This window comes from Miniopterus natalensis, chromosome 1, assembly GCF_054644295.1.
Source record: "Miniopterus natalensis isolate mMinNat1 chromosome 1, mMinNat1.hap1, whole genome shotgun sequence".
NCBI lineage: Eukaryota > Metazoa > Chordata > Mammalia > Chiroptera > Miniopteridae > Miniopterus > Miniopterus natalensis.
The window spans coordinates 81,496,911-81,568,999 of record NC_142081.1 but is presented as its reverse complement, the minus strand read 5'-3'; the positions used below and the strand labels follow the sequence as shown (position 1 = coordinate 81,568,999).

Below are 72,089 nucleotides of genomic sequence, written 5' to 3'. Positions count from 1 at the left end.
TATCTTCTTATCTTTTCATATATTTACAGTGGGCCTTTTCAATTATGTTTACTTACTGAGTGCCATATACACTTTTGACAGGGCTTGTTGTAAATGACTCTGATGATTAGTTTCCATTTGGAGTCTAAAGTCCAGCGTGGTTTCAGGGAGCTAATGTTTTTTTCATTGCAGTCTCTCTGGCAAGAACATTCATGGTGCCTGCTGTGCTTACTTAGCCCACACAGGTGACAGCTACATCTGCTTTTCCATCTGCACCTTTTGGCTTAAGGTGGATATCATTAGCTGTCTGTAATACTTAAGAATCTGACTGCACCTAATGAAGGAAAATAACTGGATTGAAAAAATATCCACTGTCCTGTAAGACCCTCTACAAAATAACAGTTCTGTGGAATGCTGTGGGGGTTTCTTATGATTAAATAGGTTATGAAGCTGTGATTGTCAAACAGATGTATTTAAACATGCCGAGACCTTCCTTTTATTTATTAAGAAGAGTGTAATCATAAAATGTGTTTAATAATGATGTGACTGTGCTATATATGTTCCTGTTCCTGTCCTGTAATAGCTAAAACCCACTTACAAACAAAATCTAAATTTACCTGTACAGAGTAAGACAAAGAAATCCTTAACATAGTATACTAGACACGTCAATCATCATGCTTGTTAGCCTGGGCATGTCTCCCTGCATGCAGCCCTCTGCTGAGGTAAGCAGCCAGCCCCAATCTCTTCCTTAAGCAAAAGGACAGGATCAAGTTTCCTAAAGGCCCCTAATCCGCAGGCTGGCTGCTGTCCTGTGAAATGACTTGGTATGACAAAGTTTCTCCAGTAAATATAAAGTAATGAACTAGGCTAATTATATTCTCCTCTAAAAGTTGAATAGGAAAATTCAGAAAGCAGTAGCTATTCTGTAATTAGAGGAAAAATGATAGAGAAGAGACAAGAATAGAAAGAAACACACTGAGGGTGGAACATGAGGGGGAAGGTCCCCAAATCCCAGTTGGGAGATGGTTCCTTGATTGCCTTGAAAATGGTGACATGATGCAGCAGCTTTCTGTAGGGTGTTGTGTGGTTATGTCCTTCCCTGTCTGCTGGGTCCGCTGTGCAGGGTGGGGATTCTCTGTGGGCTGTCCCCATGGGAAGGGTGTTTTAGTAATGAGGCTCCCTTCCTGCTTGGAGTCTGGGCTAAGAATGGGCATTCCCTTGCACAAGTCCATCACAGCTTTTGCAATATCAATAAGTGAGCCGTTCTTGGCAGTTGAAGCTAACAAATAACTCTGAGATATTATCATTCAATACTTTATATGCAATAGTATGTAAGTTACATATGTGCTGATAGACTAGAGATGAAAAGATTTTTAGAGCAGTGCCTTGTGCTAAAAATATCAGTTGCTGATGATTCTAGAAACTTAGCAAAACAACTAACCTACTGGCCAGGCATTTGCGGAGAAGGAGTCATGGATATTTAAGTATTTATCGTCTTTTAAAAGAAAATTATAATTTCAACCCAAATAATCAATAAAAGCTTTTCTATGTGTTAGATGACTCATACATTTGAGTATATTTGTCTTTAATTTTTGAATCCTGTGATTTAACAAAATTAAATAATAATTTTTTTTATATTATTAAGCCTTCAGTGAACAAAATAGAGAATGACTAAAGGAAGAAAATAAAGAATGATATAATAAAAATAATAAAAAAAGCATTTCAGAGAAACATGTTAGAAAATGCTAAGTATTAAAAAAAAAAGGAAAGAAAATGTTAAGTATAAATTTCAATCAAGAGGTGAATACAGCTTGAAGTCACTAACACCTTTTCACCACAGGGGGACAGTAGCTACCATATAACCGGAAACTCAAGCGCTGTTTTACTATCTCCTCCATTTAAGAACTTTTCTAAGTCTCTGAGATTTTTTTCTGTCAACACACTTGCCTTAGTGTTTGATTTTTGAAAGGTAATACTTACTCCTGCCTGAAATAGTTGGACTGCAAAAGTAAAAAATGGTTTGTCGGTAGGGTATAAAATTGCAAACATGACTTTAGCTTCAAATCATGCATGAAAAGCTTTCAAAATCTGAGTTCCAGGGAGAAAATTATAAGTACATGAAATTTTTTATTTGCTGTAAATAAATTCTTTTAAAAGCATCAATTGTGGACTCTATGCACAATAAGAGAGGCTGGGATAGGATTTTGAGGTCACACATAATCTTAACAGCTCCAGATGTGACCATATGTATAGGATATCCCCCCAAAAATGTGTACATACACTTTGAATAATTATAAAGGCAGTGTTTATTAAAATACATTTTATTTTCAAAATTGAGGTATCAACTGTTAAAGTGTGTACACATATTTTTGGACACCCTGTCTATATGTTTTTTACCTATAATTTCTTGCAGAATATTTAATATTTTTGACACATTTCCATTTTGCAACAACCTAAACATAATTTAAATTATGACAATACCCCTAATTTACCAAAAGCACTAAATAACCACGATCAGAACATTTTTTGTCAGAAAGTCAAGCAGGAAACTAAACAAGAGTTAGAGAATTTTTAACATCTTAGAATACCATGAGTGGAGATCTTCTGTGGGGATAAACAGCTTTGGTAAATATTAGAAATAGTGGGCGGTTCAGCTATTTTTAAGCATTCAGGTTTGAGCCTTGCTATTTCCAGTAGGGGTAAACCAACAGTTTAGATTCAGAGGTGTTTTCTTTTCTTTCTTCTTTTAAATTTATCTTTATTGTTGAAAGTATTACAATGTCCCTTTTTCTCCCACTGAACCCCTTCTACCCAGCACACACACCCTGCCCCAGGCCTTCACCAAACTATTGTCTGTCTATGGGTTATGCACATATGCATATAAATTCTTTGATTAATCTCTCCCCACCCACTCCCCCACCCCCACCTTCCCTCTGAGATTCTTCAGTCTGTTCCATGCTTCTATGTCACTGAATCTATTTGGTTCATCAGTTTATTATGTTCTTTAGATTCCACATATAAGTGAGATCATGTGATATTTGTCTTTCTCAGCCTGGCTTATTTCGCTTAGCATAATATTCTCCAGGTCTTTCTTTTTCTTTTTAGCATACTCTCATGTATTTTCACCTAGCAAGGAAAAAGACATAGTCCACATATTTAAGAAAAAAAATCCACCTATGTTGACTTTAAGCACAAATGCAAAGAGTAGATGGTGGCAGAGGGAGGTGTTTGGGAGCACAGACTCGGGCTCAGCATGGGTTCGAGTCCCAGCTTTGCCATTCCCTAGCTGACTTTGCACACATTTTCTAACCTCTCTGGGCCTGCTTCCTCAGCTGTAAGAAGGGGAAAATCATAGTACCCATGTCTCAGGGTTGGGAGAAGATTAAATGATTGAGTGCCTATACTGTTAGAACACTGCCTGGCACTTACTGATGCCCTCTATGGGCTGTCATCATTGTCATGGGAGGACTTGTTCCTCTCCGAATCTTCATTGTCTATTAGGCACCCCGCATTATCATCTGCCTTTTACGATGAAGAAACTAAGGCTTAAAGACCTTAAAAAAGCTTGCACAGCTGGTTAGTATTAAAGTCCACAGATTATACTGTACAGATCATACACAAATGCACAATAAAGTACAAACAAAAATGCTTAATAGTAATTGATAACATCAATTGAGCACTTACCCTGTGCCAGGCACTGTTATATGTGCTAAGGATAACTTCTAAAATAGGCACTATTATTATTCTCATTTTGCCAATGAGGAAACCAAGGCACAGAGTGGTTAAATAACTTACTCCAGATCACGTACCTACTTACTGGTAGACTTGAGATTTGTCAACCAAGGGTTGTTGCCATTGAATTGGTGCCAGTTCGGGGTGTGGTGAAGAAGGAAACTATTTAGTACAAAACAGCTGAACTGTGATGCAGCATGCCTGTGAAAACAACATGTCTGCGAGGCAGCCCTGAGGCCAGGCGCATCCCTGGCTCCCCAGCTCTGCCCTGTGCTGGCCTGCTCCACTCTGCTCCAGCGAGACAGCTTCAGTGTTTTAGCTCCAACAGCTGAGGGAAGGCAGACCTCAGCAGAAAGGGAAAGTATGCTCTCAAAGCCAGAGGGGTTAACTTATATAGACAGAGTCCTCATTCCTGGTCCCCGATTGGCCTGTTCTCACGCAAAGGAGGACTCCAAATCCTCTCAGTTTGAATGGTTCAAAAGGCACTGTCCCAATTGGTCAGAATGGGCCCACTCTGGTTGGTGAAGGCTGATGGGGACATAGCTGCACAGTTCCAGTTGGAAGGGGAAAGCCTGAGTCCTACTGGTTGAAATAGGATTCTGGGAATTCCTTTATAAGGGCTGGCTGAGCCGGCAGAAACACGGAGCAGGCCGGCAGTTCAGTGCGGGCTTCTCCCTGAAGGGCAGAGTGCGTGAGAGGCCCCAGTGTAGAGAAGGCTGCTAGGCTCTGTATTTTTTCTTTTAATTTGAGCGCAGTTAACCACTCGGAGTTCTTTTTAGTAGATATCTTCTTTCTCAGAGTCCACAGATGTAAGTCCAAGTAGATTGCTCCAGAATCCATGCTCCTTTTCTGCTCTTTTCCCTGAAAGTGATCAAAATTTCTGTGGAGCTCATAAGAAGCTCTGAGGTCAGGGAAGGGTTTTGGATCTAGAAGAGTGACTTCTGGCTGGATCCAGGTAATTGGAGACTCCTCACCTGTCCATGGAATGCACTGTTCTACCCACTGTTCCCACCATCTGGACTGAATACATGACCTAACCAAATTAAGACCTTTATATAAACCTTTGAGATTCTGGCAGGTGGGTCGGAAATCTACTTGTGTTGTGGCCACCGAGGGCAAGCCTAGTAAGTAAGTTATCATGCTTATTAAACTTGCCACCTACCACTCTGGAGAGGTTTGTCTCTTTCTGCACTCTCTGCTTGTCCTCCGTGTATACAGGGCCAGTTCAGAACAAACAAAGTGTCATTTGGTTACTCCTGCTTTCTGGCTAGAAGGCTATTCCACTTGAACTTTGGCCATCAACATTTCCCTCACTGTTGTTCCTGACTTGTGGGCTGTTTTTCTTGGTGGTCCTCCAGGAGACCCCAGCCATGACCCCTGCTGACCAGGCTCCCATACTAGCTCACACTGGTCCTGCTGATCTTCCAAACTAGTCCATACTCACTGCTGGCTGTGGGGCTGTCCATCACTACCTTGCTCAGTTTGCTGATTTTCAAGTACCGTCTTCACCCTTTATTAAGGGCTTTTGATACCTTTTGTGGTTCTTTCTAGCTCCCTGGTCACACCCAGGTACACCTAAATAGGGATGAGGTGCTGTTCGCTTAGGCCATCTTTACACTGCTATCTACTTTATACCAATGCCTGTAAATATAGAACTCCAGGCAAGAAGAAAGACTCAAGTTCCTTTTGTTTGGGGACTTTTACACTTACCTGAGATCTGTGCCACTTATCTCCTTCCCCAATCATTTTGATGTTGGGTTGAGACACAAGGACTCACACTCATCTCCAAAATCTATCTTTTACTACCACCAACCTCCTACTTTCCTCTCTTTCTCTCCTAAGGGCCCTGATGTCTTGATTTTTAATGGAAATATAGTCTATTTTCCTCACTGTCATTGTCCCAAGCCCTGGTACTATATTAGGCATGTGTTACAAAGAGAATGTTGGTACTTGCAAGAACATCTAACAAGTAATTCACTGCAAGATTCAAGGGGGTCATTTCAATTGGCTGATTTCTGCTTCTCCCAGTGAATATGCTGGAAAAATACAGTCCGTGAAACTGGTGAGATAAACATGGATCAGATCCTGAAGGGCCATGTAAGCTGGATTAAGTTTAGATTTTATCTTAAAGAGCGTGAGGATCTGGCAGATTTAAGTGGGGCAGTGTATGATCAGAGTGGAAAAGTCTGAAGGGTGGTAAGGCTGGATGCAGTTAATGAGGGCAGAGAGAAGTACCCGTGGGCATCTACATAAGAGGGAGGATGCTTGCAGGCGGGTAGTGGAAGTCATAGGACCTGGAGATTGGTTGTGGGAGGGAGAGGAGACAGGCAGCCTCTTTAACTAGAAACTTCATACTTCCTCTTTAATTTTTAACAACTTTATTGAGGTATTTTTGCCATAAAAATTGTATATGTTTAAGGTGTGCAACTTGATGTTTTGACATATGTATACATTGTGAAAAGATCACCACAATCAAGCTAAATAATTTATTATCACCTGTACATAGTTACCATTTTGTGCCTGTGTGTGTATGCTTTGAGAAGATTTTCAAGTATACAGTACAGTATTGTTGCAAATGTGTTTAAATATATTATATACTATATGTATAATACAATACATATTTTATATAAATTATACCTATACAATGGGATAATCAGCCTTAAAAAAGAAGAAAATCCTGCCACTTTTGGTAATGAAATAAGCCAGCCACAGAAAGACAAATACTGCATGCCTATTCTTAAAGATGCCTTCCCAGTGAAGCCTTCCCTGACTTTCCCTAACTTGCTTTCATAGCTATCTGTACACAGTTCTGATATTTCTTTTACTGTGTCTGTATGTCGTACTAGAATATGCTCTCTCTACTGAGGGCACTTAGCTTTTCCCAAAGTTTTTTTGTATTCCCAGGGCTTATTTATATAAAAGGCTGTCAAATCTTTGTAGAGCAAATGAGCAGATAAATAGATGTTTCAGAGTGGTGGATGTTACTCTATAAAAGGTTATGGCCAAGCTTTGGCACAGATATCCCCTGAGTGGACATAAATGGAAAGCACCTGGATCTTGCAGTGCAGACAAGGGTATTGCCCCAGAGTTGGCACAACAAGAATCTCAAGACGTGGAATCGAAACATTAGGCTTAGGTAACTTGGTTTCTCAAGTTGCAAAAGTTGTTTTTGGATTTTTAATGTGTCTGGAGGTATTAAAAATGTAGGGAGCCCTGGCCACGCAACTCAACTGGTTAGAGCATCATCCCAATAAGCCAGGGTTGAGGGTTTGATCCTTGGTCAGGGCACATACAAGAATCAACCAATGAATGCATGAATAGATGGAAAAACAAACTGATCTCTCTCTCTCTCTCTCTCTCTCAAATCAATCCATCAATAAAAAAAAAATTAGGGAGCCCTCCATTCTGTGCTTCTCTTGTTATCAGTGGAAATGGAGTTCTTGGGGTCCTGTGGGGAAAAGAATTTCCTGAGGCCCCTCAGGAAGACGAGGTTTTGTGGAAAGCTTTATTGATTATGTAAAATTAAGGGGGTTTTCCTCCAAGGTCCCATCTCCGTCTGTCCTGCCATGGAAGAAGTCAAATCTTGCCTTCAGCAGGGCTAGAATTAGGCCACTGCCCAGAATTTCTGCTCCATATTAATATACAGTCCAGTCCAGCATCTGGCTAGCTTAGCTTGTGTTCCTAGCTATAATCCATTGCTTGTGGGGTCCACATAGACATGGGCCATGCGGCTGCTTAAGGTCACATGGCTAGGAAGGCGAGTGTACTGAACGAGTGTGGGTCAGGGAGCAAGAGAGAATAAAGGGCCAGGGCAAACAAGCAAAAGGGAACTTGTTTTTACCCTCCCAAAATTTCATGTGCTTGCAGTTGCTCCACCCTTCTGGCCAATGATTTTTCCCAGACAAGCACTTCCCTAAGTCACCCCAACTTCACCGTGCATGGGCCCATCTCCCCATTTATTTGATCCCTTGCCCTAGTGTCATATTGGTTGATTACATTTAAAGACAAATATGAATTGACCAAGATAAGAAGCCTAGGAAGTAAAAACGAGGGAGTAATAACAAAGAGGGATTGGCCCATAGCTCCAAAAATGACCAAAACAAGATAGATTTAAATATTGTAGGAATAGTCTAAAAAAAAAAACAACCGTTAACTAAAGCAATGTCAAAACATTCTTCATAGAAATAATTTTTTTAAATCTTTACAATAATCTAATTTTTAAAACCCAGGTTACATTAGCAAAACCTGGGTGGGTGAGGGACAATAAACCAGGAGGAGGTGGAAGGTGGGGTAAATCGCTCCGCATGGTAATCAAACATACAGTTTTACCCTTTAATGATTAGAGCAGTGTAAGTTAAAGATTGCTTTGGAAAAGCTTTGAAACCTCAGTACCACTAGCAGAATTTAAATATGTGTAACTACCTCCAAAGGAAGATAAGAGCAAAGAAAATGAGATCCATATTTCAAAACAATGGAAATACATAGAAATAGGGAAACAAAAGATGAAACAAGATAACAAGTAAAAACAAATGTATTAACATCAAAGCTTGCAGATTGAGTCCAAACCTGCTGTGTTTAAAAGCCTCATCCAAAGTGAAGTGACATAAATGGGATAAAAGTAAAAGGAAATAAAAATGTACGAAAGACAAAGGTAAACAAGAAGCACCAATGAAAATACTGATATCAAATTAAGAGGAATTTAAAACCAAAAGCATCACATAGGACAAATAGGATCATTTTATATTATGAAGTGATATATGGTCCTTAGTACCAGCATAACAGTAAAAGCTTTTTATGCTGACCAGAATTGTACTGAAATACATACAGGAAATCTATCCTTAGAAACTCAAGGATACATTTGCAGAAACTCAGTAGGGGATTTTGCCACAGTCTCCATCCACCTTGACAAATCATGTAACCAAAAAATTAACAAGGACAATATTTCCAGAAATACATAATAAGGTCAATTAAATGGATGTTTATCAAATTATGCATCCCACAAGCCAAACACTACTGTTATTGGTGGAAGTGGAGTTCTTGGGGTACCACAGGGAAAAGAATTTCCTGAGGCCCCCCATGGGGGGATGGGGTTTTGTGGAAAGCTTTATTGATGATGTAAATTAAGGGGATTTCCCTTCAAAGTCCCATCTCCGTTTGTCTCACCAAGACAAGAAGTCCAATCTTGTCTTCAGCAGGGCCTGGATTATGGCCAACTTCTTCCACAAGTTATTATATTTGTGACATTCATCTGTGTTGTGGTTCGTAGTTGTTCATTTTCAATTATGTATATTATTCCATCGTTTGTATATACCACTATATTATCTTGTCTATGGTTGGACAAGTTGGCTACTACAAACAATACTGCTATAAACATTTTTAACATTTTTTTTTTTAATCCTCACCCAAGGATACTTTTTCCATTGCTTTTCAGAGAGACCAGAACGGAGAGAGTGAGAGAGACACATTGACGTGAGAGAGACACATCGATTGGTTGCCTCCGGCTCTCACCCCGACCAGGGCGGGGGATCAGGCTGGCAACCGAGGAGCGTGCCTTTAGCTGGAGTCGAACCTGGGACCCTTCAGTCCACAGGCTGATGCTCTAACCACTGAGCCAAACTGGCAGGGGCCTTAACATTAAAAAAAAAATTGTATATATTTAAGGTATACAACATGATGATTTGATACACATAGTGGAATGATTACTTCAATCAAGCTAATTAACATATCTCCTTGCAGTTGTCAGATTTAGGTTATTTTATTTTTCATTACAGCACCTGAAATCTACTCTCTTAGCAAATTTTTAATATTCAACACAATATTATTAACTTGAAATTTTTATCCTGGTACCCCTGTGACATTTCTTAGGGCAGATATTCTGCCTACAGGAGAGTTTGTTGGGTAATAGAGCATCCGTATAACCAACCTAGCAGGTATTGTCAGACCATCCCCCTAAACAGGGCTGCGTGCAATAGTGTTTTTAATTTCCTTAAAATCACTCATTACTGTGCCGCCTCTTTTCAGCCTGCTCCCTCTTTGTTCTGCTTCTTTGTGAGAGCCTGTGTCTTTTCACACTGTATTTAGAAGGCTAATCAGAGTTTGGAAATTTTCTTCTGGAATATAAAAAGAGCTTATTTTCAATATAAAAAGAGCTCTTTTTCCCAGGTCTCTCAAATATCGTTCTCGTTTTCTTTCTCTTGTAATTTTTTACATAGACTCATGTTAGTTTTTCGTCTTTCTTTTTCTCGAACAAAAATGAATCCAGACTCTGTATTTGTCATCAGACGGGGTGAGTAGGTTTTTCCTATTCCCCCCTCACTGTGTCTTCCACAAATGTACTGATGTATTAATATGGCCCACAGATGTATTGAAGCGGTCTCCTTATCGGCGATGTGAAGGGCAGCTTAATGCCTCCAATCCAATCTCCCAGTTCTAAGTAGGCATTTATTCAACTGGCGTGACATCTATCTCTAATGTTTGATTCTGTGACATGCAAACCACCATCATTTGCAAAAACTATAATCCCCAGCATTCAGCGTTCCTGTGGCCGACTCCGCCAGCTGCCACTGTCACTCTTTGCATCTCCTCTTACCTCTGTGCGCATACTTATCTCCCCACTCCTTGCTGCCGCTTGCAGTGTCTGCCTGGATGCAGAGATTTGGAGGAGTGGGGGAGGAAAGGGAACCTTGTGTGGTGTTATGTTTGACACACAGAGAAGCCCCCAAGGGAGCACATAGTGTAACTGCCTTAGTCTCCATTTGCTACATTCCTTTGGACTCTGAGTCAGGGGACTGAGGTGGGGCAATAAAAACAACCTCCCTCCGTCCCTCCTCCCTCCCTCCCTCCCTCCCTCCCTCCCTCCCTCCCTCCCTCCCTCCCTCGTAGTTTATTGATTTTACAGAGAGAGGAAGGGAGAGGGAGAGAGAGAGAAGCATCAATGAGAAACATTGATTGGCTCCCTTCTGCACGCCCCACTGGGGGTTGAGCCCAAAACCTGGGCATGTGCCCTTGACCAGGAATTGAACCGGCAACCTCCGGGTACATGGGATGATGCCCAACCAACTGAGCCATGCTGGCCAGGGCTAAAAACATCATCTTAAAATTTCAAATGAAGCTTTGAACCCTGGGTGGGGGGCAGGTAGAGGTTCGAATGGAACCTGAGGGCACCCTCTGTTGATCTGGATGCTAGTTACACAGATGAGTTTGGTCTGTGAAAATTCAATAAGCTCTACACTTATGATACATGAACTTTTCTGTATCTATGTTATACTTCAATACATTTTTTTAGTTGTTTTTTTAAAAAAATTTGTCTTTATTGATTTCCAAGGGAGAAAGGGAGAGGGAGAGAGAAAGATAGATACATCAATGATGAGAGTCATTAATTGGCTGCCTCCTGCACACCCCCTACTGGGGATGGAGCCCACAACCTGGGCATGTGCCCTCACCGGGAATCAAACTGCCATCTCCTGGATCATAGGACGTTCAACCGCTGAGCCACACCGGCCGGGCAATAAAAATGTTTTTTAAAAATGTTAAAACAACTATTTTTAGTTGTGTGGTTCTTCCCCAAGTGGCTTCTTTTTCATGATGCAAACCAGAGTATGTGGTGTGATGCACAACAAATAGGTTTTTCTCAGTACATTTCAAATGCTCTGTGTTTTGATTCCACTCACATCCTGGTATGAGGTTATCTATCCATTAGTTATATGTGTGGTGGGTTTTGTCTTATATTTTCATGGGTGCTTTAGTGCAAACATAGGAACAACTTTATGGAGGATGTTAACCAGATTCCACTCTTGGAAGTCATAACACATTATATATAATTAGCAAAGTAGAGAATCATGAAGGCAAGGCATACTAAACTGTATTAGCTGGAAATGCTTTAGTAAAGATGAATTCATATCTGTTCAAACAACCTAAATCTACCTTGTCATTTTATGGGGTAATAGTGCCCATTTTAGGATGACTACTGAGATTTTAAAAACTCACTTTTTAAGTTATTAAACTAGTTTTATATGTCAGGATTAAAGAAGATGGTTGATGACATCTAGTGAATTAAAGATGTGAAGAGAGACAATCCATATAATTAAAAATGTATCATCTTTTAAATACCATTGGTATGACATGCTCGGAGGAGTAAAAAACTAACAAATTTTCCTGAATTAGTTATATTTTTAAATGAACCATTTTTCCTGAATTAGTTATATTTTTTAATGTACCAAACCTGATTGTGCCTCAGAATCAATTGGGAAGCTTGTAAATAATGCGTATTATTCAGTGTCACACGCAGACTTACTGAGCCAGCGTATCCACGGATGTGCCAGCACATTGGTATGCATCAATACATTGAACGGAGTCACACTGCTTCTCCTCTTGCTTTCCTGGGCTTCTGGGATAATACCCTTACAGGTGGCGGTTTGACCCAGAGGCATCACTGAGTCTGGTCTCAGGTCTGGTCTCCTGATCCCAAGGGCCTCTTGCACCTAGACCATCCTGACGGGAGAAGAAACTGTCTTTCCAGAAGGAGTTGCTAGAATTTTATGACTATTCCAGGAGCTGGGATGGACTTTAGGGTAGAGGGGGAGTATCAGCCTAGTGGTATCATGCATAGGGAGCTGAAATGTGTGTGTGTGGGGTCATGAGAGAAATTCAAGATCCCACGGAAAGCCAATGGTGAAGCTGGGCTGATGCTTATATCCCCTGGCTACCAGCCGCGCTGAGGGCAGTGATGAAGTGGAAACGACACGGGCAGTGTAAGCATAAAGATTTGTACTTGGATCCAAGTTCTTACATTTTACAACTATTTGGCCTTGATCAAGTTAATTTACTTATTGGAATTTCAGTTCTCATTAATGAAAAATGCAGGTAGGGTGGTTGTTAAGAAAATGAAATGTGAAAATGTCTTGCCATAGGGCCTGGGATATAGAGGGTTCTCAATAAATGTTATTTTCTCTTTTCTCATGCATTCTCCTTTTTTTTCAGTCCAATCTTCATGAGTTTTTAAGGTTACATTTGCTGATATGGTAGTTTTGTAGCAAAAACAATAAAAAAAATCAAGAATGGCATTCATTCATTTATTCAATCAACAAATACTTTTCAAATATCTATTTCAGTTATTTATTATTGCATTATAAACCTCCATATGTAGTGGCTTAAAACAATAAAATTTAATTTCCTTATAGTTCTGCAGCATGGGCTCAGCTGGAGAGTTCTCATCTTACTGATGGTCACTCATGTGGTTCATTCAATTGTGCATCAGCCGGGGCTGGATTCAATAGGGACACCGGGATGATAGGGCTTCTCCGTCTTTGCAGAGTAGCCCAACTTCTTATATAGTAGCTCAGAACTCCCGAAGCTCAAAAACAAGTTCTGAGTCTGTCCAAGGCTCAGGCTGGGAACTGACACAGTGCCACTTCCTCTGCATTCTATGATTACAGCTAGTTTCACAATGTGCCTTAATTAAGTGGAGAGGGCAGCACCCTGTGTGTGAATAGTGGGAGTTGTGGTTCTCTGTTGTAATAGACTGTCACCTTGGTAGATATTGACAAAGGGGCAAGGACACAAGGAAATTAAACTGATGACAAAAGATTACATTCTATTTGGAGATAAGGTGAATATACAGGTACTGTTAAGCAACACTGAATTAAGGCCATCAGGCCTTATACAATTGCCAAGAGAAGAGTTCTATATGGGGATGGAGTGCTGAGGCAAGGTCATGGATGCTTAGTGTGATGTAGGTTGTTAGGAGATGGGTAGGAGTTTCTCTAGGGGAAAGGATTCGTGCTTTGTGTTCCAGCAGTCACTGAGCTCCGTAATAGTTCATACTCCACACCTAAAATGTCTGATGTCCTTTCTCAATAGCTGTTTTGTTTTGGAATCTTTCTAGGCCACCACTATTCATCAGATGCTTTCTGGTTTCTTGGGCAGAGGTTAGCTGAGGAGGTAAAGAAATGTGAGCTCCTGTGTGGCAAGATCAAAGCAGTAACAGGGATAAGATCTTCTGTTATTTCAGGACTGGTCTACCTTTAGGGGGACATGTATTTGTATCTCCTGTAGGAGTGATACCTGCATTTACATTGCTGGGGTTTTCCAAAGACACAGCAAATAAAGTTATCTTCTGTTTTTAAAATTGTTTGCTTCACAAGGGAGGATTTTTAGTGTAAAGTTCTGTTCTTGCAAAGAGATGGATAGTCTCAGTGTTCTATATCTGTCTTTATGTGTGGATTTCAAAATTTCAGGCATACCGTAGATACTTGATGCTCATAAAGGGCCTGACTTTACATACAAAATATTTATTTTTGTACAAGTATCATAGAAAGAAAAAAATAATTTAGGGCGAATGGACCTGGGTTCAAGTTCTGATTCTTCAAGTCCCTTAACTTCTCTGGAATTTGTTTTCCTTGTGGTAAAATGGGTTCCATAACAGTATAACTTTCCCAGACAACACAGCAAGTTGTGAGGAGAATTAAATGACATGATGACACAAAAATGACACAATAAGGATTCAATGACATGGAAGCATAGATGAGACTGACGAATGTTAGAGGGTTGGAGGAAGGTGGGTGGGTGGAGGGGAGAGAGTAACCAAAGAATTTATATGCATATAAGCACAACCCAAGGACATGGACAGTGTGTGGAGAAGGATTGGGGAGGGGGGTGGATGGGGTGGAATGGGTCGTTGGGGGAGCAGAAGGGACATCTGTAATATTTTAAACAAAAATAAAATTAAATAAATTTTTTAGAGTACCATATAAATGTTATTTGGCTACTTCAGTTCCTATGTGGAATAAGTAAAATATTTATTGTTACTGTTATCTAATGTCTGGAATATAATAGGCACTCAAACACTGACTGAAATAATATATGATTTTTTAAAAAACGTCCCCTGGATTAACTAGATATTTGATCAATTTTTGGCAAAATAAACAGTAAGAAAACTGTTAGGTAAATTAACCTTATGTTTACTGGTAACCTGAAATTCCTTAAGCTAGAAATGTGGCTTTTCAATCTCTAGTTGTTTTCCTAGTACAGAGCCTCTATGACTTCAATTCTAGAAAACCCCACTGAACATGTTTAAATGGTTTTTCTAAGCCCTCAGACTGAGAACAGATTGAAAGATTTCTGTGCACTTAAGCACCATCACAGAAACCGCAACTGGTCATCGCCTCTCAAAACACTCACCTGCAAGTGAAAGTGTTAAACTTGCTGAATTTGCTTTTTGCTTTTATCTTATTCCACTAAAGTGGCAAGAAGTCCTTCTAAAAAACAACTGAAAAACAAAGGACAAGTGTTGGCAAACTATGGCCCATGAGCAGATTCTGCCTCCCTCATCGGGTTTTTATGGCCTGCAAGCAAAGAATGTATTTCTCAGTTTTAAACTGTTCAAAGAAAACAGAAAGAAGGCAATATTTTATGACATGTGAAAATTATGTGAAATTCAAATTTTTGTGCCTGTAAATAGTTTTACTGGAACCCAGTCAAGCACATTGGTTTGTGCACCGTCCACAGCTGCTTTCGTGCTGCAGTGGAGGCCCTACGGCCCACACAGCCTAAAAATGTACTACCTGGCTCATTACAGAGGAAGTTTACTCTTTTTGGCTCAAGGCTCTTCAAAAAGGAAGCAGAACATCTGGAATTTTCCCCACAGTATGAAGAGAGACAAACATTTGGGATGTTCAGAGACGGAATCAGGAGCAGGTGAGGCCTACTACCCTTGAAAACACTGTCTATGGCCCCCAATGATGAGGCTTTCTCCATTGTTTGTGGAGGTCCAGCTCTGTAGAGAATATGAGGTTTACAATGGGCTTCTCATTTCTTTGGCATGAGAAATTTTCTTATTCAGTGACTATATATAGAATGTTTACTAATGATGTATTTCATACCAAGCCATGTGCTGAAGAATTGTGAAAGTCTCTGATCTTCAGGAATGTACTGTCTAGTCAGGCAAAGTAAGATGTATACACATAAATATGAGGCAGTAATGATGCTAAGTTAGGACACTTTTTTTTTGTCTGTGTAGCATTGCTCCTTTTAGTATAAGAATCCCTCTTTTCTTTTTGGAATCCCCTCTTCCCCCTTCTCAGTGCATGGGTTTTAGGTGGAGCTGATCTTGACCTTTGTTTCAGAAATTAACTCAGGGCTGGGCAAGAGGGATTTCTGCTAGAACCTTGGGAAAGAGGGTCTTTTCCTGGGGTCTCCAACTACTAGAATTACAAAAGCCACTTTGTGGGGAGAGCTTGCCTAAGAAAGAAACTACACAGAAGGAAAACAAAGCCGAAGAGATAGAGGAGGTTGAGATTCTGATGGTTCTGATGGAACCTTTTTCCCTTCCTGTTTCGGGAAACAATGCAGTCTATTTATTAGATTTCTTGCCAATGAAAGGTAAGACAATGTGGCCTTGAGTGCCAGGGTGAGTGACATAAACAGAAAGTTGCAGAAAACAACTTGACCAGAGAAGATCAAATTCAGAGTGAGCTGATGCAACTGGAGAATTTGGTGAGAAAAGGGTAGACTTAGCTTGGCTTGGGAGGGTGAGGTGCAGGACTGGGAGCAGGGGGAGAGAGGAGGGCCAAGGGAAAATGTGTGAGAAGAAAAATCTCTTTCATCACTGAAATGCAAACAGTAAGCTGTAAGAAAGAGAAGAGTAGATTAAAGGAATCTCAAAGTCAAGTCAAATCTTGCAAAAGTGAAAGTTAACTAGACTTTTTCTTATCTCAGATCTTCATGCCTTTGGTTTTTTTTTTCTTAGGAAAGGAAAACTAAATTTCTCTTCGAGTACAATTTGGAAAGAAAAATGAAATGCAAAGGAAGATAGATAGCTGTTATTAGCTAATTCTTCCAAACAGTACTGTGTATGATAACAAAAAGGGGAAAAACACTTTGCATTCATCTGGGTTAACCAGGGATCTCTTCTGGTTTCAGTCAGGCACAACAGTTTCACAGGCACAACAATGTCACATCTGGCCCTTATCATTCGAAAGGGAAATTTGACTTTTAAGTTTTAAAGGAAATAAGAAATAAAAGGATTACATGATTAAAAATCTGTGTCTCTTAAAAGTAATTTAATTTAGGTCAGGAGCGAACAGTCCTCTTTTTCCTCTAATTGCTTTACCTTGGCTCCTGGTACCCTGTTCTTGTTTCTCTAGTGAACAACTCATTAGTGTTGGGCAGATGTTCTTGGGTGCACCGTGTTAATGGGGAAACAATAGAGGCAGCATTCTGATCCAAGAGAAGTTAATACTGGATCCAAAATAGAACAACTAAAGAAAACATGTGTCTCCTACACACCTGTTAGCAGCAATCCCTCAACTGTGGTTTGTTTTTTATTTGACCTTCTTGGCAAACTTGCCATTAAGAAGCACAGGGTGAAAATATTTAGTCCCATTCAGCTGCTAGGGTGCTGAGACTGCTCCCTTCTACTCAGGTCATCTACTCAGGTCATCTTACCTTTAATCTTTGAAAGGAGACCAAGTAGAAATTTAAAAAAGAAAAGAAATCATGCAGATGGATATTTGAATATAATTAATATTAAATCAAGAAAAAAACAACTAAACCAATCACTTAAGTACAATTCTGGGAGAATATCATAAAAAGATATGTCACTGAGAAGTACAAACGACTAAAAATGTTGTTTTGGACTAGGCAACATATTCACATTTCATGGGCGTTTGGTGATTGTGATACCACTGACCAGGGGGCATGTGGTTTTGAACTCACACACTGAGCAGCAGACAGCAGCGGTGAATCACTGCTGCATTTTATTTTCCTATTCTTTACCTCTTTCCTTCCACCTCCCCCTCCCTCTCTCTTGCTTGCTCTTGCTCTTTCTCTGAAGACCTTATGTGAGATAGTCCAAAAAGAAATATGAGCTAGTGTTGAAGGATGAGGCTCCCCAGTCAGAAAGCACTCCACTAGTGGTTGGGAAGAGCAGAGAGTAAGTATGATAACGTTTCTGCTAATGACACAACTAGACCAAAATGGGAAGGATGTCTAGCAGCTGATGTGCACAAAGGTGAAAGGAAAGAGCAATGCTGCAGAGCATATACAATTGGAACATGGAACATAAGAAGCATGAACCAAGGTAACTGGAAATTGTAAACCAAGAAAGGATGCTCAAAGTCACTAATTATCAGAGGGATGCAAATTAAAACCACAAGGAGATATCACCTCACACCTGTAAGAATGGCTACTATCAATAAATCAACAAGCAACAAGTGCTGGTGAGGGTGTGGAGAAAAGGGAACCCTTGTGCACTATTGATGGGAATGCAGACTGGTGCAGCCACTGTGGAAAGCAGTATGGAATGCTCAAAAAATTAAAAATGGAACTGCCTTTTTACACAGCAATTTCACCTCTGGGAATATATCCAAAGAAACCCAAAACACTAATTTGAAAGAATATATATACCCCGTGTTCATTGTAGTGTTATTTACAATAGTCAAGATCTGGAAATAGACCAAGTGCCCATCAGTAGATGAGTGGATAAAAAAAGCAGTGGTGCATTCACACAATGGAATGCTACTCAGCCATTAAAAAGAAGGAAAACTTACCCTTGAGACAGCATGGATGTGCCTGGAAAACATTATGCTAAGTGAAATAAGCCAGTCAGAGACAAATACCATATGATTTCGCTTATATGTGGAATCTAATGAACAAAATAAGCTAACGAACAAAATAGAAGTAGAAGCATAGATACATAGAACAGACTGAGAGCTGTCAGAGGGGAGGCTTGTTAAGGGGCTTGGTGGAAAAAAGGTGAAAAGATTAAGAAATATATATCTATCTCTCTATCTCTATCATCTCTGTCTCTATACCTATATCTATATACCTATATATAACAGTATGGCAATAGCCAGAGGGAAAGGGGGTGGGTGGAGGTGGAGATAGGCAAAGGGTGATAAATGAGGATGGAAAGAGACTATACTTGGGGTGATGAACACACGATGCAGTGTACAGATGATGTTTTGTTGAGTTGTACACTTGAAACCTGCATGGTCTTATTAACCAACGTCACCCCATTAATTTATGAAAAAGAAATGGAACATGTAAACATTGCAGTGCTCGGTGTTAGAGAACTAAAATGACTGGAATGGTACATCTATAGTGTTCTACTCTGGAAATGACAAGCTCAGAAGACATGGAATGGCTTTAATACTGAGGCAAGATGCAGCACAGACAAGAGCTATAATGCAAGGTTGGACCAAATAATATCAAGCAGACTTCTAGGTAAACCTCTTAATATAACCATTATTCAAGTCGATGCTCCATCTACAGAGGGTGAAGAAGACGAAATGGGATTTTTTTACACAAGTATCTATAAAGACATTGATTACACCCTAAAACAAGACATTAAGGGGTGATAATTATTGGTGATTGGAATGCAAAGGTAGAAAATAAGGCAGAATCAAATGTCAGAAAATTTTGACTAGGGATCAGAAATGAAGCAGGAGATTGGCTTGTGAATTTTTACAAAGTCAACAACTTGTCCATTGCAAACACATGCTTCAAACAACCAAACAGTTGACTGTATATATGAACATCAGCAGATGGCCAATACAGAAGTCAAGTAAACTATTTAATTGGAAGCAGAAGATGGAACAGCTGCATTCTCTCTTACAAAACAAGACCAGGAGTAAATTGTGGTACTGACCACAAACTATTAATATCAAACATTAGAGTAAAGCTGAAAAAGAGCACTAAAATAATTATATTGCCGAATATAATGTAAATAACATTCCTGATGGATTTGAGTCCACATAGAAAACAGAATTGCACTGATAAACTCAATTAACTGAGAACTAGAGGAACTGTGGACTGAAGCTGGAAATACTACTAGGGAAGAATGTGGAAGGGCAATGCCAGGAGTAAAAAGGAACAAAAACTGTGATGAATGACAGAGAAACACTAAGAATTGTTAGAGGTGGGTGAGATGCAAAAGTAAAAGGTGACAAAAGCAGGGTTAAAATTCCAAATGTTGTTTTTCAACAACTACTGCATGGAGATAAAAAGAACTATTACAATAGTCAGTGTAAGGAGATAGGAAAAAACTACAAAAAAGGAAAAATGAGATCACTACCAGAAGATTCAAGAAATAAAAGGGAAATTCAAAGCCAGACTAGGAATGCTGACCAACCAACAGGGAAGCACATTATCTGATAAGGAGAAAATAAAGGGAGGGTGGAAATAGTCTAATGAAAATCTATACAGGAGAGATAAGATGACAGCACCTTTGAGGAAGATTCCTATGAGGAAGAACCTGTAATTCTAGAAAGTGAAGTGAAAGCCACCCTGAGAGTACTGGGAAGAAATACATCACCAGGGGTAGATGGGGTATATATAGAATTATTTCAAGCCAACAAGACTCAATCTGTCAAAACCCTAACAAGAATATGTCAACAAATACAGAAACAAAACAATGGCCTCCAGACTAGAAACATTCAATATATATTCCAATTTTCAAGAAAGGAGATGCCAAGGAGTGTAGTAATAGGACCATGGCTCTCATTTCCCATGGAGCAAGAAATGCCAGATGTTTAAGCTGGATTCAGAAAAGGAAGAGGCACTTGAGAGCTGATTGCAAACATGGATTGGATACTGGAGTGCTCCAGTCTGAGACTCCAGAATTTCAGAAGGTTAATCTATGTTTTAAAGACAACAGTAAGGCCTTTGACTGGGTGGATCATGAAAAGTTGTGGGTTGCTCTCAGAGAAATGGGCTTGCCTCAGCACTGGATTGTCCTGATCCGTAACCTGTGTTCTGCATAAGAAGCCACTGTCAGCACAGAATGTGGAGAGACACAATGGTTTCCTATAGGCAAAGGTGTTCCATGAGGGTGAGTTTAAGTCCACATTTGTTTAATTTGTGCAAAGAACATATCATACAAAAAACTGGGCTAGGCTTAGAGGAAGGAGGAGTGAAAATTGGTGGAATAAATATCAACAACCTAAGATGATAGTATCGTACTGGCAGACAGTAGCAATAACTTGAAATAACTTCTGGTGAAAGTGAAAGAAGAAAGTGAAAAAGCAGGGCTGTACTTGAACATCAGGAAGACAAAAATCATATTTGTAGAACATAGACTATGAAGATATCAGAATTGTTAAAGATTTTGCTTACCCTAGCTCAGTTTTCAATTCAAATAGACATTGAAGCCAAGAAATCAAGAAAAGGCTGAGACTCAGAAGGGCAGCAATGAAAGAATTAAAGAAGATCCTTAGGAGCAAAGATGTGTCATTAAAGACCACCGTTAAGATCATCCACACTCCCACATTCCCAATTACAATGCATGGATGTGAAAGTTGGACAGTGAAGAGGATGAAGAAAAAATTGATTCACTTGGAATATGGTGTTGGAGGAGAGCTGCACGGAGACCCTGGACTTCCAGAAAGACAAACTAGTGGGTCCTAGAGTAATTTAAGCCTGAAACATCACTGGAGGCAAAAGCCACAAAACTGAAGCTGTCCTGCTCTGGACACATCGTGAGAAGGCAGTGTTCTTTGGAAAAGACAACAGGGCTGGGAAAAATAGAAGGCAGCAGGAAAAGAGGAAGGCCAAATATGAGATGGATGGACTCCATCAAAGAAGCCACAGGCATGAGTCTACAAGAGCTGAGCAGGGCTGCTGAGGACAGGACATGGTGGCAAAATCACTCATTCATTGGGTTGCCAGGAGTCAAAGCCAACTTAACGACATGTAACACACCCTATATATACACGCACTCACAAGTTTCAAACATCAAAAAATATGAAGGGGTTTATCTCTGTCTCCCATCAGCTCAGTTGCTATTCCCCATAGGTAACACTGTTACAAGTATTTTATTTACCCTTTCAGACAAGTTTTTTAAGCATATATAAGCCAATCAGATATATCTTCTTTATTTTCCTTTCTTTTGTGAACTTGGTTGCATATTCTATACATTTCCTGTATCTTCATTTTGCTGTTTCACATAATACATATTGGAGATGCAAAGACCAATGATTTTAAAAGAACAGTAGATGTAGACTCTGCAGATTTGTGTACAAATCTTATCACTATATCTATGACATAACCTTGCCAGCATTTATTTTTTTTTTAAAAATAATGTCTTTAATGATTTCAGAGAGAAGGGAGAGGAAGAGAGAGAGATAGAAACATCAATGATGAGAGAGTCATTGATCAGTCACCTCCTGCACACCCCATACCAGGGATCGGGCCCACAACCCCGGCATGTGCCCTGACTGGGAATTGAACCGCGAGCTCCTGGATCCTAGGTTGATGTTCAACCACTGAGCAACACCAGCTAGGCACATTGCCAGCTTTTAAAAAGAGACAGTAAAAAAAAAAGAAAAAGTAAATGGTGGGTAACTATTTGGATGATAATCTTCAGCCACAGCTACTCAGTTTTCTCTATGACAGTCTTTTTACTTTTTACACATGTAAGTCATATTTTTTGTAGAAAACTTAGAAAATATAAGTAAGCAAAAGATATAATTTTTGCCTCTCAAAAATATTCATTTACTTCTTGGTGTTTAATGAAAATCTCTCCTTTTTTCCTTCTTGTCTCTTTCTCTCTGTAAACATACACACATATTCACAGATAGCTACAAACAGACATATTTTAAAAAGGAGATCACATTATACATAGGTCTTTAACCTGCTTTTCTCACCTAACAACTTTCCACGTCAATGGAAATAGGTCTACACGATAACTTTAAATTTTTCCATTGTATGATGGTCCATAAATTATTTAACCATTCTCCTGTGGTTAAACACTTTAGCAACCTCAAGTATTTACTCTCACAACTTCACATTCTTCTTAATGTCTTATAGACAGAAGATTTTTCACATACTTTGCAGAAAGACATTTATCTCTTAAATTTTCCCCTCCCCTCCCCTCCCCTCCCCTCCCCTCCCCTCCCCTCCCCTCCCCTCCCCTCCCCTCCCCTCCCCTCCCCTCCCCTCCCCTCCCCTCCCCTCCCCTCCCCTCCCCTCCCCTCCTTTTTCCTGCCCTGCACCATTCTCTTTCTTTTTTGGCAACACTTCCATTAGTCACGTGCTTCATTCTGTCCTGGTGAGATAATGGGCCTGAATCAGGGTGGGCAGCTGGCAGGAGGGCTCAGAGGAGGCCTTAGCAGCCGGTGATGAAGAAGAGGTTTCAGCCTCTGCAAATGTTCCGTGGCCATTAGGCAGGGGACAGCCCTGCCCTTACACGCACCTCCCAAGCTGATGTATGCCATCCTTCTCTGATGACTCCTCTTTTCTCTTTTAGAGTCTTGATATAGTATTTAATGAGAGTTCACTAGTATAAAAATGTAGCCATGTGGATTAAATGTTTAGCCTCCCAAGGTGATCATTTAGAAAGACAAGACTTATTTGGATAAAAAGTTCTGATATTTTTGTGTGAAACAAGAAGCCTCACTATCATATGGTAATAGTTAGGCATTTCTCCAGCGTAGACTCCCTAAGCTGCAAGAGGTAGGAGATGGAGTAGGATGCTGGAAATTAAACAAAATAAAGCCCACTTACCTGAGCCTGTTGGAGAAGAAAAATACATTTGAACAGGGTGAGAGCAGCTATAATTATATTATGTCTTAATTTGCATCTCATCTCCCAGGCAGGTCATGCAGGATAGCAAAAACAATTAGCATTTCATAATGTAGTAATCCTGTATTCTAGAAAAACAACCCATATGTGAAAGCCAAATTAATTGACAGAATGATGGAGTCTGACTCACAGTTGCCATCTTTGGTTCAGTCAGTGAGTGTTTTGTACATTCTAAAGTGGGGAAGCAGACGAAACTTGGGAGATAAGAGTTTTCCTCCTTGGTGGAAGATACACACTGTCGTAGTTTTCCTTCTGCTCTTTCAGTATGGTGTTGTGCATGTGTGTGTTAGCATCTGAGCTTTGGGGCTCACATCACCAGTCTTCCTCAATTAATTCACAGTTTCTGAGTACAGTGTCACAGAGGCATGGGACTTTTTTCAAGGACAATGAGTGGCCATGGCCGGTTTAATTCTGTTGTGATAACTGACTCTTCTTCAGCTCCCAAGTCACCTGGCTTTAAGGTTCAAAAATTGGGAAGTTATTTTCAAGCTGCAGGTTGTCAAAGTATATAAAAGAAGTTTTTTCACTTCCAATTAAACTAATAGATGTCTTATTAAGTAGTTCAAAATTTTTTTTATAAAAATGAAAAAATTACTAGGTTGCATGAGTAGGACTCACTGATGTTCATGATCTTGTCTTTCTAACTATTTTAATGTGACAAACATTTCCTAAACTGCATCTGAACACAAGAATTTTCTGGGGTCTGATTTTAAAGGTTTTTGGGTCTTGGGCTAGATATCTTGTCTCTCTGGACCCACTATTGACCTTACTTCATCCTGGTCCTTTCTCAGGAGGGTTACTTCTAGAGACACTTCAGTGGGCTCCTCTGCATTCTGGCTTCTGGTTGGTGTCAACCCCAGCAGGAGGTTAGAGGAAGGGAAGTTGGGATATTTACCTCCCCAGCTCTGTCCCTGTGGGCCACAGGGAATGGTGAAGGGAAATTGCTATTGCTAGTCTGGGGACTGCATGGTCCCTGTGCTTTGCCTGCCCACATCTCCATAAATAGCCCTGGTTATGGGTTGGATTGTGTCTCCCAAAGTTGTTGAAACCTTAACCCTAGAATCTGTGACTGTGACTTTTGAAAATTTGTGAAGTCTTTGGAAATAAGGTCTTTACAGATGATCAAGTGAAGATGAAGTCACTAAGGTGGGTCTTCTTCCAATATCACTGGTGTCCTTATAAAAAAGGCAAAATTTGCACATGCACACACACACACACACACACACACACAATGCCTTGTAAAGATGAAGGTGGAGATGGGAGTGATTCATCTATAAGCCAAGGAATGTCAAAACTTGCCAGTGAACCCCAAAAGCTTGGAGAGAGGCATGGAAGAGATTCTCTCTCTTAGTCCTCAGAAGGACCCTACCCTTCCAGCCTCCAGAACTGTGAGACAATACATTTCTGTTGTTTATGCTACCCAGCCCCAGGAAACTAATAGTTTCTTCATTAAACTCTCCTCAAATTACCCAGTTTGAATATAATGTCTCTTTCCTGTGGGACTCTTAAGTGATCCTCCTTCTTATGGGATTCTGAAGTTTGGAGCTAAAGCCTAGGAATCTGACTGCTAACAAGCACCTCAGGTGACTCTTAAGATGGAAAAGTCTGAGAAGTCTGTTGAACTAGCTAGGAGTATAGGCTTTGAGTCAAACTGACCTGCATTCTGGAACTTTCTCTCAGCTTCCAGCCAGGTAAGCTGGGGCATGCTACTTACCCTCTTTGAGCTTCAGTTTCCTCATTTGTAAAATACCTAGTACTTCAGCCTAATTTTGTGCCCGGTCCCCTTTGCTTATTCTGAACTGGCCACTTGGCCTCTTATCTTTGGTCTTCAAAGCTGGTGAGCCCTTTTCTGCTCCGGCGCTCTTGCACATGCCACACTGTCTGCAAATCTTCCTTTCCGGGTTTCATTTAAACTCATTCTTCAGTCTAGCTCAAACACCACTTTCAGGCCTTCCTTGATTTTTATAATCTAAATTGTGTCCCCACCCGCTTGAATTATACTCTTACATGATTTCTTTTCTTTCATTATCTTCTCTTTTCCTTTCCTTAAAAAATAATATATTTTTTAGGCTAAACTGTAAACTCCATGAGGACAGAAGCCATGCCTCTTTGTTCAGCACCATTGTCAGGGGTAAGAAATGATTTGAGGAGGGGGCTTTATATCTCCCATTACCTCCCTTAGCCCTACCTCCAAGTCACTTCAAAAAACTTTCAGTCTAAATAAAACCAGTGTTCTTGTGCAAATATAGTCTCAAGACAAATGCTCTGGGCTCTGATTATTTCCCATCCCGCCTTCTTAGTAACATTCAGATTCTCTATTGTTGCTCCTATGTTTTCTGCCCCAAGCACAGGCCTGGCCCAGGGCAGACACTCAAAGATATTTGTATTCAGATGGCCCCTGCATATATAGTTCTGGACCTCTCTCACTTTTCAGCTCTAGCTCTGAATTTTCAAATTTTTCCCAATTAACCCATTGATGTCTGGTAATGCTTATTTCCCTATTTTAGTGGACTTTTGCACTGATGTCATTTAAAAACCAATTGCATTACATTATTTTGAATTTAATGAAGTGAATTCACTAATTTTAAGAAAGGAGGCAGATTTTAAGTACCAACTAACTAACTATTGATTCAACATTTTCATTTATATCTTCAGTGTCAAGTCAAGCTCAACGTGTTTAAAAACAAATTCACCAACTTCTAAATCGATTTACTTTCTGATTTCCTTGAGGTTCCCTTTTGTTACTAGCATTGCTATTCTTTCAGTCAGACAAATGAATTCAGGAACCTTAGAGTCTTCTTTGGTTCCCTCTCCTTCTCCATGTTCTTTCCTATTGTTAATTATTATGTTATTTACCATTAGACTCCTGGCCCTCATCCTTTTCTACTTTCTTTAATCACATCCGTTGTTTTTCTTAAATTCCATCTCTCTTCCTTCGCTCCCTGTAGCCTCCTTTTGACATAGGGAAGAGAAATGCACCTAGAATTTCTTTTAATGCCTTTTCATTTTTCTACAGAGATCCAGTTGTCTGACCTGGTTTTCCAGGTCTTCCTCAGGCTGTCCCCAAACTCACCCACAATTCCAATCTCATCTCTCCCACTTTCTCACATGCCTGTTTTTATCAGTTAGGTATAACTGTTCATTGTTTCAAGATACCAAATCTACTTTTAGGCAAAATAACTCACTGAATCCTTTAATATCTTCCCTTCTCTCAAGGGCACCTGGAAGGGCTCCCTTTGTGGACAGGCCTGTCCTATTCCTAATGAAGATTTATAGAATGAAGTAGACGTGCTCCCTGACCTTGAGGGGCTGTTGGCAAAATGAGGAGAAATGGGCAGAGTTGATTTCTTTGCTTTAGGGGACTTTATGATTAATATCTGTCTCCACTGAATTGATTTTATGGAACATGGAACTGGTGGTTAAAAACCAGATTGAATATTACAGCCATACTACTTATCCATATATATTTGCCATGTTGGTTGGGCCAAGGGCGATACATTCTGCGTGAAACCAACACTGGGGTTAAATATATACGGAAGCCATCTTTGAAATGGATTATTATATTTCACTTTTTTTTTTCAATGTGAAGTAAACACTACAGCTTCCATAGAACTTTAGAAAAACGGAGCCAGGGAGAGTAAAGGCGGCAGCAGGCTGAGTGGAAGCTACACTGAAACTCTCTGGGGACCAAACTGGAATTACAACTAAAATATAGAAAGAGGAACTGGAGAGAACCCTCATAGTCAAGGAGGAAAAGTGGAGACCAGATAGAGACTGGTAAGAAGTATGGAGGCCAGAGTGGGCTGGCCCGGCTCTGATAGGCAGCAGCTGAAGGTCCAGAGGGATATCTTAGCTGTGGGGGTTCCCACTGAGGACTTTGGGGCTTAAGCCCTAAGCTGGGCTTCCCAGCCAAGAGCACCAGAACTGAAAAAGCTGTCCACATCACATCCGGCTGTGAAAAGCAGCTAGGTTTCTGTCTGCCAGGCAGAGGTGGCTGGAAATGCAGGCACACTCTTAAAGGGCAAACACACAAAGTTTCATGTGCAGCCACTCACTTTGGGCTCCAGCAGAGGGAGAGCAGAATGGATTGGAGCTGTGTGAGTAGAATCTTGGGTTGTGGGCTATGGAGTTAGAGCTCAGAGGACACCCATCTAGATTCCTGTGCCGAGTCATTACCCCATACTGCAAGGACATCTTTCAAAGACATTTACCTTTTAAGCAGCTTTTGCCTGAAGGGGATATAATTGCCCCACCCTGCTGGAAAACCTCAACCTCTTGTCTTACCCTGTGGAGTGTCTATAGCCCAAGGTTCATTAAGAGAATCGGGTTAACCAGCCTGCAGGCAGAAGCAGACTCCAGAGTGCTTTGAGTCTTTGCCTGAACTGCTTCTGGACCTGAGCCTTGGAAAGGCAAACTTTGGTGTGCATCTTGGTCCTGTCCAAATGCACCCAGCCCCAGGAGAGAAGACCCTGAGTCTAGGGTTGTTGATAGCTCCAAACAAGGCACTCAGCAGCAATCACAAACTGAGTCTGATATTGGCCTGCTCTAGAGACCCTCAAAAACACAGAGAGCCCTAGAAGATCAACCTAATACATAGAAACAAACCCAAGTAGACAACCAAAATGGGGAGACAAAAAAACAACAACACACCAACAGGCCCCAAATGAAAGAACAAGAGAAGTCTCCAGAAAAAGAGCTAAATGAAATGGAGATAAGCAATCTATCAGACATAGAGCTCAGAATACTGATTGTAAGAATGCTCAACAGCATGAAGAAACATATGGATACTATGAAAGAAATTAAGAATAATATAGCAGAAATAAAGAATACACTGGAAGGAATAAACAGCAGGTTAGAAGAAGCTGAGGACGGGGTCAGCGAATTAGAAGACAGGGTAGAAAAAAATCACTCAATCGGAGATCCAAAAAGAAAAAACAATTAAAAAACAGGAGAACAGTTTAAGAGACTGTGGGAGAATATGAAATGTAACAATATTCACATTATAGAAGTTCCAGAAGGGGAAGAGAACAAGCAAGGGATAGAGAACTTGTTTGAAGAAATAATGGCAGAAATCTTCCCTAACCTGGTCAAGGAAAAAGTCACAGAAGTTCAGGAGGCACAGAGAGTCCCAAGCAAGAAGAATCGAAAGAGGCCCATGCCCAGACACCTCATAATTAAAATACCAAGAATTCAAGACAAAGAGAGAATCTTAAAAGGCAGCTAGAGAAAAGTAATCTGTTACCTACAAAGAAGCTCCCATAAGGCTGTTAGCTGACCTCATCAGAAACTCTACAGGCTTGATAGGGTTGGCATGAAGTATTCAAGGTAATGCAAAACAAGGATCTGAAACCAAGGCTACTCTATCCAGCAAGACTATCACTCAAAATAGATGGTGAAATAAAGAGCTTCCCAGACCAAAAAAAAAAAAAAAAAAAAAAAGCAGCTAAAGGAGTTTATTACCACCAAACCAGCATTGCAGGAAAAGTTAAAGGAACTGCGGTAATTAGAAGTAGAAATAGAGAGAGAGAGAGAAACACAGGCATAAAGAATTAAAATGGCAATAGATAAGTATCTATCAAAAATAACCTTAAATATAAAACACAAGCTCAAGAAGATTAAAATCATTAAATCCAAGAAGATTCAAATCATTAAAATCAAGCATCTCAAATCACAATGGCATGAAATTAGAAATCAAGTTCAGTAAAGACACTCAAAAACTTTCAAACACATGGAGGTTAAATAGCATGTTATTAAACAATGAATGAGCTACCAATAAGATTAAGAAAGAAATCAAAAACTTCCTGGAAACAAATGAAAATGAACACACAACAACCCAAAATCTATGGGACACAGTGAAAGTAGTCCTAAGAGGGAAGTTACAGCACTACAGGCCTACCTAAAAAAGGAAGAAAAATTTTAATAAACTACCTAACCCTGCAACTTAAAGAATTAGATAGCTCCCCTGTGAAGCCTTCTGGACCAGGGCTTTTGATTGCTGGGAGTTTTTTCTTGATTTTTTTGGTTTATTTTTGTTTAAAATATTACAGATGTCCCTTTTTCTCCCCAATGACCCATTCCACCTCATCCCACCCCCCTCTCCAGTCCCCCTCCACACCATTGTCCATGTCCCTGGGTTGTGCATATATGTATATAAATTCTTTGGTTAATCTTTCCCCTCCACCCACCCGCCCTCCTCCATACTTCTGAGATTCATCAGTCTGATCCATGCTTTCATGTCATTGAATTTATTTTGTTCATCAGTTTATTAAGTTCTTAAGATTCCACATATAAGTGAGATCATGTGATGTTTGTCTTTCTCTGCCTGGCTTATTTTGCTTAGCATAATATTCTCCAGCTCCATCCATACTGTCCCAAAGGGTATGAGATCCTTCTTCTTTACAGTTGTGTAGTATTCCATGGTGAAAATGTCCCACAGCTTTTTTATCCACTCATCTACTGATGGGAGCTTGGGCTGTTTCCAGATCTTAGCTATTGTAATTTAACATGAACATAGGGGTGCATACATTCTTTCTAATTAGTGTTTCAGGATTCTTAAGATATATTCCTAGGAGTGGGATCACTGGGTCAAAAGGTAGTTCCACTTTTAATTTTTTGAGGAACCTCCGTACTGTTTTCCATAGTGGTTGCACCAGCCTACATCCCCACCAGCACTGTACTAGGGTTCCCCTTTCTCCACAGCCTCGCCAGCACATGTAATTTGTTGATTTGTTGATGGTAGCTATTCTCACAAGTGTGAAGTGATACCTCATTGTGGTTTTAATTTGCATCTCTCTGATTATTAGCAAAGTTGAGCATTTTCTCATATGTTTCTTGGCCATCTGTATGTCCTCTTTGGAGAAGTGTTTATTAAGGTCCTTTGACCATTTTAAATTGGATTGTTTGTCTTCCACTTGTTGAGTTGTATGTGTTCTTTGTACACTTTGGAAATTAACCCCTTATCAGATATATCCTTGGCAAATATGTTTTCCCAGGCCATGGAATTCCTTTGTATTTTGTGGCTGTTTTGTTTTGCTGTGGAGAAGCTTTTTAGTTTGATGTAATCCCATATGTTTATTTTTTTTGGTTTGTTTCCCTTGCCCTAGGAGATATATGAGTGAAAATTGCACTATGTGGGATGTCTGTGACTTTACTGCCTATGTTTCTTCCAGGATTTTTATAGTTTCGAGACTTACATTTAAGTTTTTTATCCATTTTGAGTTTATTTTAGTGTATGGTGAAAGTTGGTGGTCTAGTTTCATTTTTTTGTATGTATCTGTCCAATTTTCCCAGCACCACTTATTGAAGAGACTGTCTTTACTCCATTGTGTGCTCTTCCCTTCGTTGTCAAATATTAACTGACCATAATGGTGTGGGTTTATTTCTGGGGTCTCTGTTCTGTTCCATTGATCTATATGTGTTGTTGTACCAGTACCAAGCTGTTTTGATTACAATGGCTTTGTAGTAGTTTGATATCTGGTAAAGTGATCCCTCCCACTCTGTTCTTCTTTCTCAAGATGGCTGCAGCTATTTGGGGCCTTTTTTGATTTCATATAAATTTTTGAAATGTTTGTTCTAGATCTGTGAAATATGCTATTGGTATTTTAATAGGAATTGCATGAATTTATAAATTGCTTTGGGTAGTATGGACATTTTAATGACATTAATTCTTCCAGTCCATGAACATGGTATATTCTTCCACTTGTTTATATCTTCTTCTATTTCTTTTTTCAGTGTCTTGTAGTTTTCCAATGCTGGGAGTTTTTTTTTATTGCTGCTTGAATTTCATTCATTGTTATTAGCCTATTCAGGTTTTCTGATTTTTCCTGATTCAGTTTTACATGATCTCATGCATATATGGAATCTCATAAACAAAATAGACTGAGGAACAAAATAGATCCAGAGACAGAGAAGCATGGAACAGACTGATGAATCCCAGTGGGAAGGTGGGGGTGGAGGAGTGTGTGGGGAGGGATTAATCAAAGAACTTATATGCATATATGCATAACCCATGGACACAGACAAAAGTGTGGTGAAGGCCTGGGGGGACAGATGTGGGGTGAAGGGGTTCAATGGGGAAAAAAAGGGAAGTTATCTGTAATACTTTCAATAATAAAGATAAAAAAAAAGAAAAAAGAAAAAAGTCATGAACTATAGCTATGAGAGAATTATTATAAGACCTAGGTAAGGTTTCTTTAACTTTCATAATGTCATTTATTTTTGTTACCTTTCATATTAATTAGCAATAATAACATTAAAACCAACAACAGAAAGACTCTGTGTATTTACTTTTGGGAACTGGCGGTGTGTAGGTTCTAATGTAAAGTAGATTCTTAGTTTCATCACAATTTGTAATACTGTATATTCTCAATTCTCATGTGTCTCACTCATGTAAATTTTATAGGGGCTTAATCCCCAGAGCCCACCACAGTGCCTGCATAGGGTGGGTCCTTTGGAAGTACTCTTCTTCTCTTCAAATTTTCAGTTGTTTTTGAAAACTAGTAGGTGAGAAACTGCACATATTTTTGTTTCTATCTGAAATAATGTAGCAGTCTTTATTTTCCCACCAGGATTCTCAAAATTTTACTTGATGTCACCTTCGTCTGGTTATATTTTTTTCTTTTACTTATTCTTAAGATATTTTATTTTTTAATGCAAGTGTAAATGGGATTGTTTTCATTATTTCCCTTTCTGATAGTTCATTATTAGTATATATAAATGCAACTGATTTCTGGATATTTATTTTGTATCCTGCTACTTTACTGAGTGCATTTATCAGTTTGGTGGAATAGTTAGGGTTCTCTATATACAATATCATGTCATCAGCAAGTAATGACAGTTTTGCTTCTTCATTTTCAATTTGCATGCTTTTTATTTCTCCTTCTTGTCTGATCACTGTGACTAGGACTCCCAGTACTGTCTTAAATAAGAGTGGTGAAAGCAAACCACCCTATCTTGTACCTGATGTTAAGTTAAGGAAAATGCTTATAGTGATGCTGGCTGTGGGTTTGTCATCTATGGTCTTTTATTACATTGAGGTATGTTCCCTATTCCCACTTTGCTGAGAGTTTTTGTCATAAATGAGTGCTAGATTTTATCAAATGCTTTTTCTGCATCTTTTGATATGATCACATGGTTTCTATTCTTCATTTTGTTTATATGCATATGCCTTCCTCTGCCCAGAGTGCCCATCCCCTTCTTTGTCTAGTTTGTTCCTGCTTTTATATGATGCCAACAGACACCTAAATGTTTATTTATTGAATGAGTATATTAAATAATTAGTGAGAGAAAAAGTTTCTAAGTTAGCCTTAGGATAGTAACAAAAAATAATTTGGTATGAATGTGGACATTAATATTATACACCAATTATATTCAGATAGGATAAAGTTGTCTGGGGGCTAAAGGGAAATGGCATTATATATTCTCTTTAGGCTATTGGATATTGAGTCCAGTAACTGCCAGGGACATGGTGGGGAAAGAAATCTAGCAAAGAGCAAAAGAGATATAGTGAAAATGTAAAAAGATGTCTCTTTGCGTCCCCTTTCTGCTCTGGCTCCTTGGTGCTGGCCACTGATACTGGAAAGGGCCCTTGCATGGGATCTGTATGGCAGTGTCTGAGATCTTATCTCAGAGCCTAGGAAGAGTTTGCTGTTCTTGATTTTGGAAATTTGCTAAGTATAATTTATTCTATAATAAACTTGCATATCTAGTTGTTGAGAAAGAATAAATAATTTATTCTATGTTTTAAAATGATCAGGATCCAGTGTCTTATTTACATATGAATTGTAATTATGTATTGCGGAGGTCACCAGGATTGTCACTGAAACTAACAGCAGTAATCTGGGACTAAAGAAAATATTCTTAGTGAGAATTTTAATAATAAACACCAAAATTTAAAAAAAGAGCCTCACTGAGTTAGAGAAAACATGGCTTCTGGTTTTTGGTTCTACACATAGTAGTTGCTTAACAAATGGCTGCTGTTTTTGTTATTTCCAAGTGCTAGATTTTATTTTATTTATTTATAATCATTTTTAAGTTTTGTAATTACAGTTGATGTACAATATTGCACCCCAATGATTAGACATTATATAACTTACTAAGGGATCATCTCAATAAATCTCATGCCTATCTGACACCATAGTTATTAGAATATTATTGACTATATTCCTTACTGACTTTACATCCCCATGACTATTCTGTAACAACCTATTTGTACTTCTTAATCCCTTGACCTTCTTCATCCATTCCCCAATTTTCCTCCAGTCTGGCAGATGTCAAAATGTTCTCTGTATCTATGAATCTGTTTCTGTTCTGCTTGTTAGATTATTTTGCTTTTTAGATTCAACTGTTGATAGATATGTATTTATTGCCATCTTATTGTTTATATATTTGATCTTTTCCCCCCTTCTTCTTAAAGGAGACTCTTTAACATTTTATGTAATAGTTTGGTGGTGATAAACTCCTTTAGCCTTTTGTTATCTGGGAAGCTCTTTATCTGTCCTTCAATTCTAAATGATAGTTTTGCTGGATAGAATAATCTTGGTTGTAAGTCCTTGCTTTTTATCACTTTAAATATTTCTTGCCACTCCTTTCTGGCCTACAAAGTTTCTGTTGAGAAATCAGCTTTTATGAGAGCTCCCTTATAAGTAACTAACTGCTTTTCTCTTGCTGCTTTTACAATTCTCTCTTTAACGTTTTGCATTTTAATTATGATGTGTCTTGATGTGGACCTCTTTGGGTTCATCTTGTTTGGAACTCTCTGCACTTCCTGGACTTGTATGTCTATTTCTTTCACCAGGTTAAGGAAGTTTTCTGTCATTAGTTTTTCAAATAGGTTTTCAATTTCTTACTCTCTCTCTTCTTCCAGTATCCCCATGATGCAAATGTTGGTATGCTTAAAGTTGTCTTAGAGGGTCCTTAACCTATCTTCATTTTTTTGGATTTTTTTTTTTTTTTTTTTTTTTTTTGCTGGTCTGGTTGTTGGGTGTTGTTTTCTACTTTACATTCCAAATTTCTGATTTAATTTTCAGTTTCATCTACTCTGCTGCTGAATCCCTATAAATTATTCTTTATTTCAGTTACTGTATCCATTTTGGGCTGTTTCCATTTATGGTTTCCATGTCCTTTTTTATGCTGTTAAATTTCTAAGTTCATTGACCATCCTTATAACCAGTGTTTTGAACTTTTAATCTAGTAGATTGCTTGTCTTCATTTAGTTTAGTTCTTTTTCTGGAGTTTTGTTCTGTTCTTTCACTTGGGATATGTTTCTTTGTCTCCTCATTTTGGCAGCTTCTTTGCATTTGTTTCTATGTATTAGGTAGAGCTCATATGTCTCCCAGGCTTGGCTTTATGTAGTAGGTGTTCTGTAGGGTCCAGTGGTACAGCCACCCTGATCACCTGAGCTGGGCACTCCAGGTGCTCCTTCCCTCTCCATGTGTGCTGTGTACACCTTCCTGTTGTAGTTGAGCCTTGATTGCTGTTGGCACCTCAATGGAAGAGATTTACCCTTAGGCTAATTGGCAGAGAGGACTGGCTGTGGCCATCAACTACCTTGGAGGAACAGCTATGCAGGGGCTCACCCCACAGAGCAGGACTTACTTTGGTGGATCTGGTGCCCACTGAGTTTGCCCCCAATGAGTGTGTTGCTGTGGAGGTGTTTGGGTGGTGCTTTGACATGATCTGAAGCTGTCCACTGGGTGTGCTGCCTCTGGGGCTCTCAGGAGGTATAGGCCAAGGTCAGCCACTGCCTGTGTTCTGCCTGGGGTCACCCAGCATGAACCACAAAGTGATCTGCAGATGGGCTTGGCTGGGCTTGGAGGTGTCTAGGAGAGGTCAAGCTGTGAACCAAGGTTGGCTGCTGCTAGTGCCAAGCCTGGGGCCACTTAGCAAGAGATATGGGTCATGCTGAGGCCAGATGCTGCTTGTCTGAGAGATTTTACAAAAGTCTGAAGCATCAGCCAAGGCAGGCCATTGGTATGGAAAAACCACTGAAAACAGTTTGAGTGGCCCTGCAAGTTGGGTGGGGCAGGGCCTCAGGGACTCACCAGGGTGAGGTGAACAGTACGATCCAGGTTGATGGAGACTCAGATATGGTGCCCGCCTGACAGCTCTGTGGGAAGGAGGTGTCTCAGAAAGGAATAATGGCCTCTGTCAGCAATCCTCTCTGGCAGAAAACTGCCCCCTCAGCTCTCGCCCTGATGCCAGACAGTTCAGTTCCTCCCCCTATGTCCCTGGTTCCTTACAAACTGCTGCCCAAGTGCTGGAGCTCAGAGGGAGCGAATATGAGTAAGTCCCTTCATGGGCCCTTTAAGAAGAACTGCCTGGGACTACAGTAGCCCTCTGTCTCCCTCAGCCAAAATCATGGCTGGTTTTTATTGGCAGAAGTTATGGGGACTTCTCTTCCCAGCATTGGAACCTTGGGCTGTGTGGTCTGGTGTAAGGCTTAGACCCTTTGCTCCTCAGAGTGGACCTCTGCAGCTGAGATATCCCTCCTGATTACAAACCCCCACACCTGGATGTGGGACCAGCTCATTTCATTCCTCTGCCCCATTACCAGTCTTGATGTGGATTCTTCTTTAATTCCCTAGTTGTAGGACTTCCATTCAGCTAGATTTCAGGTGGTTCTGAATGCTAATTGTTCTGTAGTTTAGTTGTAGTTTTTGATGTGGTTGTGGGAGGATTCAAGTATTGCATTTACCTATGCTGTCATCTTTACTGGAAATCCCAAATGCTAGATTTTAAATTTTCTTTAGGCTATATAATAACAGCTTTAAAATAATATGGTGAATATTTGTAGATTTTAAAAGAATTTATACTTTTTATTTTAAGTGAAGGAAATAAGAAGTCCCATTACTTATGTTTATTGTCCCTAAAAGCTAGGTTACTCTTTGATACATTGAAGGTTTTGGGATTATATTTTAAATTACTATTTGGGCTCTTTTTGATTGGTAGGAGGGCAGAAGGATATGGTGCATCATTTTTTAAAAAAAGACAGCAACTCTTGACCTTGGGCTGTGAAAAATAGCTTACTCTCTCTTCACTTGGTCACTGCTATCATTAGAAGCACATATGATCTTTTGAGTATAAAGACAGTCATACTCATCTTGATGTGTTTTGATTTGTCCAGGAGATGTTTACCAGACACTGAGAGGAGAGAACAAACCTGTGAACATAAAAGCATTATTTAAAATATAATTTCTAAGATTCACTGATCTCAGCTTCTCATTCCTATTTGAGAGGATAAAAAGATACCTTGGGGGAAGCAATGCACATTCAAATGATTAAATCAGAAGGCAGCATGTGACCAGGGAGTTTGAAACTCACATCATTTTGTTATTGTCAATAGCAGTTACACAGACAGACAGGAACACCTGATAGACATTTCCTTCAATAAATTTATGACCTAATCTGAATTAATCTTTGCAGAATACTGTGAGCCACCTATACCTGAACACGAAACCAAGCAATCCATGAGAGGCTGCAGGGCTTTATCATAATTAAAAAGAGAGCTGGAGCCTGGTGTATTGTATGCAATCATAAGAAAGCCCCAATGCACTCTGATGTGATTAGAACTCCAATATAATACAGAGAAAACAAAAAGCTCTATATTAGAATTCTCCAGCTTGTTTAAGGATAAATTGAGTAGCCAAGGCCTAACACTATCATACACAACACTGATTAGTCAAAACACAAATGTGAACAGGCCCCAGGCTCTTGTTGAATAGAATATGATAGTGCCAGTGCTGCTGAGGGGAGTGAGCCCCTTGACTAAATTAAGAGGCAGGCAAAGTATGAGACTAAATTTCCTTGTCTCTAAAATAAGAGTTTTGGATTTACATTATCTGGTAAGTTTAATTCTTTAATTTTTTTAGGTTTAAAATGCCATGAAGCTATAATTCTAAAATTTAGGGGTTCTCTGTTTTCTTGGGCTCTAAGCTGTCTTTGGAGTACTTCCTTCTTCTACTAGATATTAGCCTTTTCTCCCCTCTCACACCTCACTAAGGGGCTTCACCCATATCTGTCTCTTTCCCAGTTCTACATGTTTTTATATCCTCTGTACTCTCCCCTCTCATGCTTCCTTCTCTTTCTGGACATCCTAGACCAGCAACCTAATTTGTCCCAATGATGATTTAAATGTGTTAGCTCTTCCACAATATATTTGCACTTCAGAGGGATATTTTGAAATATTTATCTATGCATTTTCCCCTTTCTTATTTCCTTTAGTTCTTTCAGCATTAAAATTAAACAGTGAGTTTGAATCTCATAGCCCCAGGGAAGGAGTGATACAAAGAAGCATAGAAAGAAGGAAAAATTTCACTGAGTTTCTATCTAGATTAAACAACGACAACAATACTACATGCAATTGCCACAAAATTTATGGATGTTAATATAAGTGATAGTTTCTTTTTTTGACAATGGCTTAGTAGCTCCTATTAATAACCATAAACTCTTAAAAAAGCAGAAAACACAACCATGTGAAGGTGTTAGAGAGCAAACCAAAGTAGGGACATATGCATGTATTTTATATGGACATGTGGAGAAAGGGAGCAGCACTGAGTGGGCTTCTAAATTTCTTATAGGTATTATCCTGAAGATAAGTCCCAGTTACCAAGGCAGAAAGCCAAAACATGGATTGAAAACCCATAGCCTCACCAAGGATAAAGTTTGAGGCAGCCACAGAAGCTGTAAAGTAAGGGAGGAATCCCAGAAAAGAGAGAAACACAGAGAGGGAGCCCAAATTCTTTGTATCAACTGCTCAAATAGCTGGATGAGCCCTGAATGACACATATGCAGGAAGACTCCAGACTTCCTGTCAAGGATAAAAGAACTGCACTGAGATTTTAGAGCTATGAGTTTGAGTTCAGCCTAGTTAAATTTTTGCTAAACAAGCAAACAAAAATAAAACTCTAAAGAAACAACAGAATCAAAAATCTGTATAATGTATCATTCATAAAGTTTAAGATGCAATCCAAAATTACAGGACATAAAGAAATAATAAAATGTGAACATACTAAAGAGAAAAGAGTGACTTGAAGATAATAAAATGTTGAATTTAACACAAAAGGATTTTAAAGTGGTGATTATGACTATAAAGAATAATATTTCTATAGTGAATAAATAGCTAAGATATTTCAGCAAATAAATTGAAACTCTAAAAAAGAACCTAATATATGTTTTAGAGCTGAAAAATATAATACCTGAAATAAAAATTTACTGAATGGGCTTAACAGTAGATTGAAGATGGTAGAAATAAGAGTTGGTAAACTTTTATATCAATAGAAATTATCCAATTTGAAGGCCAGAGAGAAAAAAGATTGAAAAAAATTTAACAGAGAGCCTCAGATACATGTAGGGCAATACCAAAATAGGTTGAAAATAAATGGATGGAAAAAATATAGCCTGTTAAACTATAATCACAAAAAAGCCGAGTAAATTGTATCAATAACAGATAAAATGAGTTTCAAGGCAAAGGAGTGCTCACTTTAGCAGCACATATACTAAAATTGGAATGATACAGAGAAGATCAGCATGGCCAATGCACAAGGATTACATGCAAATTTGTGAAGGGTTCCATATTTTCTCCCTTTTATCTCCCAGTAGCTTCTTTATTTTTTACTTTTTATTTTATTATTATTATTTTTTAATTTTTAATACTCTTAGCAATAATATCCTTTTCTCTATTTTTTTTCCTTTTTTTTCTTTTTTTTTTTTCTCTAGCACTTGTGTCTCACTTCACTCTCTCAATTCTACTTTCACTTGGGATGTCTCATTGTGATTGTAAGGATATTTTATAAGATACTGCTTGTTTCCAGGCAGTTTAGCTGTATATTGTCATGCCTTACCAGCACCTGTACAACAGCTCACACAATGTGGTTGGGGCTGAGCCATGCAGTCACCCAACCTGAGAGGAGAGTCCCCCAAGAATGGGCTAACAACAATCTAGACCCAATCCCAATAGGAGAGTCCAAAGAACCCACAAAAGGAACACCCACAAAAGGGACACACCTAGAGAAAAGAGCTCAGAAATATAAGGAAAACACATCTCTGGGATCCACTGGACATACACTACAAAATCCCACCCTACAAGACTGAGAGACAGCAAATATATCTAATGTACAGATACAAACACTAAGAGCCACCAAAATGGAGAGACAAAGAAACAACCCCCAAACTAAAGAAAAGGAAAAGTTGCTAGAAAAAGACCTTGATGAAGTGGAGTTAAGCAAGTTATCAGAAATCGAGTTTAGAGTAATGGTTATAAAGATGTTCAAGGAAATTAATGAGAACAACAAGACAATGGAAAGGTTCAGAAACTTAGTGAAAACATGAAAAAGAGGTAAATATCATAAATAAGAATCAGGCAGAAATGAAGAATACTATATCTGATATCGAGAATATGCTGGAAGGAATTAAAAGCAGGCTCAATGAAGCAGAGGATAGAATAAGTGACTTAGAAGGCAAGGTAGAAAAAACCATTCAATCAGAGCAGCAAAAACAAAAAACACGTAAAAACCATGAGGACAGTCTAAGGGAGCTTTAGGATAACATGAAGCGAAACAACATTCACATAATAATAGAGGTGCCAGAATGGGAGGGAAGAGAGCAAGGGGTAGAGAAATTAGTGGAGGAAATAATGACAGGAAACTTCCCCTATGCTGGCGAGGGAGAAAGCCAAACAAGTTCAGGAAACACAGAGAGTTCCAAACAAGAGGGGCCCAAAGGAACCCACTCCAAGACACATCATAATTAAAATGGCAAATGTTAAGGACAAAGAGAAAATATTAAGGGCTGCAAGAGAGAGACAAACAGTGACCTACAAGGGAACCATCATAAGACTGACATTAGATCTCTCAATAGAAACTCTTCAGGCCAGAAGGGAGTGGCATGAAGTTCTCAAAGGAATGAAAAGCAAGAATCTGCAACCAAGACTGCTTTATCCAGCAAGGCTATCATTTAAAATTGAAGGTGAAATAAAGAGCTCCCCAGACAAAAGAAGGCTAAAGGAGTTCAGTACCACCAAACCAGCATTGCAAGAAATGTTAAAAGGAATGCTTTAAGAAGAAGAAATAATGAGAGAAAGGTACATCAGCATAAAGGGGAAAAATGGTATTAAGTATTTATCAATAGCAAACTTAAATGTAAATGGAATAAATGGTCCAATCAAAAAACATAGGGTAACTAAATGGATAAGAAAATAACACCCAAATATATGCTGTCTACAAGAGACCCACCTGAAAGCAAAAGAGTCACACAGGCTAAAAGTGAAGGGATAGGAAAAAATATTCCATGCAAATGGAAATGAAAAAAAAGCTGGAGTAGCAATACTTATTTCTGACAAAATAGACTTCAAAATAAAGATCATAACAAGGGACAAAGATGTTCACTACATAAACACTAAACAGATCAATCCAACAGGAGGAAATAACTGTTATAAATATATATGTGGCCAATATAGGAACACCTAAATACATAAAAAATTTCTTAGTGGACTTTAATGAGGAAATTGATAGCAACACAATCATAGTGGGTGACTTTAACACCCCATTATCATCATTGGACAAAAAATCAACAGGGAAACAGAGACCTTAAGGGACACACTAGATATAATGGATTTAATTGACATTTACAGAACATTTCACCTCAAAGCAGCAGAATACACATTCTTCTCAAGTGCACATGGAACATTCTCAAAAACAGACCACATGTTAGGGCACAAGGCAAGTCTCTACAAATTCAAGATTGTTGAAATCATATCAAGCATCTTCTCCCATCACAATGCCGTGAAACTAGAAACCAACCACTATAAAAAAACTAAAAAATATTCAAGGACATGAAAGTTAAATAGCATGTTATTAAACAATGAATGGTTTACCAATGAGATCAATGAAGAAATCAAACCCTTCCTGGAAAAAAATGAAAATGAACAGACAACAACCCAAACTCTATGGGACACGGTGAACGCAGTCCTGAGAGGAAAGTTCATAGCATTACAGGCATAACTCACGAAACAAGGAAAAGCTCTACTAAACCATCTAACACAACAACTAAAAGAACTAGAATGAGAACAACAAGAAAATCCCTGAGGAAGTAGAAGGAAGGAGATAATAAAGATCAGAGCAGAAATAAATGACATAGAGATGAAAAAAAACAAAAACAAAAACAAAAAATCAATGAAACCAAGAGCTGGTTCTTTGAAAAGATAAATAAGATTGATGCACCTTTAGCCAGACTCACCAAGAAACAGAGAGAGGACCAAATAAAGAAAATCAGAAATGAAAGAGGTAATATAATAACTGACTCAACAGAAATACAAAGGATTATAAGAAAGTACTATGAGCAACTACATGCCAAGAAATTGGACAACATGGGTGAAATGGACAAATTCCTAGAGGCATACAATCTTCCAAAGCTGAATCAAGAAGAGAGAGGAAACCTGAATAGGCCGATAACAACCAATGAAATTGAAGCAGTAATCAAAAAACTCCCAACAAACAAAAGTCCTGGACCAGATGGATTTACAGGTGAGTTTTACCAAACATTCAAAGAAAAATTAACACCTATTCTATTCAAACTATTCCAGAAAATTCAAGAGGAGGGAAAACTGCCAAACTCTTTTTATGAGGCCAGTATCATCCTAATCCCCAAACCATGTTTCCCTGATGAACATAGATTCTAAAATCCTCAACAAAATACTAGCAAACCAGATCCAGCAATACATTAAAAAGATCATACATCATGACCAAGTGGGATCTATTTCAGGGATGCGAGGCTGGTATAATATCCACAAATCAATAAATGTGATACATCACATAAACAAAATGGACAAAAATCATATGATCATATCAATAGATGCTGGAAAAGCATTCAAAAAAATCCAGCCCCCATTTTTGATAAAAATTCTCAGCAAAGTGGCAATAGAGGGAACATACCTCAACATAAAAAAGGCCATATGTGACAAACCTACAGCCAACATCATACCCAATGGTGAAAAACTAAAACCATTTCCCTCGAAAATAGAAACAAGACAGAGGTGTCCACTTTCACCACTCTTATTCAATGTAGTATTGGAAGTCCTCGCCATAGCCATCAGACAGGAAGAAAACATAAAAGTATCCAAATTGGAAAGGAAGAAGTAAAGCTGTTATTATTTGCAGATGACATGATATTGTACATAGAAAACCCTAAAGACTCCATCAATTTGACTTGATAAATGAATTCAGCAAGGTTACTGGATACAAAATTGACATCCAGAAATCGATGGAATTTTTATACACCAACAATGAACTCTCAGAAAGAGAAACTAAAAAAACAATACCATTTACCATTGCAACTAAAAAAATAAGATACTTCGGAATAAACCTAACCAAGGAAGTAAAAGACCCATACTCAGAAAACTTCAGGTCACTGGAAAAAGAAATAGAGGAAGATATAAACAAGTGGAAGAATATACTGTGTTCATGGATTGGAAGAATTAATATCATTAAAATGTCCATACTACCCAAAGCAATTCATATATTTAATGCAATTCCTATTAAAATACCAACAGCATATTTCACAGAGTTAGAACAAATGTTCCAAAAATTTATGAGACCAGAAAAGACCCTGAATAGCCACAGTCATCTTGAGAAAGAAGAACAGAGTGAGAGCGATCACTTTATGGGATATCAAACTGTACTACAAAGCCATTGTAATCAAAACAGCCTGGTATTGGTACAACAACAGCATATAGATCAATGGAACAGAACAGAGACCCCAGAAATAAACTCACACCATCATGGTCAGTTAATATTTTGACAAAGGAGGCAAAAGCATACAATGCAGTACAGACAGTCTCCTCAATAAATGGTGCTGGGAAAATTGGACAGGTACATGCAAAAAATTAAACTAGACCACCAACTTCAAACACAAGAAAAAATTCAAAATGGATAAAAGACTTAAATGTAAGTCTTGAAAGTATAAAAATCCTGGAAGTAAACATAGGCAATAAAGTCATAAACATCTCACATAGTGGAATTTTCACTAATACATCTCGGGCAAGAGAAACAAAAGGAAAAATAAACATATGGGACTACAGCAAACTGAAAAGCTGCTGCACAGCAAAAGAAATCAGCCTCAAAATATAAAGGAACCCCATGGTATGGGAGGACATATTTGTCAAGGATGTATCTAATAAGGGGTTAATTTTCAAAGTGTGCAGAGAACTCATATTACTCAACAAAAGGAAGACAAACAATCCAATTAAAAAATGGTCAAAGGACCTTAATAGACACTTCTCCAAAGAGGACATTCAAATGGCCAAGAAACATGAAAAAATGGTCAACATCGCTAATCATCAGAGGGATGCAAATTAAAACCACAATGAGGCATCACTTCACACCTGTCAGAATGGCCCCATCAACAAATCAACAAAGGACATGTGCTGTCAAGGATGTGGAGGAAGGGGAACCCTAGTACACTGCTGGTGGGAATGCAGACTGGGGCAGCCACTATGGAAAACAGTATGGAGGTTCCTCAAAAAATTAAAAGTGGAACTACCTTTTGACCCAGTGATCCCACTTCTAGGAATTTATACTAAGAAACCCAAAATACTTATCAGAAAGAATATATGCACCCCGATGTTCATATTAGAGCAATTTACAATAGCTAAGATCTGGAAACAGCCCAAGTGCCCATCAATAGATGAGTGGATAAAAAAGCTGTGGGACATTTACACCATGGAATACTAAGCAACTGTAAAGAAGAAGGATCTCGTACCCTTTGGGACAGTATGGATGGACCTGGAGAGTATTATGCTAAACGAAATAAGCCAGGCAGAGAAAGACAAACATCACATGATCTCATTTATATGTGGAATCTAAAGAGCTTAATAAAGTGATGAACAGAATAGATTCAGTGACATGGAAGCATGGATCAGATTGACGAACCTTAGAGGGAAGGGGGGGGGGGTTGTGGGTGGGAGGAGAGATTAACCAAATAATTTATATGCATATATGCATAACCCAAGGACACAGACAATGGTGTGGTGAGGGACTGTGGAGGGGAGTGAGGGCAGGGTGGAAGGGGTCAATGGGGTGAAAAAGGGACATCTGTAATGTTTTAAACAAAAATAAAATTAAAAAAGAAGAAGAAAAAAGGCAACTTTAAAATGGTTAAAAAATTAAAAAAGTTATGTAAATCCACATTTGAAATATAGTATTTAAATCCACACACACACACACACACAAAGAGATAAAGATTTCATAGTGTTAAAAAGGTCAGTACATAAGGAAGACATAACAACCACAAATATTTGCCTAATAATAGAGACTTAAGGTACATGAAGCAAAACTGTACAGAACTTAAGGTAATGGCAAATACCAGGCACTTGAGAATTTTGTAGATCACCAAAGCTTTTCTTAAGTATTAAAAGTCAGACCCTGATGGACTAATAACAAAGTTTATAAAATGTACCTGAACATAAAGAAGATGCAGAATGTGGATGCTTGTAGGGGAATGGGTTTGAAGAAAATGGAACCAGAGGAACATGCCAGATTTGGGAGCTGCCAGGAGCATGATTTGTGCCTTGCTTTTCACGGTGTGGCGCAGGAAGATGGACAGCCAAGGATGGGGAAGTGGGCAAGCCTGGAGTAGCCTCCCTTAGTCCTCCGGCTCATCAAGGCAGTACAGAGAAAGCAACTGAAACTTCTCGGGCCTGCAGGGCCACGCAGAAATGCTGGGAGGTTTGCTCGCTGAAAGAGCAGGTCCAAGAGTGCACTGCCTTCGAGCCTGTTTTGGAGCTGGAGGGAACTGAGCAGGTATCTATGAGATGCTAGTGCCTTATATCCTGTAACCAGGTGGGGTGAGCTACACCTTAATAGGTACTAGTGAGTACGGATAAGTACATGTGGGCCTTGTGCCTTTTGCTAGCCTCCAAGATTCCTTGTAACCTCCTTGGGGGGTTATCCTCTTCAGAGGAGCAGGCAGATGGAGGGGAGGGGAATAATTTTGACTTGACATATTTACCCATGAGACAGCTCTAAATCAAAAGTGGTTAACTTTAGGTGGCAAGACTAAGGGAGTAAAAACATTTTTTAATGTTGAAATCTAATAGTATATAAAAGTGCCTAAAACATACATATGCAATTTTAACAAATAATCTTGGTTAAGAAATAAGATATTGCTCGCACTTGAGAATCTTTCAGTATTTTCATTCATGATCACAGCCCCCTTCCTTTCTCCTAACGGTAACCACAATCTTGGTGATTGTTATTGTTTCTTTTTAAAAAATAATTTTACCAATAATTAAGAGCAATTATTCCATAATTATTCTTGTAAGGAGGCCACAATCACATGTGCATACATTTCTATAGGACGTAAACCTAGGAATGGCATTGCTGGGCCATAGGATATACACATTTTTGCCTTTACTCAATAATGTCAAACTATTTTCTAAGTGGTCCTACCAATTTTCATGCCCACCAGCAGTGTGTGGAAGTTTTTGTTGTTTCATATCTGTGACAACTCCTTTTTTTGTATCACACTTTATTTTTTTGGTTTTTGTTTTTTGCCAATAATGTTTCTAGTATTTTGCATCCCTCATTCTCAGGTGATGACTTTGCTTACCATTTCCCTGAGAAAACAGAACAACTGGAATAAACATAGCAGAATTCCCATCACTATCTCTACTTCATCAGTACCCCTGCAATCTGCCTTTCCTCTTATGGATGAACAGTCTGTGCTCTTTGCTGTGGAAATCACCCCATTTGTGCTTTAGATTCTACCTCTTATTATCTCCTCAAGAACATCACTCCATTAATTGTCCTCTTCCTTCTGCATCATTATTTTACCTCTCTCTCCTGGGTAGTTTCCATTAGTATATAGACATGTAACTGTTTCTCCCAAATTCAAACAAATAAACAAAGAAAATGGTAGTTACGATTTCCAGCAACTGGTCCTTTTTTCTGTTTTCCTTTCGAGCAAAGCTTCTGTTGTCTTTTCTTGCTATTGCTAATTCCTCACTTCTCATTCTCTCTTAAACTCAATCAAATCAAGCTTTCTTCCTTACTGTTCCACCAGAACTGCTCTTTTCAAAGTCACCAGTGATGGCTGTATTGCTAGCTACAGTGGTCATGTCTCAGTTTTTATCTCACTTGATTTGTCAGCAGGACTTGACACTTCTTCTTTAATATTCTAGGATATCTCCTCAGTTTTCTCCTACTTCACTGATTATTCTTTCTTGGTTTCCTTTGCTGGTTTCTCCTTATCACTCTGATCTCTTAACATTGGAGACACCAGATCTCAGTCCTAGGATCTCCTTCAGTTTTCCCTCTCCATTGATGACCTTATCCAGCCTCATGGTTTTAAATAGTATAATTAAGCTTGTAACTTCCAAATTATATTTCCTTTCTGAACCTATTCCAGGAACTTTAATTTTGTTTATTCAGCTGCTTACTCGATTATTTACTTAAATGTGTACTAAATCCCTTAACATGCCTGAAAACAAACTCTTGATTTTTCTTAGAGACAGAGCATTTATTTTTATGCAACTTAGAAAAAGACATCTTTCTCTAGACAGATGTTGCCTCTGTAGGGTGCACAGCTTTGGATTTCCCCCCCCCCCCAGCTTCCCTTATCATTGTCTTCAAACTGCTAATCCCACAGTCTTCCATTTCAGTTAATAGAAGCTCCATCCTTCCTGTTGTCCCAGTTAAATATTTTGGAATCATCCTTGGCTTTTGTCTTCTTTCAAACCATGTCTAATTAACCAATAAACCCTGATGAGTATATTAGTTTGAGTAAGAGGGAAGAGAATCCTAGCTAAAGAAGTATCATGAAGACAGGGAGACCATGTGCATGTAACACATTTGAGGAGGCAGTGTCGCTCTTCAGCCTTGCGTACATTTTTCATGCTATACATTTTGCCTGGAAATGTCTTCCTTTTCACCTTTCACAGCCAAGTTCATCTTTTACAGCTCAGCTCAAATACAATCTACTCTGCTGAAATTTCTTTAAAACTGTTTCAGCACCAAATTATTCTTTTTACTACTTACTACTCTTTGTGTCGGTTTAGTTTTGCCTTAGTTTCCTTATCTTACAAAGGGCATATTAATATTACCCAACTCTCAGTTTTTATGAGATTAAATTGAGGTGATACTTCGAAAGTGCTTAGAACAGTGCTTGGCACATGGAAAGTACTTTTAAAAAGTTAGCCCTTTTGACAATGCTGATGATGGTACTGTCTTCCCAATAGATTGAGTGCTCCTGAGGGGTCAATGGGGTTATCTAATTCATCTTTAAATACCCAGCATTTAATATAGTGCTAAACATATAGAAGATGATCAATAAACTTTTATTGATGAGGTAGATTTGTAGGATCAGGCAAACAGATGTGGTTGAATAGACATAGATACATAGAGGCAGCAATGGTGCATTGGAAAAAAGGTAGCTCAGCCTTTACCAGTTGCATGACCTTGGGCAAGCTATTTAACCTTTCTGAAACTTAGTTTATTCAGCTGAAATTAGAGTTAAAAATATCTCAGAGTGATGTCTTAAGGATCACTTGAGATAATATGTATGAAAGTACTTGATAATCTATAGCTCATGTTGCAAATTAAGGTTGTTTAGTATTAAGGTTTGTAATTCAAGGTATACCTAGCATGGTTACAAAGCACTGAGACTTACTATATGTTGTATAAGAAAATCAGTCCTATCATTTTATACTTATCTCTGTTATATATGTACCTCTTTATCCTTTGTGTGGGAAAGTGACATATGACTCATCATTACATTTTGCACGCATAACAGAGGTTGAAAAAATATTTCCACACTCTGCTCCCAGAGAGTTATTTTTTTGGTTTGCTTGAGTTGTCACAATTGAAGTCTGTTGCTCTTCACAAAACAGCTTTTTAGTCTTCTTCTGTCTTAGAAAATTAATTTATGGAAGATAATGTAGGTTAAATGTAACCAAACATTATTTTGAAAGTAATTTATAGAACTAAAAATTTAAAATACCAATGATTAGTTAGTAAATAGTTATTTTTTTTCAAAGTAAATTGTTGGTGATTAAATCCACACTAAAATGGCTTTCATGCACCAATTAAAAGACATAGGGTAGCTGAATGGATAAGAAAACATGACCCATATATCTGCTGTTTGCAAGAGACCCACCTCAGAACAAAAGATACACACACCTGGCCGGGTGTGGCTCAGCGGTTGAGCATTGACCCAGGATCCAGGCGATCAGGGTTCAATTCCCGGTCAGGGCATATGCCCGGGTTGTGGGCTCGATCCCCAGTCGGGGGCATACAGGAGGCAGCCAATCAATGACTCTCTCATTATTGATGTTTCTATCTCTCTCCCTCTCCTTTTCTCTCTCTGAAATCAATAAAGATATATATATATATTTTAAAAAAGATACACACAAATTAAAACTAAAGGGATGGAAAAAGATATTTCATGCAAATGGAAAGAAAAAAAAAGTTGAGCAAATAATACTAATATCTGACAAAATAGACTTTAAAACAAAAGCTATAGTAAGAGACAAAAGCACACTACATAATGATAAAGGGAGCAACGATAAAAAGAGTATAGCCCTTGTAAACATTTATGCACCTAACATAGGAGCACCTAAATACGTAAAAATAACTTGATGGACATAAAAGGAGAGGTTGACAGTAATACAGTAATAGTAGGGTATTTTAACCCTTTATTGACATCAATGTAAGTATCTTCCAGACAGAAAATCCACAAGGAAATGGCAGCCTTAAATGACCCACTAGATCAGATGGATTTAATTGACATCTTCAGAGTATTTCACTCCAAAGCAGCAGAATATACATTCTTTTCAAAGGCTTAGGGAACATTTTCTATAACAGAACACATTAGGCCACAAAACAAGTCTTAATAAATTTGAGAAGATTAAAATCATATTAGGCCTTTTCTCTGACTATAATGGTACGAAATTAGAAATCAATCACAAGAAAAAAACTGAAAAACACACAAAAACATGGAGGATAAATAACATGTTACTAAACGATAAATAGGTTAACAATGAGATCAAGGAAGAAATAAAAAGATACCTTGAAACAAATAAAAATGGGAACACAACATCGTAAAATTTATGGGACACAATAAAAGCAGTCCTAAGAGGGAAATTCATAGCATTACAGGCCTACCTCAAGAAACAAGAAAAATCTCAAATAAACAATCTAACTTTATACATTAAGGAACTTTAAAAAGAACAACAAAAAAAATCCCAAAGTGAGTAGAAGAAAAGAAATAATAAATATAAGAGCAGAAATAAAAGAAATATAGTCCAAACAAACCAATATAAAAGACAAATGGAAACAAGAGCTGGTTCTTTGAAAAGATAAGCAAGACGGGCAAACATTTAACCAGAGTCATCAAGAAAAAAAAGAGAAGACCTAAATAAATAAAATCAGAAATGAAAGAGGAGAAGTAACAACTGACACCAAATAAATTCAAAGGGCTGTAAGAAAATATTATGAACAATTATATGCCAACAAATTGGACAACTTGGGTGAAATGGATAAATTCCTAGAGACATACAATCTTTCAAAACTGAACCAAGAAGAATCAGAGAATCTGAAGACAGATTGCAGCTAGTGAAATTGAAGCAGTAATAAAAAAAAACCCTTCCAACAAACAAAAATCCTGGACAAAATGGCTTCACAGGTGAATTTTACCAAATATTCAAAGAAGAACTAACACCTATTCTTCTCAAACTATTCCAAAAAAATTCAAGAGGAAGGAAGACTCTTAAGCCTATTTTATGAGGCCAGCATCATCTTAATTCCAAAACCAGATAAAGTTGCTACAAAGAAAGACAATTATAGCTAAAAATCTCTGATACTGGAACATAGATGCTAAAATCTTCAACAAAATATTAGTAAACCTGATCCAGCAATACATTAAGAAGATCATACACTACTACCAAGTGGAATTTATTCTGGAATTGCAATGCTAGTACAATATTTGCAAATCAATAAATGTGATACATCACAAAAACAAAATGAAGGATAAAAAAAACATGATCATATCAAGAGACATAACAAAAGCATTTGACAAAATCCAGGACTCATTTGTGATAAAAAAATCTCAGCAAAGTGGGAATAGAGGGAACATACCTCAATGTAATAATTACCATAGATGACAAACTCACAGCCAACATCAAACTCAACGGGCAAAACTCTAAGTGTTACCCTTATGATCAGAAACAAGACAGGGATGTTCGCTTTCACCACTCTTACTCAATATAGTACTGGAATTCCTAGCAATCAAACAAGAAGAAGAAATAAAAGGCATCCAAATTGGAAAGGAAGAAGTAAAACTGTCATTACTTGCAGATGACATGATACTATATACAGAGAACCTTAAAGATTCCACCAAAAACTACTAGAACTGATAAGCGAATTCAGTAAAGTAGCTCGATACAAAATAAATATCCAGAAATCAGTTACATTTATATATACTAATAATGAACTATCAAAAGGGAAACTAAGAAAACAATCCTATTTACACTTGCATTAAAAAAATAAAGTTCCTAGGAATAAATTTAACCAAAGATGTAAAAGACCTGTCTTTGGAAAATTATAAGACACTGAAGAAAAAAATGAAAGAATATACAAATAAGTGGAAGCATATACCATGCTTATGGATAGGAAGAATTAACATCATTAAAATGTTCATACTATGCAAAGCAATCTACAGTTTCATTATAATTCCTATCAAGATACCAATGGCATATTTCACAGAACTAGAACAAATATTCCAAAAATTTTGACCCAGAATAGCGACAGCAACCTTCAGAAATAAAAAAGTTGGAGGAATCATGCTACCTGATATCAAACTATACTACAAGGCCATAATAATCAAAACAGCACAGAACTAGCATAAAAAGAGACATATGTATCAATGGAACAGAATAAAGAGCCTATAAATAAACCCATGCCTTTATGGTCAATTAATATGTTCAATTAATATTTGACAACAGAGGCAAGAACATACAGTGGGATAAAGATAGTCTATTCAATAAATAGTGTTGGGATAATTGGGCAGGTAGTTTTAAAAAAATGACTCTAGATAACCTTCTAACACCACGCATAAGAATAAACTCAAAATGGATTAAAGATTTAAATGTTAGACTCAAATCCATAAAAATCCTAAAAGAAAATATAGGCAGTAAAATTTAGAACATTTTTTGTAGCAATATTTTTTCTGATTTGTCTCCTCAAGCAAGGAAAACAAAAGCAAAAATAAACAAATGGGACTACAACAAACTACAAAATGTTTGCTTAGCAAAGGAAATTATAAACAAAGTGAAAAGGCAACCCACTGGATGGGATAACATATTTGTCAATGATACATCTGATAAGGAGTTAACATCTAATATTTATAAAGAATGTATAAAACTCAACACCAAAATACTAACAATCTAATTACAAATGGGAAAAGGACCTGAATAGACAGACATTTCTCCAAAGAAGACACACAGATGGCCAATAGACATGAAAAGATGCTCAACATCAGTAATCACCAGAGAAATGCAAATTAAAACCACAGTGAGCCCTGGCTGATTTGGCTCAGTGGTTAGAATGTTGGCCCACTGACTGAAGGATCTGAGTTTGATTCCGACCAAGGGCATGTACCTTGGTTGCAGGCTCGATCCCTGGCCTTGGTCAGGCTCTTGTGGGAGGCAACCAATAGATGTGTTTCTCTCACTTAGATGTTTTTCTCTCTCTCTCTCTGTCTCTCTCCTCCTTCCACTCTCTCTGAAAAGCAATGGAAAAAATATCTTCAGGTGAGGATAAAAAAATCCCACAATGAGACATCACCTCACACCTGTCTGAATGGCTATCATCAATAAATCAACAAACACGTGTTGGTGAGGGTGTGGAGAAAAGGGAATCCTCATGAACTGTTGGTGGGAATGCAGATTGGTGCAGCCACTATGGAAAGCATTTTGGAGTTGCCTCAAAAAATTAAAAGTGGGGCTGCCTTATCACTCAGTGATTCCACTTCTGGGCATACACTTGAAGAAACCTGAAACATTAATTCGAAAGAATGTATTCACCCCTATGTTTATAGTAGTGCTATTTACAATAGCCAAGATTTGGAAGCAGCCCACGTGCCCATCAGTAGGTGAGTGGATAATAAATCTTTGGTACATTTACACAATGGAATACTATCTGCCAGAAAAAAGAAGGAACTCTTATTTTTGGGGGTGCATGGATGGGCCTGGAGAGTATTATGCTATGTAAAATAAAGCAGTCAGAGAAAGACAAGTAGCATACAATTTCACTCATATATGGAATCTAATGAATAAACTGAACTAACAAGCAAAATAGAGACAGATTCATAGACAGAGGGTAAGCAAACAGCTCTGTGGTGGTGGTGGTGGGTGTTGTGGGGTGAAAGGATTGAGCAAAAAATAAAAATAAAAAGAGAAACAACTCATGAACACGAACAACAGTGTGGTGACTACTGGGGGAGGGGTTTGGTGGAGGTAGAAGAGGGTATATGGGGGATAAATGGTGATGGAAAAAAATATAAAATAAAATAAAGGGGGAAAATTGCTAGGTGGTTAAATGTGCACTAAAACCCCTGACAAGTGAATAGCTTTGTCTTTGGTGCATTTTTATCAACCAGTTTGTGTGCAGTGATGTATGGTCAGCTTGAAATCTCCAGGAAATACAGCCCACATCTCTCACATTCCTCACACTGTGGGCTGGTCTGCTTGCGCTGATGTTTTTCAGCAAACCTCAGCTCTTAGGTCGAGTGTAGCCCTTGAGCTGAGAAAGGCTGCTTAATCAAAATTTGTTCTTGCTTGTGAAGCTGCATTTTATCCCATTTGTTAAGGGTCTCTTCTGTGTCCCCTCATAAAGGGTGGGGGGATTGAGCAAAAAAGAAAAAAACCAGAGAGAACTCATGGATATGGACAACAGTGTAGGGGTGGAGGGGGGGAGAGGTGGAAGAGGGCATAGAGGGGATAAGGGTGATGGAAAAAGTAAAATAAAATAAAATTTAAAAAGGACATAAAGAATTGTTTTTGTAGTCTGCTGTTTTCCATAGAAGCGCAGCCACGCTGAAATGTGACGAGCCTAGTTTCTGTGTTGTAGTATTGATTACATTTCAGGTCCTGGATAGTGGTGCTCTGTCTCCTTATTTAGTGGTTAGCAACACTGATGAAACCGTTCGAGGAGCCTTGTGCGTCAGCAGTGGCATTTGCAGATCTCACCATCACGCTGCTTGTACAGACTGTAATTGGTTTGGTTTGAAGGATGTGACCCAAACCTGACCACCTTCTAACTCTGTAAGATATTTTATTGCTTTTAAATTCATTGTGAGACCAACTGTAGTTATGATAGTCTCAAGAACATCTCAGTGTTCTTAGAATGACTTTCAGTTTAGGTTAATTTCTTCATTCTACCCAGAAAGGGTTATATAGAAGGGTCTCTGCTCATTCTATATAAGTAGGAAATGACATCTAATGTTAGTGAATATGTGGTTTTGTATTTTTAAAATTGAGCCTAAGTTCTCATGTACACTGAATACAATTTTGTGATTGGAGAAAGCAACATGTATCAATTTCTGTTTATAAAGTCAAATGATTCCTTAGTTGCTGGGGTGTGTGTGTGCTCTTTTTTAAGTGAAGACCACTGACTTGGTAGAGAAAGTCAAGAGAGTAAGCAAGGAAAATTTTAATTTATCTTTCCAAATTTTAACCCCATACAAGAGTGATGGTAGAGGTGTGCTTGGAGTCCCAATGGAGTACAAAGGATATCCTGGAAATGCTCCTCTAGGAGGTGGTGGCCTAACCTAAGTTTTGAAGGATGAATGAGAATTAACTGGATGGAGAAGGTGGAGGATGATACTGCTCGCTGAGGGAGCAGTATATAGAAAGAAACAGCAGGAAATATCACATGTAATTGGGAAATTATATTTGGTCTGCTGGGATCAAAAAGAGAATGTAGGGGAGTAGTGGGAATGAACCTCCATCCACAAATGATCAAAATAATCAAGTTTTTCCCATTGCCATCATCATCACCATCATCATGACTACAACCTCACCCTCATACCCATCCTCACTGTTACCGTCACCTTGGCAAGTAACATAGTAGGCTCAATTATGGAAGTGGCAGAAAGGGAAGTGTTGAAGCAGTCTAATCTGCAGGATTTGGAGACTGAATTGGTGTGGAATGTTTATGTTTAGATGGGTTATTGTGTTTGACTTGCATGGGGCATTCGGCAGTGACATTGAGCAGGGTGTCCAGGACTAAAACTCAGCAGGAAGGTCCAGGCTGCAGACTTTGGGAGTTGTCAGGATATAGGTATAACTTCGTACTTGAAGACTTCAGTGTTTGTTTGCAAGGACTATGGCAAAGGAGTAAAGGGAAAGTGAGCAAACCATACTTTTAAGGGGGCTTGAAAAACGTTCATTGCTTTTGTGGGAAAGAAAAAAGGGAAAGGAAGAGTGTTTACAATGAGGACAAAAAGGATTAAAGGGGAATCAGAGAAAATGTCAGCAGCAGAAAGAAAGAGAAAATGCATTTATTCTTTTTTTTCTTATTTATTGAGTGTCTACTGTGTAGTCATGGGCTAGACACTGCAGATACAGAGAGTGAATGACTGTGACGCACACGACTGTGCCAGGTAATGTAGGCGAATCTGATAGAGTCCTTGTTTCCAAGGAACTCACAGTATATTAGCGGAGAGAGACACATAAGCAACTAATAAGAAATAATATGAGGGAGAATGAAATAAGACTGTTTCTGACTGAAATTGGAGAAGGTTTTTTGAGAAAGTAACACTCAGGTGGAACCTGGAAACTTGAGTGCAATGTTTCTCTGAGGAGAAGAGAGGGAAGTGCTTTCTGGGCTGGTGAGAATACATTCATGTTATTCACTGAACTGTGTTCCTCCACAATTCATATGTTAAAGCCCTACCCCCAATGTGAGTGTATTTAAAGATAAGGCCTGAGGAGGAAATTAAGGTTAAATGAGGTTGTAAGGGTGGGGGTCTAGTCTGATAGGTGTCTTATGAGAATAGGAAGGGACACCAGAGCTCTCTTTCTCTCTGTGTGCACACAGAAAAGGTTCATGTGAGGACAGAGTCTGCAGTGATGTGTTTAGGGAAAGATGACCAGCTCCACGAGGCTGGAGATGAGGACATATGCAGGGATACAGTGGGAGATGAGAAAGTTAAGTGCATTCTTTGAGTAACTGGATAAACATGAAGGAAATGACCACTTTGCTTAATACCTTTTGGATTATAAATACTGATTCTGGAGTTGTATGAGTAAATGGAACAGAAATGGGGAAATCCTTGGATTCCTTAAGGCAGGTCAGCGCTAATGATCAAAATAGAATTGTATCACAAAGGCAGTTGGGCTAGCCACCTCTTTATAATGAAGACCTGAAAAATTAAGATTCAAGTAAAACATGAAGCATTTCCCACATTCCCTAATAGACAGGCCTGTTGCTACATAGACATAGGTATCATGTGTTTTATTATGTGATTTTTGGCTCCTTGGTTAGCTATGTTTGAAAATCAGCTTGAGGGTAACAGTCAGAGCACCACCCAGGCGGTTGTGTTCATTAATCTTGTTACTGTCAGTGAATGAAATGCTCACACAGGCAGCTTCGATGAACCATTGTGAAAATGTTCCTTTTCCATCTTATTGAACCTGCGGGCTTCAGCACTGATGTGTTTGCTGATTAATGCTAGCCTGGGCCAAGCTAAAGTCATGTACAATGCAGCCGGCTCTCCCTTGAATAATCAGCTCTCATTTAGGAGGAAATGGAAAGTTTTTTCAAATTAAACACTAAAGGGAAAGTGGTGACAGATGTTTAATTGGTTGCTTTTTTGTCTCTTCTTAATGTGTGAGACGTCCTCATGAGAAAGGTTAGAGTAGACAGATTGAATGGAAACAGCCACTTAACCATCCTCTGCTCTCACCCTCATCATGATATTCATTCCTCATTTTCTTTTCAATATATTCTCTATTTGTTATACTTTCTCAGTGTCTGATTATAGACAAGGATTAACTGACCCCACATATTTTTCATTAGTTGGAAAAATAGTTCTGAGTGAATTTTAACGCACTCACCACACAGGAAATGTGGAAAGCTAAGTTTGGTTCAGCCTTGATAAATTTAAATACTTGTCTCTTCCGTAGTTCATGTGAAGGATGCCAATGGCAACAGCTTTGCCACCTGGATCTCCAACATGTTTGTAATTGGCAAAGGCAATAAACCATGGATTTCCCTTCCCGGTAGAAAGGGTATCCGCCTCACTATTGCTGACGAGAGAGACAAGAGACTGGAGGCCAAACAGAGCAGTGGGCGAAATGAGCTCTAGGTGACTTAATTGGAAAAGTCTTTGTACTTAATTAAAGATAATACAGCATGGAAAAAAAACAAAACTCGTCTCTTCTATCTTAGGTCCTCCAAATACTTTTGACTTGCTCAGACCAAGGTCTATCATGAATACATAAACCTTCTAGGCACCTGCCAGAGAGCTCATTTTCTGTAGTGTTCATGGAGACTGGCACAGGTTCCCTCCCTGTTTCTCCTCTCCATTTCTGATCTATCCCAGCCTCTGAAACCCACTTGCCTGGCTATGACGTTGAGGATAATTAGGGGTTTGCCCTCTGGCTTTGTGCAACAGTGGCTGCTACTAAAGGGGAACTCTGATCTGTTCAGGCCCTGAAGGGGCATGAATGGAGGGTTGAACGTTCTAAGGGCACCTGCTGAATGGGGGTCACATGTGTACTGTGTTGATTACAGAACCTGGCACTAAGTAATTCCATGTACTTTAGTAAATGTTAATCCCTTGCCACCTTTCTACCCTTAGCATTTTCAGATGTCACAAGAAGATGATGGTAGAGGAAAGCTGAGAATTATAGGTTGTTTGCTAGATGGAATGAGAATTGAGAAGAAGGGAGTTTTGGAGTGTGGAGTGAGCTTTTTTCCCCCTAACTTTTGATCCATCATAAGAACTAGTGTCATGGTAGTCTTTTCTCCTAGGCATAGCTGCTGAGGTCGGAAGACATGGGTTCAAATCCAGCCTCACTATTTGTGTGACCATGAGAAAAGTACTTAATGCCTCTGTGTCTCCTCTGTAAAATGGAGATAATGATAGTATCTAACTAATAATTGTTCAAAAGAATAAAATACATCACATGTAAAGCACTTAGAAACAGAGCCTGGTGATTAACATCTGCTCAGCAAAATTAGCTATTACTATTATGGTTATTTTCTTGTTATCCACAAAACGTTCTTGGTATGTAGCAATGTTAGTTTTTATTATTACTATCATTATTATTGTTAGCCACATTAGTCATTGGTTATAGACCTGAATGAAATAGATTCAGGGGTATGGTTTTGTGCTTTATTAGCCTTATTTAAATGGCACATGCATTTATCCATATATAGTTACTAGATTAATAAAAAATGCAAACACACTCTTATTTGAGCTTTAATTTTTGGCTTATGTTTTTCAGAACCATCAGAAGCCATCTCCTAGACAGGTGAAGCTATTTATCTCTTTGCAGCTGTGTGCTGAAGCTTGGCAGCCAGTGTCTAAGAGGCCCTTGGATGAGACAAATCTTGTATCAGAGTCAGATTTACAGTGTAATGCCTTGACTACTGATACTTGAACTGACTCACTTTTCTCCTCAGACTTTGGGTCTTTTACTTACTTGGACCTCTGCTACTTGCTTCCCCTACATGTGGATTGTCTACCTGGATTACCACTTTCCTGCCTCCTTCTCCCTGTGAGATGATTCCTGGCTCTTGCCTGTTGGAATCCCATTCTTTGTCCTGTTCCTGGGTTCAAGTAATTACATGCTACTTGCCTTGCTGGACTGGAGATTGGCCTTTCTGTCCTGACTTTGGATTCTTACCTGCCCTTGTATTATTGATGGTCTCTCAGTATAAACATCTTCCTGGGCATAATGACCCATCACAACTAATCCTGCCCAAGTGACCAAAGCCTTTCCTGAAACATTGCTGTGGCTGATAGACACTACATCAGGGTTAGTTGCCATTTGGTAGTTTGTTCTAGAAGATTCTGAGAGAATTCTATGTCTTTCCTCTTAAGCGCACATGAAATGAGTCCATGGGTATATTGTTCAACCACAAGTGAAAAGTAGATTTGAATTTCTATCCTTGACTGGGTTCTTACACTTTGGGGGTGGGACAAAGAACAGTTCAGAGTGACCTGGCAAATCCCTACCAATTCTTCCCCGCAAATAGTGATCATTTTTAAAATTTGTTTTCTTCAACCACAAACCATGTAGCACTGCATGATTTTCAACTTTTTGAGAGAGTAAGTTTTGTTTGTGTCACAAACTCAGAGAGTTCTTGATGACATGTTGACAGGTATTGGAAATGATGGGCTTGGATTGCTGACAGGTGACTCATGCATATGGATGTTTCTGTGATTATACATAGCAATCTATCTGGAGTTATTTAAGGGAGCATTGTCATGGCGATCAATGAGCAATAAACAAGACTCTCAAAGTCATAGGGAGAATTATTACAGCCTCTGTGACCAACTGTGGTGCCTCCATTTTAAAAAGCAAGTTTGATAATAAGCTTATTGATCTTCAGAGTCTCAATATAATGTTTTTTATAAAAACAAACTTCAAAAGATGAAGTACAAGAAATCTGATGAAATGAAAAAAAACTGAGTATGTGGTTAATTAGAAGCCAGGTTCTAGGCCTTACTTACTGGTTGTGTGACCTTGGACAAGTCACCTACTTTGAGTTTCAGTTTCCTCATTCTTCATGAAGGCTTAATAATACCTGTTCCAACATAATTCATGAGACCATTTTAAGGAAGAAATGAAATGATGGATATGAAAGAGCAGTGCAGAATGCTCAGAAGTAAGCCTGCAGACAGCATTCTGTGAGAGAGGCTGCACATCTGGTTCTGTTCACTGTAGGCGCCAGAATCTTGACTTCATTGTTCAAAGATCCATTTAACATAATACTTTGAGGGAGATGTTCTTAGGTAAATTTTAGGAGGATGACAAAAGAGTTTGATGAGAATGTTTGAACCAGTGTTTCTAATGAAACTATATACACTTCTGCATTGGCTAAATAATGATAAATACAACACTATATAGGCTATACAATGATCTCTGGCAATCTCATTTCTTCTTGCTGAGCAGCTAATAAGAACAACTCCTGAGTGTGTTGAAGAAGATACGTTCAGGTCTGTCCTGGTGTTAATGCCTCTCTTCCACTGTCTATTTAGCTGACACCTTGTGGGATTCTTGTAGGACTGAGTAGAGGATTTTTCCATTTTTTCTCTCCCAGGAAATAATTTCTAATTGCATATTTTTCAATCTCCGATGATGTAACTGATCAAAGGTCACTTTGTTCATAGTTTTGTTAATTTAGAGGCTGTGTAAAATGCTGCTTTTCCAAGCTGTGGAAACCCAAGATTCCTGCAGTTTAGTGGGTCTGTAGGAAGGTGGTTCTTAACTAGAGAGAGAAAAGATTACCTTGGTAGAGTGGATGACCTACTGTATGCTTTCCTTATCCCACACAAAGGTGCAGCCTGGGCCTACTGGTTCATGTGGCCTGCAGGGGTGTGTCCTGCTGGGCAGAGGAGAGATTGATACAGATATAGATATAAAAAAACTATTATAGGAATTGGCTTATGTGGTTATGGAATCTGAGGAGTCCCACCATCTGTCATCTGCAACCTGGAGTACCAGGAAAGCTGGCAGTATAATTCTGTCTGAGTTGGAAGGCCTGAGAGTTGGGAGGCCGATGCTGTAACTCCCAGAATGAGTCCAGAAGCCCAGGAACTAGGAGAGCCAAGATCTGAAGGTAGGAGAAGACGGAGTCTTAACACAAGCAGAAGGAGTGAATTCACCCTTTCTCTGTCTTTTGGTTCTATCCAGGCCCCCAATAGATTGGCTGATGACCAGCAACACTGGAGAGGGCCATCTGCTTTACTCAGCCCTACAATTTAAAGGCTGATCTCTTCTGGAAACACTTTCACAGGCATAACCAAAAATGTTTTATCAGCTCTCTGGGTATCCCATTGCCCAGTCAAGTTGACACATAAAATTAACCATCACACCTTCCAATCCAGGAAGCCACATCGTTACAACCTAATCCTTGCCTGATAACAATGCACTTTTCCTGTGGCTGCTGCTTAACTCAGACTTGACTTCTAGGACTTAAGAGTAGGATTTCTAGTTGAACCACAGGGCTTAGGGCTCTTCAATTTTTGTTACAGTGTCTAGCCAAGGGCCCTTTCAAGCAACAGTCCTGACCTTCTACAGTTGCTAATACTGGGACTAGATTTAAAAAACAAGTCTTTGCTTAACCTTGCCTGCAGTTTTTTCTTTAACCTGTTTGCTGTATTTCCTGTTCTGGGCTGTGTCTTCCATGAGGTTACAGTCTATGTGTGTTTTCATTCAACATCATTTCCATAGAGTCTATAGTGATACAGAAAGAAATAAATGAATGAATAAATTGACAGCATCAAATTACAAAAAAAACCAGCCTGGCTGGGCATGGCTCAGTGGTTGAGCATCGACCTAGGACCCAGGAAATCACAGTTCGATTCCCAGTCAGGGCTCATGCCCAGGTTGCAGGCCCGATCCCCAGTTGGGGGATATGCAGGAGGCAGCCGATCAATGACTCTCTCATCATTGATGTTTCTCTCTCTCTCCTTTTCCCTTCCTCTCTCTGAAATCAATAAAGATATATTTAAAAAATTTACAAAAACCCAGTGAATATACAAAATATATTAATATTACCCCTGACTGGGTAGTTCAGTTAGAGCATCATCCCAATACACCAAAGTTGCTGGGTCGATCCCTGGTCAGGGCACATATAGGAATCAACCAATGAATGTATAAATAAGTGAGACAACAAATCCATGTTTCTCTCTCTCTCTTTCTCTTTCTCTCTCTTCCTTTTTCTCTCTCTAAAAAGTCAATCAAAAAATTACAAATCAACTTTATTGAGGTAGAATGTACATACAATAAAATATATTAATATTATAAAGGCCAAACACTAATTACCAATCAATCAATTAATTAAATTTCATATTGTACTGTAATTTAATGCAAAGAGGTTATGAAACAAAATGACTTGAATTCAAATAGCTCTGACTTAATAGCTGAGGGAGCTTTGGCAACTTATTTAGCTATTTAAAACCTCAGATTTTTTACTTTTAAATGAAATTATGCATGCAAGTATGTAGTACAGTGTTTGCCAAGTAATACTTTCTCAATAAATGTTGGCTATAATTTTTATGTCTATCAAACATAAAAAATAAATGTTTCATTTTTAAAAAAAGAAAAGATAAAATACTGAGTGTCAATTTAGTGTGTTTGAAATTGGCATAATCATTCTGGAGAAAAATTTGACAATATAAATCAAAAGCATTAAAATGTGCATATTCTTTGGTCAAGTATCTCCATATTTAGGAACTACTGTAACAAAATAATCAGGCATTTCTATAAATATATATGTGAAAGAATTTCTGCTAACAGTTACTTATAACTGCATTATAAAAAAGGAAACATATGCCCAGCAATAAATGGATTTCTTGGTAGGTTTTTAAGATCACAATATAGAAATACATATTTTCTAATAGGAAAATACCCATAAAAGGCCAAGTGGAGAAGCTGACAAAACATTAGAAACAATATGGTTTCATTGCTGCCTAGATGGCCTAATGGCCCTTGTAAAAAGGACATGTCTAGGACCAGACTGATGATTTCTTTCAATGTTTTCCTTTCCCAGTGTTTCCATTTCTGTAAATGACACTATTTAGCTGAAATTCTTTTTCTTCAAAGTACTTACACTTCTCTATTATATGCTTATTTGTTTTTTTAAATAAAATCAGTTATGTATTATCAATCTACAAAATATACAGCAAATATAATAGAACCATACTATCTGGGGTACAACTATCACATTTATTTATTTATTTTTAAATTTTTATTGAAATTTTTTGGTGACAATGGTTAATACAATTATATAGGTTTCAGGTGTACAATCTATAATACATACTTATTTGTTTATTATCTATCTCCATTACCAGTATTTTAGTTTTGGGGAACAAGCACCTTAATTGTTCTGTTTATAGTAATATTTCCAATACCTAGAGCAATGACTAGCACATAGCAGGTAATCAATAAATATTTGTTGATTAATTGCATGAATGGCTACTTAAAATGCATTAAATAGAAAAGGACCACGAAAACGTTACCAGTGATTAACTCTTGAAGGCAGAATAATGGTGTCATTTTAGAGCTCTTCTATATTTCCCATTTCTTTTCTCTAGTTGGAAGTTTTTAAAATTGGTTTAGAGACCCTACTTTGTAAACTTATTGAATTTTAGAAAAGCACCTACACTATTATTTTTAAAGGTCACAAAGAAAAGCAAAGAATGAAAACGGGTAGTTTGCTATAATAAAAGGTCTGTATTATTAACATATCAACAGATCAATCATAAAAATTGACAGTTAAGAGAACTATTAAATTAAACTCTAATCCCAGAGAATCAACTCCTTACATGTACTGTTCTTGGAGAAATCTTGCTTCATAAAAACTGGACCAGCGCTCTTAAAAAAAAAAAATCATAGATTATTCAATTTTGGAAACTTTACTTCCAATTTTCTTTATTCAAGTTGCATTTAGTTCTATATTTAAATCTAATTTTTGTTTTTCTGATTTAAGAAAAATAGTTAAAGTTCTTTATGAGACTGACATTTCTAGTGTGAATGATGGCAAACTTGTACATTGCAGGGCTTATGTTACACCCCATGAGGTATAAATATGCTTTTAAATTCCTTACCCAAAGAGGTCTTTGCAAACTCTCTTGATCTTAGAGAAAAAAAAAAAAAGTCCTCTCACTCTGTTTTCTGTGTTTACAGTGTTTTAATACTATATTATGAATTCCTAACGAGCTAAAGAAGTATAATTTTGTTATTAACTTTGGTCAAGTGCCATGCACATTTCTATGCTTAAAAATGTTACCCTTAAAATAATCTCTTACCACATGGAGAATGGGAAAAAAGAATAGTTTACAAGAAAGAGTGTAAAACAATTTTCCTCTCATAATACATTATTACTCCATGGTAAACCCTGGGGTACTAAATATAAAACAGCCTTGATGTCGCCTGTTTGTTAAATCCAACAGATAATGGCATGTGTCTTGTTGTAATAAAGGAAAAGTATAATTCATTTTGATAGTGTCACTGAGGTAATATTACCTCCAGCATTAAGAACATGATGTTTCTCTGAGCATATGCAATTATTTTATGGGAATCAAAGTATTGTATGTGGATGTTAATAAGATAGTTTTTATCATGTACCTAGTCTTTTTAATATTCAAGTAAAAGCCTTGTTAAAATGACTGAAAACCTGCATATTTAGTTATTAGCATTTGGAAATACAGACAGTAGGTATTCATGATAATGCCTTGGGGCTAATTTAGGTGCAATTATGGAATTTTTATAACTATTCATTATTTTTCAAATCAGCACACTTAGTCAAATAGCTGTAAAATAATTCTAATAGGGCAAAGACTAAGATAGACGTTTCTTTCTTTATTCTATGATGTGTCATGGTGTTGTTATATGCTTCTAAAAAGGAACTAAAAATTATCACAATAATGACAAGGGTAGTAACATGTCCTTAAAGCAAAACTCATGTAGCTCATTGGTATTTGTTTAATCTTTCCTTCCTGCCTCCTCTCCTTCCCTTCTTTCTTCAAGAACTATTTATGGAACACTCACTGTGCTGGCTTCAGGGAATTGAGTGGGGAATTGGACAACAGTCTTTGTCCTGGTGGAGTTACAGGCCAGAATAAACAATTATTCATTGATTCAACATGTATTATTGGATGGCTATTAAGTGCCAGACTTTCTACAGCAGTAAAAGCTACAGACAAGGGTAATGAGGCAGAAAGCACTTGGTGTGTTCCAGGACCAGAAAGTACACGAACAGAAGCAATGGACTGGATTGGGCCAAAAAGAAAAGCAAAGAAAGGCTATTGCAGGCAGTGGCAGAGCAGACAGAGAAGGGAACAAATGTAAAATTCACTTAGGTGGTACAATTGACAGGGCATTTAGAGGGCACATCAAAATAGTAAGTTAACTTCTCTGATTTCTGAAAGTCTAGTTAAAATATGATTTTCCACAAAACTACCCTGATAATATTTAGTTAAGAAAGACCATTATTGGTCAAGTATGTGGTCAGCTTTATGTCCATTGTAACAAGTATATACTAGCTTTTATTGTTTTGCAACATTTTCTTTATCCACAAGCTTGTTAACTTTTGAAACTTTGTTATGTATTTGTATATAGCTTTATAATAATAGTATTACATAGAATGTTAATATCATAACTTACAAATAAAAATACATTTAAATACTTAAATCTAATAAACACAGGTCAGTAAACAATGAAGTGGTATAGGCGCCTTTACTGGGGGTGTTTTTTACAGGAAGTCAGTTCCACTACATCCTGGCACCACTTTTAAAGAGATCATTTGTCAGGACACAAATCATGAGAGGAACAGAACTAGAGCTTCCAGAGTAAATTATTCTATTTTCCCCACAGCTTTTATCCTGTAAATCTTATATTTGGAACTCGGATAAGCCATCAGATATCCCTAATATAAGACAGAGTCATAGCACAAAGCTGATGTAAGGAAAAGAGGTTTTATTAACTTCATCTTGCTTTTTCCTTTGTAGACCTTTGTCATAATTCCTTTGTCCTTGAAACTTTTCTTAGACATTATTCTGTACTTTATGGAAAATAATGAAAGAGTTGTTCCTGAGAATCATGAGAATAAACTTAAGAGCTTTCAGCAAGACAGTTTAACACTGAATTCTCAAGATAACTCAGCATCTGCATGTTATTTTCCATGGACTCTTCAGCTCTGTGATTTGAAGAGGTTGTCAGTAAGTAATGTGATGGAAGAAAGGGACATTGCTGGTGATGAGACCAAAAAGGGATGCATCTTGACAGATTGGAACTACTTGAAACGGAGGAGAAAATTGATTTTGGGGTGTGTCGAGTGTACTTGGAAATAGAAGGTGTAGACTTTATCCCATAAGTATATTAGTCTTCATATATCACTAAGTCCCTGGGGAAAAGTGGCTACTATTGCAGAAATGCTTGTCATGTCAGATTTATCTAACGTGTTATTTGATGCATAGTTTTATTTTTTGGGTCAGTGTGGCATATGAATCTATCTTTTGTGTGTGTGTGTTTTAAGGCCTTACTTCAGTCAAAAAACTCTATTAAGGCCACAAAGTCTAGAGAGCAAACCTTAGAGAAAGGTGTGTATTGTTCCAGGTTTATTACTAGAATGTAAATGTAGGAGTTTCTATTGTGAGATTAATGAATGAAATCACCCTCTGTTGCCCACATTGCTTGACAATTTCTTCTCTCCATAATGGATGGAAGTGAAATTCAAAGAACAGCAGAGAATGCTTAAAGGGGCTCATTGGAAATGATGAAATAGTGGCACTCATAAATTGAATCATAAAAGTTAGATTTGCAAGAAATCTTATATGCCATTTAGTCTTGTCTTTTCATTTTACTGAGAATCACAAGTGGAGACAAAAATCTCCTTTTGCCCAGAATCATAATCCAGAATCACCTGTTTAGGGGCTATCCCTGGTTAGATCAGAGCTGGGCTAAAACCGAGGGAGGGTCAGAACTCTTTTCTCCTGTTCTTCATGCCACATTCACTTATCGTGAAGCTCAAGCTATTACTTATTGAAACTTACCATAAAGTGCCTCCTTGTGTAACCTGTTTCCTATCACTTCTCACTGCACTCTCTCTGCTTTCTGATGAGCCTAATCATTTCATAGGACCACAAATCCACTAGCTTCTGTTGCCTCTTACCTTTGTCATATTGTTGCTCATTCCCGAAGAACCTGTGCCCTTTCCCCACCTGTCAGTCTACAGTCTACTACAGTTGACAGTCTACTCAGCTCCATCAAATCCCACTTCTGCCAGAGCTTTCCCTGACTGCTTAGCCCTGACAGATTTACGGTTACTGAATTTCTAAAGTGCCTATAGTTTATAACATTGGGTCCCAAGCCCAGCTAATTTTTAAAAATCAACTGGGAAGGTTTTTTTTAAAAAAATATATTTTAAATTTTACTTTAAATACAGATTCTTGAGTCCTACATCCAAGATTCTATTTTGAGACGGGATGAAGCCCAGGAATCTACATAAACATACCACTGCAAAACTTCCCAACTGATATTGATGAGCAGATAAGTTTGAGAACCAGTGAACTAAAATACATAAGAATTTAAAAAGTGTCCTGTAAGAAAATTTTTTTCATGTGAGTGCGTTTCATATTCCAGCTTGTAATGTGAACTGTAATGTGGTTGAGGATAGTGGGAAAGAGAAGAGGGTGGTAAGATCTGTTTGCAAAAGATGTGTTAGAGACTGATGGTTGCCAGAGGGAAGGGGATTTGGGGGACTGTGTAAAAAAAGTGAAGGGAAAAAGAAGCACGAATTGGAAGTTACAGAATAGTCATGGGGATGTAAAGTACAGCAGAGGGAATATAGTCAACAATACTGTAATAGCTGTGGATGGTGCCAGATGGGTACTGGAATTAACATCCAGACACTTCGTAAAGTATAGCATTGTCAAACCACTATGCTATACACCTGAAACTAATTCAAAATAATATTGAAGGTAAACTGTAATTGAAAAAATAAAATTAAAAAAGGAAATGTTGGGAAGCAAGTTCCTTGAAAAAATAGTAAGACAAATCTGGTGAAAAGTAAAATGAAGAGAGAGAGCTAAAGATATTTGTTGCACAGAGCTGCTAGTTGCATAAACATCATTTGATGTTGCAAAAGAAAAACATACTTAAAAAATCTAGCACAGATCATAGAACTTAAATGAATATGTATTCATTTTGGGTCTTAGCTAATACTTCTGGGGACCATGCCCTTTTCATTATCACCTTTATTTGGTTCTGAAACTTTTGTATCAGAATCTGCTGTAAGGCTGGGTAAAACACCACTTTTGAATTCAGTAGGCCTGGGATGGGGGGTCTGAGAATTTGTATTTCTAATAAGTTCCCAGTTGATGTTGATGCTGCTGGTCCACTACTGTATTCTTTAATTTATTCTTTACTTGACTTCCATCGCATCACATGTTCTTGGCTCACTGGCCATTCCTTCTCCGAGTTCTCTGCTGGATTCTCCTCTTCCTTCTTAATTCTCAGTGGTGGCATGATCTCAGCAGTGCTCGGTTGTAAACCTCTTCCCTGTGTATGCTGGCTCCCTAGGTGTTTCTTTTCATTTCCATGGTATTATACACCACCTATATACAAGGTATCCCCCAAAATCTATACACACGTTAACAGCTGATAGCTCAATTTTAAAAATGAAATGCATTTTAATAAACACTGCCTTTATAATTATTCAAAGTGTGTGTATACATTTTTTGGGGGACACCCTATATTTATAAGCCCAAATACATGCTTATATCCCTTCTTCTCTCTGGATTCCAAACTTGTATATTTAATTGTCTATGAGATATCTCTACTTAGGTGTCAAATAGGCATCTCACAATTCACTTAACCAAAGCTTAACTCCTGATTCCGCTCCTCAACCTTTTCTTCTTCCAGGCTTTCTCATCTGAGGAAATGACACAATCTTTAAATCACTTGTTCAAGCCTCAAACCTTGGCATCATCTTACTCATCTCTTATTTTCTAATTTGACGTCATCAAATCTTGTAAACTCAGCCATCAACATATATCCCAAATTTGATCATTTCTCATTTCTTGCTCCAAGGTACAGCCCATACCTGGACCATTACCAAAGAGTCTAATCCATTCAACTTTCATCTGGATCAATGCAGTATCCTCCTAGACAGTTCTCTCTGTCTACTCTTACCCTCTCAGAATTTTTCTAAACATGGCAGCCAGATTCATTTTAAAAAAGTATCAAGTCAAATCATTCACCCTCCTGCTAAACATCTCCAATAATTGTTATTTATTTCCAAATTATCTTTATTTTTTGTTTTTTAAAAATAATTTTTTATTTTCCAATTACATTTGACATACAATATTATATTAGTTTCAGGTGTACAACAAGAGATTAGACATATAACTTACTAAGTGATCATCCTGATAAATCTAGTACTTACCTGACACCATACATAGTTATTACAGTATTACTGACTATATTCCCTATGCTGTATTTTACATCCCCATGACTATTTTATACCTACCAATGTGTACTTCTTAACCTTTTTTCCTTCCCTTCACCATTTTCACCCATATTTCCAAGCCCCTCCCATCTGTCAACCATCAAAATGTTCTCTGTATCTATGAATCTGTTTCTGTCCTACTTGTTCGATTATTTTGTTTTTTAGATTCAGTTTTTGATAGATATGTTTCACTGACATTTTATTGTTCATATTTTTGATATATGTTTTCTTCTTCTTAAAGAAGACCCGTTAACATTTCACTCAATACTGGTTTGGTGGTGATGAACTCCTTTAGCTTTCTCTTGTCTAGGAAGCTCCTAATCTGTCCTTCAATTCTAAATGATAGCTTTGTTGGATAAAATAATCTTGGTTGTAGGTCCTTGCTTTTCATCACTTTGAATATTTCTTGCCACTCCCTTCTGGCCTGCAAAGTTTTTGTTGAGAAATCAACTGATAGTCTTATGGGAATTCCCTTGTAGATAACTAATTGCTTTTCTCTTGCTACTTTTAAGATTCTCTCTTTGTCTTTAACCTTTTGCATTTTAATTATGATATGTCTTGATATGGGCCTCTTTGGGTTCAACTTGTTGGGAATTCTCTGCATTTCCTGGATGACTTGTATGTCAATTTTCTTCACCAGGGTAGGGAAGTTTCCTGTCATTATTTTTTCAAATAGGTTCTCAATTTCTTGCTTTCTCTCTTCTTCCAGTACCCCCATGATGCAAATGCTGGTATGCTTGAAGTCCCGGAGGCTCCTTACACTGTCCTCATTTTTTTTTGATTCTTTATTCTTTTTGCTGTTTTAATTGGGTGTTTTTTGTTTCCTCATATTCCAAATTGATATTTTGATTCTTGGCTTCATCTACTCTACTGTTGGTTCCCTGTAAATTATTCTTCATTTCAGTTAGTGTACCCTTCATTTCTGACAGGTTCTTTTTTATGGTTTCCATGTCCTTTTTTTGTGTGTTGTTGAAGTTCTCTCTACATTCCTCTACTCTTCTCCTAAGTTTATTGGGCATACTTATTACCAATGGTTTGAACTCTGCATCTAGTAGATTGCTTGTCTCCATTTTGTTTAGTTATTTTTCTGGCATTTTGTTTTGTTCTTTCATTTGGGACATGTTTCTTTGTCTCCTCATTTTGGCAGCTTTCCTTGTGTTTGTTTCTATGTTTTATGTAGAGCTGCTATGTCTCCCAGGCTTGGTAGAGTGACCTTATGTAGTAGGTGTTCTGTAGGGTTTAGTAACACAGCCTCCCAATCACCCAAGCTACGCACTCCTGGTGAACCCCACCTCCCCCTGTGTTAGCTTTGTATACCCTCCTGTTGTAGTTGAGCAAGCCTTGATTGCTGTTGGCACCTCAATGGGAGGGATTTACCTTCAAGCTGATTGGCTTTTGAGGACTGGCTGTGACCAGGAATGAGCTGTGCAGGGGTCCACTCCACAGAGTAGGACTTACTTCAGTGGGGCTCTGGTGCTCACTGAGCTCATACCTTGAGTGTGTCATTTGTGGAGGTGGTTAGGTGGTGTTTCAAGGTGGTCTGAAGCTATCCATCAAGTGTGCTGGCTCCAGTAACTCCTGTAGATATAGGCCAAGGTCAGATGCCACCTGTGTCTTTTCTGGGGCTACCAGGCATGAACTACAAAATAATCTACAGATGGCTTCTACTTGTGCTGGGCTTGGAGGTGCCTGGGAGAGGCCAAGCTGTGAACCAAGGCTTGCTTCCACTAGTACAGGGCCTGGCATCACTTAGCAAGAGTCATGGGGCATGCCAAGGCCAGATGCAGCTTGCTTGGGAGATTTTAAGAAAGTCTGAAGCATGAGCCAATACAGATAATTTGTATGGAAAAGCTACTGCAAATGGCTTAGATTGACCCACAAGTAGGGTGGGATAGTGTCTCAGGGGATCACCAGGGTGGAGTGAAGAGTGTGAACCAGGTTGATGGAGACAGATTTGCCCCTGATGTCTGGGGATGGGGGAAGAGGGAGCACTCAGTAATAGAACAATAGCCTCTGCCAGCACTTCTGTCTGGGAGAAATCTGTCCCTCCAGCTCTCTCCCTAATGCCAGACAAGCCCTGCTGGTAGACAATTTAGTTCCTCCTTGTATGTCCCAGGTGTCTTTTGAGCTGCTGTTCCAGTGCTAGAGCTTAGAACAAGTGAGTTTGAATAAGTCCATGAGTGGGCCCTTTAAGAGGAATGTCTGGGACCCCAGCAGCCTTGCATTTCATTCAACCACAATCCCCAGTAGTTTTTACAGCCTAAAGTTATGGGGACTTCTCTTCCCAGCACTGGCTCCAGTAATTCTTATTACATGAAGAAAATTCCAAGTCCTTATTCTGGCCTAAAGGTTGTATGTGAACTGACCCCTGGTCACCTCTCTGACCAATTTCCTGTGGCTTTTCCTCCATATTCTGTGCCCTTCCTGTTCTGCAAGTGTATAAAGCAAGTTTCTGTCTTGTTTCCTCAGGCATTCCTGTGACTCAACTTATTTTTATTCACATCTCTGCTCAAACTATCACCTCCTCAGAAAGGTCTTTCTGATATCCTCTTCAAAAAGAGTCTACCCCTGCCTCATAGCATTAATCAGCATTTGTTATCTGTCTCTTTCACTAGAACATCCACTCCAGGAGGGCAGGATATTTTGTTTGCCTATTTTGCTGGCTATCAGTTGCACCTAGACCAAGCTAGTAAGGATGCAATAAATATTTTCTGAATGAATACATTGGACAGCATGCATCTTTGAGAGTGAGACTGGGCTGGAAGATTGAAGCACTGACAGTAAGAAAACTTTAATAAGTAAGAAATGGCTTTAAAGATGAGCAATAAAGATTAGAATTGGAAATAAAGTAAATAGTCTCTGTATATAGATCAATATGTCAATCTATGTATAGACCAAAGAAGTGATCTCAAGGCCTTTGGCATTAGCAGGTCATCTGAAAGAGTGAAGTCACCAGGTATGACTTCAGGCAGTGGAAGGATTCTGGTGGACTGGGCAGTGTATCCTAGCCTAAGGGTATTAAAATCTAATAACAAACAAACAAACAAACAAACAGAAACACTTCTAAATGTAGAGCAGAATTCTGCTACCGCTGTCAGTTTGCAACTACTGAGACCATACAAAATCTATGGAAATGCCATTGTAGTTCTTCTACTTACTCTTATAAATATAAAAATGTATGGATAAATGCACTAAACCAGGAAGGAGTTTGGCCTTTTGAGTCTGGGAGATTCTCTGCCATTGACCCATCTGTGACTTTGGATGAACTGATAACTGTTGTGAGCTTCAAGTCATCTGCCCCTTGGCTGTAGAAAAAAAATGTCACTCCCTGTAATACAAACATATGTATTTTTAATTCTCTAGAGAAAAGGTGCCTTATAAAGTTAAAAATAGAAATTGATATATTTTAAGGGAGTTAGACTTCTTAGAAAAAGTCTTTTTGTACGGGTATTTTATTTCTCCTTTTTTCTGCCTGAATAAAAGTAGACGTACCTTCAACCAAATCTCTCATTGTAATCCATGTCCTATCCATAAGAAATGCATAATACATGTGTTGATGAATTACCA

At 38.4% G+C, this 72,089-nt stretch overlaps 1 non-coding gene across 1 annotated transcript; it reads left to right on the top strand.

Moving 5' to 3' along the window:
• The first annotated feature begins 38,759 nt into the window (after window positions 1-38,759).
• On the top strand, window positions 38,760-38,866 carry LOC148094240 (U6 spliceosomal RNA). Its single transcript, XR_015716284.1, has one exon. It is a non-coding gene; the product is annotated as a U6 spliceosomal RNA (small nuclear RNA).
• The last annotated feature ends 33,223 nt before the right edge of the window (window positions 38,867-72,089 follow it).